Here is a 70964-nt window from a genome sequence, read left to right as displayed (position 1 = left end):
TACGTTTTGACTCAGTCTTAATTTGAATACATGGGTCGAAGTGAATGATTCAGTTCTGCCACACAAGCAGTGATACTTGAATATTCAGAAAGAAAACCACAGCGTTGTTGAAGTAAAAGTTGCCTCATCATGCAGGTTGAACTATGGGAGTTCATTGGTCCAGCCAAATTTCTGTGTTTATGAAAGACAGGAAATCTATTTTCTTTTCCCTCCTGTTAACAAGCAGTGCTGTTAGTGATGCCTTCCTGGCTTTCAAGAGAGTGTCCATGTTCCTGACGGCTTTGTTGTCTTAGAAATTTGTTTGTGTTGGTTTTCTCTTGGTGGAACATTAAAATGGAAGATATCCTGGTGTATTGGATTTTACTTGATGAGGATGACTGTTAATTTGGAAAAAGATGCTTTCCCTGAGTATACAGGAGTTGAGATCTTATTTAAAGTGTGTCTGAAGGTATCAATAGATTGACTCAGTCAAGAGACCTCTCTGAAGATCTCATGCGTGGTTTCTGGTGAGATTATTCATTTTTGTCTAATTCCTGCTGCACCAGAAGTGCTGCACCATTCAGTTTTCTTGTGGCACTAATGCTGTAAAGAGGAAATGAGTAAACTCAATTTTCTTTCTTTTCTTAGTAACTTTTCTTACTTTTCTTTACAATCACTAAATTCCCTGTGGTAGCAAATCCTTATGCTTTACTGAGTCATATATCCCCAAACATACTTGGTATAGCGTAATAGATTTGAAAGATGCCTTTTGGGCCTGTCCTCTGGACGAGGGATCCAGAGATTATTTTGCTTTTGAGTGGGAGGATCCCGAAACGGGATGAAAACAACAATTAAAATGGACTGTGCTACCACAGGGGTTTACAGAATCACCAAATCTATTTGGACAAACTTTAGAAAAAATATTAGAAAATTTCACACTACCAAACGGGGTAAAATTAATACAATATGTAGATTTATTAATAGCAGGAGAAACTGAAGAGGAGACCTGAGAAACCACTATTAAATTGTTAAACTTTTTAGGAGAAAAGGGACTAACGGTGTCCCGATCGAAGTTACAGTTCATAGAAGAGGAAGTGAAGTACTTAGGACATTGGATAAGTAAGGGAAAGAAGAAGTTAGATCCTGACAGGGTATCTGGGATTTTATCCTTAACACCCTCACAAACTAAAAAAGAAATTTGGCAAATATTAGGATTACTAGGATATTGTGGACCACGGCTTGAAAGTTACAATGAAAAGGTAAAATTTTTATATGAAAAATTGACTAATAGCCAACTTAAGTGGTCTACAGAAGATGACAAAAAATTTGAAGAAATAAAAAACACATTAATACAAGTGCCTGTATTGAGCCTCCCAGATCTAGAAAAGCCTTTTTATCTTTTTGTGAATACATTAAACCAGACAGCATATGGAGTTCTTACTCAGGACTGGGCAGGAATCAAATAACCAGTGGGATATTGTTCTGAGTTACTTGATCCAGTAAGTAGAGGATGGCCTGCTTGCCTCCAAGCTTTGGTTGCTACAGCACTACTAATAGAAGAAGCCAGGAAGATTACTTTTGGTGCTCCTTTAAAGGTATACACACCCCATAATGTTAGGAGTGTGTTACAACAAAAAGCAGAAAAATGGTTAACAGATAGCTGGATCCTAAAATATGAAGCAATATTAATTGATTCCCCTGACCTAGAGCTGAGGGTGACCTCTGCTCAAAGCCCAGCACAATTTCTGTTTGGAGAACCATCAGAAGAATTACAACTTAATCATTTAGAAGTAATTGAAACCCAGACTAAAGTAAGACCAGATTTAAAGGATACTGAATTAGAAAAAGGAGAAGTATTGTTTGTAGACGGCTCCTCCCGAGTAGTGGAGGGAAAAAGAAAATCTGGGTACGCAATAATTAATAAGAACTTAGAACTGGTGGAGTCAGGACCCCTGAGTCCATCATGGTCAGCTCAGGCTTGTGAGCTGTATGCCCTATGTAAGGCCCTGGATTTACTAAAAGGAAAAAGTGGGACCATATTTACAGACTCCAAATATGCATATGGGGTGGTTCACACTTTTGGAAAAATCTGGGAAGAAAGGGGTTTAATTAATACTCAGGGGAGGAATCTTATACATCAAGAATTAATAATAAAAATTTTAAAAGCATTAAGGGAACCAACGGAAGGAGCAGTGGTACATGTGAGGGGACACCAAAAGGGATTAGATTATCGAACCAGAGGAAATAATTTGGCAGATAAAGAGGCCCACGAAGCAGCCTTGAGGACTCAGATCGCTAAAATTAATGTTGTACAAACAAAGGAAGATATCAGCGATGAAAAACAAGGAGAGAGAGAGAGAGAAGAAGTTTACTCCTGAGGAACAAACGAAATTGGAAATAATAGGGGCTAAATTAGAACACGGGAAATGGACACTGCCCGACGGGTGAGAAATGTTGCCAAAAGCTTATGCCAGACAAATACTGGAACGCTTGCATGCACAAACACATTGGGGAACATGTGTGTTTTGGCATTAAGTGATCACTTCCTTAAACAATTCAGCTGTATTGGAATTTTTGAAATAACAAAACAAATCACACAAAACTGTTTAACTTGCAAAAAGATAAGAAAGTGTTTCGACAAGTGGCTTCAGGAGGAAGAAAAATCGCTTACAGACCTTTCGAGAGAATGCAGATTGATTTCACTGAATTGCCCAAGGTGGGAAGAACAAAACATTGGTTAGTAACAGTAGATCGTTTAACACGGTGGGTAGAAGCTTACCCTGTAGCACGAGCTACAGCACAGATGGTGGCAAAAATTTTGTTAGAACACTTGATACCTCGATATGGGATAATCCAGTACATCGATTCTGATCAAGGCACACACTTCACTTCTGAAATAATAAAACTGTTACGCCAATCGTTAGGTATTCAATGGGAGTACCACACTCCGTGGCATCCACAAAGTTCGGGAAAGGTGGAAAGGATGAATCAAACAATAAAACAACAATTAGCTAAATTAATGAGTGAAACTCAAATGCCTTGGACAAAGTGCTTACCTTTGGTACTTTTAAATATAAGAACAAAACCACACAGTGAAACTGGATTATCACCATATGAAATGTTATATGGTATGCCTTATTCCCAAGGAATGCCCTTGGGAAATAATGTAATTGAAGATCATAATATTCAAAAATATATAATCACTATTGGAAAAAGATTAAAAGAGCTAAGAGAAATGGGAATGATAGCTCAAACACCGCCTTTAGGGTTTGCAATTCACCAAATAAAACTGGGAGATAAAGTTTTGATAAAAACGTGGAAGGAAGAAACCTTATCTCCCCTCGGGGAAGGACCTTTTCTTGTTTTGTTAACCACAGAGACGGCTGTGAGAACTGCTGAAAAAGGACAGACGCACGGGTCGCAAGTGAAAGGTCCAGTGAAGGAGTGGAAAATAACATCAGAACCAGGAGAAACTAAGCTTACCTTCAGAAGAACTTAAAGGGACCTCCACCGAAGGAATATAAGCTAAGTTACTGTGGGAATTTTGTAACAGTAACTCCAATAAAGCTCAGCAGGAGGTCATATTTCTATAAGCCTCTGGAGAGGAGGTGGCACTCCTGCCTGTTCATTGTTTAAATGATGTTGTTTGTTTGTTAGGGTTAAGTGTTCAGCGTGTTCAAAGTATATTTACATAATAGTTCAAGCTTTTCGGTATAATATACCAATTAAAAAAGAGCTAACCTTGTAACCCTGCAGATGCTAAAAAGGACCACCCCTTCCAGATTAAGGAAGAGGGCAAGACTGGATAGGGAACCAGTGGTGCAGCTTAGAAGGTCTGCCAAGGGCTGCAACCCCTTCGGGCTGTGACCGCCAACCACTATGGCCCTTACCAGACCTCTTCTGACCCTATTTGGGGTGAGTTTCTTGACTCAGGCTGCAGCAAACAACTGCAGCCGATGTGTGGTCACTACCAGAAGGGGACGGGTAAGCTCCCAAACCTTGGTATGTCATACTGCTTATGATTGCAAAACTCAGAAAATAGGGAGCTGCATTTATAACCTAACTCAATATGATTTATGAATCCAAAACAATGGGAAGACCAGGACGTAAAAATGGGACTGTTAATTTATGGACCTGGGGAAGATCCGGGAGTTGTTTTATACACAATAATTAAAGAAAAGACAAGGGAATCAATACAGCACAGATTACTATTCAACTCATTCTATCATGAAATGGAGACAGGAGTAAAATATGAAATTCCCACAATAGCTAAAAATGTTTGTAAATCTTGCTGAGAATATTGCTAAATCATTAAATGTAACTAATCATTATGCTTGCGGTGGGACAAATCAAGGTGAACGATGGCCATGGGGGGTCATGGAAGGCAACAGAAGTAACTCCCAAATATGGACAACAGTGGAAAAGGGAAATAGGAAACAACAATGGGTACTTCAAACAAGTATAACTGGGAGGAGTTGCTGGCAAAATCTGAAGGATAACAGAAAACAAGTAGGTAACCTGGAGTGTGAGGGAGGTTACCTATGGAATAAAACTTGGAATAATTGGAATAAGTGGGGAAACCCACTGGAAATGAACGAATATACCAAATGGGTGGCCAGCTCCTGAAGGACATTATTGGATTTGTGGCAAATTAGCTTATACATTTTTGCCAAGGAATTGGGCAGGGTCCTGTGTATTAGAAACTATAAGACCCAGTTTTTTCCTGTTACCCATAAATCGGGGAGAACGGTTAGGAGTTCAAGTACATACAGAAGCCAGTGAGTTAAGAAAAAGACGCTATCAGCAGAGCTTGCAAACTGGAAAGATAATGAATGGCCACCTGAGAGAATCATTGCTTATTATGATCCAGCTACATGGGCAGAAGAGGGATCCTGGGACTACAGAACCCCAATATATATGCTTAATAGAATAATAAGATTACAAGCCGTAGTGGAAATAGTGGTAAATTAAACCGGAGATGCACTTGGATTAATTGCAAAACAAAATACTAAGATGAGAACTGCTTAGTATCAAAATTGCTTAGCTCTAGATTATTTACTGGCACGAGAAGGAGGTGTTTGTGGAAAGTTTAACCTTAGTAATTGTTGTTTAGAGATCGATGACGAAAGAAATGCTGTAATTGAACTCGTAAAAGAAATGAAGAAAATTGCACATGTCCCAGTTCAAACTTGGAATGGAATCAATCTAGGAGGATTATGGGAAAACTTTATGGGTGGTAATTGTTTTTTTAAGATTGGGATAGTTATACTGGGGATATGTGGAGGATTATTAATAATTCCATGCTTAATACCTTGTTTTACTAGACTAATACATTCAGTTGTGCAAGGAATGCAGATATCCATAGTACCTGCTGATCCAGAACCGGGAAAGGAGAAGACCCATTCCTTGATGGTAACAAAAACAAAAGAAGATCCAAAATTAACACCAATTCGGCAAGTGCTGACCTGATTGGAAACAGAAACACAAATCAATACCATAAAAAAGAAGATGGGGAATTGTGATATGTGTACATTTGATTCGTGTCAATATGGAGCAACGCTGGGGCAGCACAGTGAAGTGTGATCTTCTCTGTGCAGGTGACCTTTAACCATTTTTTCCTCTCTCCTTGCATAGCCACAGGTTTTGGGGAAGCAGGACGGCACGTGTGTGCGTGGTTCCCATCTCTTAAAGGGGCCACCTGGTATTCTGGTGTGCCAGCCGCACGGTGCCGGGCAGGCAGAAGCCTGTAAAGCGCATGCGGGAATGTTGTTGCGAACCGTCTAGTTCTGAGCAGGAGAGATCCGGTACAGCGCACGCGTGGAGTTTTGGGGTCACCCTCAGGACGAGCCGAGGAAGACTACTGACTTCATCCCATGACCACCCAACCGAAGTCGGGAAGACCCCAAGAAACAAAGGGAGTGTGCGCAGGAGGGGATGTGCCTCATTTGCATGGACTTACCCCTTCATTAATATGAAATAGTCGTGAAATATAAGCCTGGGACCGGAAGTGCACAGGTGTGCGTGCAAGGGGGTGGTAATTGTGTGCGTACGGCACCCAGCGCTGTTTTGTTTTACCTTTTATTCTTTTAAGTTTATGAAGCGCTGTTTGCTCGCCCTTATTCGTTTATTAAATTATAAATTTTGGTTGAAATCCTGTTTTGGGACTCAGTCATTCATAACACCACCCTCTGCAGGCACTGTGCTCCAGAAGAGCCTGGTGGGCAGCCCCTGGTGACCCAAGGGAGGTGGTTACCTTCCCTGCAGTGTGCTCTCTCTGCATGGCGCTGGGGTGGGGACCGTCCACTCGAGTGGACAACCCCTTCCCTCCAGGGTGAGGAACTACCCCACTCTTTGCTTTGCCCATACCAGACCTGGAAGATACCTTGCAGTTCCTCGCTCACTCTGGAGGCAGGAAGGCTGAGCACCACCCTCTCCATGTGGTCCATGGCTTGCACAGTCTGCAAGGAAGACAAAGATTTGTAGCAGGGTTTCCTGCTGTCCCTCTCACCCCAAGGAGATGGATGAGAAATCCCAGAGCCAAGAGAGGACTCCCACGCTGCCTCATGGTGCCTGGGAGAGAGCCAAGGGCCGACAATCTGCTGCGGTGCAGGCCCGTTGGACGGGGATGAAGGCAGGAGGGGGGAAAGCGAAGCTGAGTCCCTGTCCTGCCTTGGCTCTCTGGCCATACGGCAGCACGGGGTGGCCAGGGAGCAGCCCGGAGGGGCCGGGGGCTCCTGGAGCTCCCCCAGCCATTACTGCACTGTAGGGGACAACGCGGAAACACAAAACACTGTCTTCTGGAGGAAGCTAAAAGACCCTCCTGAAGCAGGCGTGTAAGAGGCTTTTCTCTTTGCCCTCCAGCACATTCTCCACTGAGCTGCAAAGAGAGAGAGGGGCCAGTGGGACACTGGTGCTGGGAGCAGTGCCTCGAAGCTTCATGCAAGTGGACTAAGACCTCTGGGGGAGGGGTCACAGGAGGGATGGGCAAGTACCTCAATTCGCTGATGGCCCTCATGGCTCGCTCCAGCAGTAGTGTGCCATGTCTCCCTGGCCTCCTCTTCTATCAGCACCTGCAGAGCACAGCTGGGATGGCACCTGGCAGCTGCCAGCGCCCAGGGCCACCAGACCCTTGCCCTGCCCACACGCTGTCCTCACAGGGAGCCGGTGCCGGGAGGCCTTGCCCCTTTCCCCAGAGCCTCCATGTGTCCCCTCACCTCGATATTCTCAACCAGATTGTATTCCTGGCAGAAGACATCCAAGCCCTGGGACAAGCCATGGTGCCTGGCGTTTTCGCACAGGATGCAGATTCTGTTAAGGAACGGTAACTTCTGGCCCTCCTCCTGGCAGCCGGCAGACAGAGACAAACAGGGAGCGTGAGAGGGAGGACACGCGGCCAGTGGGACCGGAGCACTGGAGGCGCCGTGCCATGTGGGAGCCCTGGCAGAAGCAGCTCTGCCCAGGCAGCACCCCCAGCAGCAGAGCCCGTCAGCGGGCGCCGGCACCGCGCGGCTGAAATGGCGGCAATTACCCTTTGTGGGCTGCTGACAAAGGCCTGGATGAACTCCACGGTTTCCTGTTCCATCTCGTACACTGGTAGCCACCAGGTACTGAAGAAAGCAGGAGTGCCGGGACGGCTGTAGAGAAGGTCCAGTGGCAGGAGAGCAGAGGAAGGAGCTCTGCCCTCCATCCAGCCCCGCACCCGCTCCCCCGGCTCCTTCTTCCCGCGTGCATCAGGGCCAGAGGGTGCTCAGCAAGTGGCTGCAATGCTGGAGCCCAGTGCAGTGGGGAATTCCCTTGCAGACGGGCAGGAAAGGTGCCCATCCCACGGCACCACCGCCTCCTGCCGGCCCAGTTGCCTCTCGCTACCTGGCACTGGGGCACTCCTGGGGTGCCCCCAGGGCCCCTTTGCCCTCGTGTCCCCATCGCTCTTGCCTGTTTCCCAGAGCCTGTTTGACTCTTCTGAACAGCAGTGAAGCTGCTCCTTTTGTGCCCTTCAGCAATCCCTAGGGATTTCTAGGGCAGGCAGCAGAGGAGGGATGCTTTTCTGGTGCTTGCTGCCTTACTGCGCGCAGAAGCTCTCACTCGAGGTTTCACACTGTGCGACCGACTCTGGAGGGCGTGGAGGAGGAGGAGGACACCTGCCCGAGGAGACAGCCGGCTGTGCTGCTGCAGCTGCGTGGAGAGCTGATCCCGGGGCGCTCTGCTGTTGGGGTTAGGGTTAGGATTAAGATTAGACTGTGCTGGCCCTGGTGCCTGAAGAAGCAGCCAAACGCCGGGCAGGGCAGCAAGAGGAAGGAACACTTTGGATGGTGGCCCAGGAAGGAAACGGACATCCCGCCGGCCGGAAGCAGAGGCCATGGCACAGCGGGGCTGCCTGTGTCTCTTGGCCATTGATTAAAGACTGTGGAACTTCACGTGCTGTTTGAGCTCTTCTTCCCCATCCCGCCTCGCCCTGCTGTCCCCCGGCCTCCAAAGACCCCTGGCAGGGCTGCACGTGCCCTCTGGAGCCGTGCTGTTTCCCAGGCGGTGGAGTGGCCGTGCGGCGCTCGGGAGGTTGGCAGCTCTTGACTTGTAACTGCTTGGGCACAGTTGTACCTGGGTGTGGGGGCCCTTCACATCACTTGCTTTCATTTCTCTTTTCTATGGTTTTTCTGTGGCTTTTCTGTTTCTCTCATCTTCCACTTCTGCTGTGCTTATGAAAGCATTTTCATGTTGACTCACCAGCTCGCTTGCTTCTACTCTCCGTTTTCTCTTCCACAGGGTTAATGCTCAGCACCGTGGCATCCCACCGTCTTTCCGTCAGTCGCTCTTGGTGATGAGCTCCACTCCCCTCTCCCATTCCATGTCCTGACTCTGGGACAGTCTCGTAAAGAACGACAACGGCGGAGGGAAATCCATGGCTGGGTTTCATACTGGGGGACGCCTCCCACTGGATCAGGGCGCTCAAAGCCTCGTCCAGCTCTCGAGCACTGCCAGGGCTGGGGCAGCCACAGCTGCTCCGAGGAGTTGCCAACTGGCTGAGGCAGAATAGAGGAAGACGCCCAGCTAGAAGAGACACTTCCAGGAAAGTCAAACTGTTTGTCGTGCCCAAAAGGAACGGCCCCTTCCCTCTCCACAAAACGTCCTTCTTCCTTCACGTTACTCGGGAGAGAATTGAACTTTATTCTCAGAAATGTAGGTCCTTCAAGGAAAGACGTAATCTCTCTGGGAGGATTCCAGAGGAGAGACAGTTTACAGAAATAAGAGGCTCCCCCGGTCTCTTACTGGTTTTGCTTCCCTGCAGCTTTAAGCTGAGACATCTTGTAGGCAGAAAGGTGAAAGGCCTCGTTAGCAAAACTGCTGGAGCCAGGAAAAAAATCCATCTACAAAAGCAGAAGAACAGGCACTTCTTCATGGCAGCACGGGGGGTGGCTCCGTCCAAACGTGTCCCCCTCAGCATCAAAATCCATAGCTTTTTAGACACTCATTTTGTTGAATCATCATTACCAAAGTTCTTTTACATAACATTGCATATTATTTTTGCTCTTAAATTAGACTTTTATAGATAAGCTTATCAAAACTCTTACCCTGTAACAGTCATTGGTTAATTTTCCTTCACTCCACTGATTGGTACTCTTGGTATTTCAATCAAGATGGGAAGGAGTAAGGGGGTTTCCAAGCAGCATAGCTGATGTTCATGACAGTTCCCTTAGTTTCTGAAAACAAAACATAGAAAGATGCAGTAGCTGAGTGATGAGATATCCATGGTCTAAAAAAATACAGAGAAAAAACCCCAGACCCCTCTGACAGCCCCCAGACCCATCGTAGATATCCCCAGATCTTTTCAGACCCATTATACACCGCCCCAGCGCTGTCCTAGAGCCCCCATAAACCCAGACCCATTCTACACCCCCCCAGGCCTATCCTAGAGCCTCCAGACCCCTCCTACAACCCTCAGACCCATCCTGGATACCCCCAGATCCCCCCACACCCATTCTACACTCCCCGGGCTTATCCTAGAGCCCTCAGACCCCTCTTACAGACTCCAGACCCATCCTAGAGACCCCAGATCCGCCCAGATCTATTCTCTACCCCGCCAGGCCTATCCTACAGCCCCCAGACTCTTCCTACAGCCCCTAGATCACCCCAGACCAATTCTACACCAGATCAGCCATTGTCACTCAACAACGAAGAGGTTAAAACTTTTGTGTAAGAATTTCATGAGGGGTTTAGTAGGCTGTAGGTGATTTACACACACCTAAAGAAACTAACAAGATGAGCATCCTTGAAACTGCCAGGAGGGATTAGAAGGGAGACTCTTTATCCAGAACTGTCTGCCCTTGGAAGGAATATCCCAGAGAACGGATAAACTTTGTTCTCATGTTTTTCTGAGCTGTGAACATGCCCAGCCGTCATGTGGGGAAAAGGGAATTCCAGCTGGGTGAGATGGTGACCACCGACTCAGGGACTGCCTGCCCTAAACATACCCCAGACCCAAAAGAAAGGGGTGGAGGAAGAGAACTGAGCGTGGGAAGGAATTTACATGTAAAGCGAGAAAAAATTAACCAATTGTTGACGAGAATAACAATGACTACGGCAACATGTTATGAACACGCATGGTCGCAGTGTGTAACTAAGCTTCTGTCCAGAAGCCAGGTGTGTGTGCCAGCAACAGGGATCTCCCGTGCACCCGGCACTGCAATAAAGAATGCCGCTTTCTACAACTCAAAAATGTCTGGGAAAGTTTGATTTCAGTTGCATCGACTTTTCAGGTATCCGGCCCCCAGCCCGAACCCCCCGCCAGCCACCGGGTGCACCCACCGGCGCCTGCACTCACAGTGCCCCCGCCGCGCTCCCCCTCCCCTGCTCGCCACCTCGCCCACGGCGAGCCCGCCCCCCCCCCGCCCGCAGCAGCGGTGCCGCCCCGGGACGGACGGCGGGAGCGACTTTAGGACCCAGCGGCGCCCTGCGGGCTGCTGCCCGGGCCGGAGCGGGCAGTCCCGGCGCCGCGCGGCCCGTGCCCGGGGCCGAGTCGCTGCCCCGCCGTGACCGAGCCCCGAGCCCCGTGCCCCGAGCCCCGCTCCCGCCTTTCTCACTCACTCGCTCTCCCGCGCCGCTGCGCGCGCGCCCCCTCCCGCCCCGCCGCGGCTGAGAAGCGAACGGACACGGCGGGGGGGGGGGGGGGGGGGGCAGAGGCCGCGCACGGCGGGAGAAGAGGGAAAATCCCACCGGCCCCAAACCCGAACCTTCTCCCACAGACCCCAGCCCCCCGCCTACCTCCGCGCCGGCCGCTCCGCGCCGCCCGCCCCCGGGCCGCCCGCCCTGCCCCGCTGCTGAGCGCGGCGCCGCCGTGACGAGACCCGCCGCCCGCTCCCCGCGGGAGGGGCTCTGGCGGCGGCGGGGGGCGCGCGCCTGCGCAGTGCGCGCGGCTGACGGACACCGCCCCCCCCCCCCCGGGCCGCTGAGCGGGGTCGGGCCCGCCGGCGCTGCGCGTGCGCGACAGCGGAGGCGGGAGGGGGGAGTGTCTGGGCGCGTGCGTGTCGCGGGGCGGTGGGTGCGCGGCGGCGTCTGCGTGATGTGTTTGTTTGAAATAAAAAGTCGCATAAAATAGAGAGGTGGCAAGGGGCAAAGAAAAACCCGCCGAGACAGGCACCGCCTCCAGACTCGACACCCCCCGCACCCGCCCGCCCCGCAGAACCGAAACCAAACGCCGGTGGGCGCCGGGACCCGGCCCGGGAACGGGGCGCCCGGCCCGGGAATCTCCCGGCGGAGGGAAACCCGCGCCGGGCCCGCCGGTCGGAGCGGGGGTGTGTTGGGGGCAGGGGGGCAGGCGGGGCGCAGGGGCTGTCGGGCTGTCCTGCTGTTTGCACTGAAATTTGTAAAGAAACGGAAATTTCATTAAAAATTAGAGATCGGTGGGGAAAAAAATTTTCCTGTGCCTGAAATCCCCCAGCGCCGCCCTCCTGTGCTCGGTCTCCTCTCCACCATGGCCCTCAGATCTCCTCACAGAATCTCAGACTCCCTCAAAACGCCTCATGATGCTACCATAGACATTCACAGACCCCCCCATACCCTTCAGGGAGCCCCCTAAACTCTTCACAGAGTCTGAAACTACCTCATAACACCTCAATATGCTTGAAGGGATGTTAATAGACCTGAAAAACCTCAAACCCCCTCACAGACTCTCAAACTCGCTGATAACTGCTCAGGATGCTGCAATAGACATTCAGACCCCCAAAACCTCTGAGGGAGCCCCCCAAACCTATAGGACAGCCCTTAAAATCCCTCAGGCAGCCTCCAACACCCCCCATGGACTCTCAGACTCCTTCAAAACGCCTCACAATGCTGCAATAGATGTTCGGAGACTCCCAAAACAGACGACCAAGACCGGTCCCGTCCCGGACTAACGATCCCAAAACAGATGATTCCAACACCGCAATCCCGGCTGAGTGAGAGGCCCGAGAAAAGAGGGAGAGAGAAAGAGCACTCCGAGAGTCCGAGAGTGAGAGCCTCAGAAGGGCAAAAACTTGTGGAATCATACACACAGTTACCGTTGGGGCCCGGCCTTGATGATTTAAACCTGTGTTATTGAAGAAGCTGGAAAACACCGATAAAGAGGATGAGAAAGAAAAGGGAGTGTGAGCAGCTGGTGCAGGGAGTGTGAGAAGCCAGCACAGGAGTGCGAGAAGCTGACATGGGGAGTATAGGAAGATGATATAGAGTGTGTGAGAAAATGATGTTTCATTTAGCAGGTGAAAAATAGCCCCTTTTTAGGCATAGCCAATAGTAAAGTTAAAATAGGTGCGTGCACTGTTGTTTGTAACCAATCACAGCTGGGTGAGGGGCACGTGGACACATCGTGGCCGGAGTAATAATCTATAAAAGCTGCCTGTAAAATAATAATAAAGGTCACTCTGCTCTCACATCTACGGAGTCCGTGCATTTAGCCGCCGCGAAAACTCTTCTTTCTGGTTAACCCTCCTCTTTATATTGGACATGATGATGCACGTTATGAAATACTTCATTGGCCAGTTTGGCCCTCAATGCAAAGTCTAAGTTCAGATCACAAGGGGAGTTGTGGGCCCCCTATCCTGGCCATGTTCCCCCCTATCCTGTTGTCCTCCTGCACGCTGGCACGAACACGGCAGCTGGAAAGTCCTTGAGGCCTCAGTGCCAACCACAAACACCAGTGCGCTGCCAGCGTTCTCAGAGCAAGCCCCAGACTAAAACCAAACCACGGAGCTCTTCTGGCTGCTGAAAAGAAGAGCTGACTCTGTCCTAGCTGGAACCAGGGCACAGATGACACAGGCTGGATGCAAAACACAGGCGCGTCTACCTGAGAACATCCAGACCAGGACCACCGCCACTCTGCCTGTGCTGGTACACCCTCTGTGATCTTGCTTGACTCTCCTTTTGGATAGACTGAACAGACAGAGGGCTCCAGGACATCAGCCTACCCTGGTTATTTTTGCCCCCTGGCAAGGGGGGGACCTACCCTGGTTATTTTTGCCCCCTGGCTCCCAGGTTTGTCAAGCCTGAGAAGAGACTGGGGGTTCAGGTGCTGCTAGTTGGGTCACCTGGGACTTCCCTGGCATTACTGATGTGGTTTCCTGGGCACTGCTGTCCCTGCCAGATCCCCCTCCCCAAAATGACCCCAACTCTTCCTTCAACCATCTGTGAAGTGTGACCACCTCTCGCATCAATGCCCCTTAACTCTCCGTCGGATCTGGCTGTTCCTTATGGCACTGTAACTTCTGCCAGCTTCTCACTCTCTTTCCCATGCTCAGGCGTTTCTCTCGTCATGCTCAGTAGTTTCCCACAGTCTGTTCCATGAGCTCAGGCGTACACCAGGCCTTCATCATCAGCTCATCTGCCTTAGTGTGTACCCCCATGTGTGCATGTCACATCGTTTTTCCCATCCTCGTCCTATCCTCCATGTGCCAGTCTGCTTCATCCCATGGTGGCTCTGGGCACCCTCCTCTCTGACCACGCGCTTTCAGCCCTTCGGAGTGACTCTTGCCCTTTGTGCCCACCTGCAGCCTCATCCTGCAGGTGCCGGCCGTGGCATTCCTTGCCACACCCAGGAGACTGAACTCAACAGAAGCGTGGTTTGCTGTGAAAAGTGGCAACTTTATTTCAAGAACAAAGTCCCCTTCAACATTTGCGTGCCCCTAGAAGAGAGTGGGCAGGACAGAGCAGCCCGTTGCCACTGAGGCTGCCTTTGGATCAGCAGGCATTGCCCAGACCAAGTGGTCGTGGTCGCCTGCAGCCTGCCCTGGATCCTTTTCATCCTGCTGCTAAAGCCTTTTTTCCCCTTAGGAACTGCAAGTTGCAGCAGCAGAACGATGGAGTCCTTGGAGTTTCATGTCCAACCACAAACATCAACTTGCTATCAGCATTCTTCTCAGAGCAAGCCTCTGAGTAAAACCAAAACACGAGCTCTTCTAGCTGCTAAAAAGAAGAACTAACTCTGTCCCAGCTAAAACCAGGAAAGCGATGAAGGTCAAGACTGGCTGTAGCGTTGGAGCAGCTGTTACTGCCGGGCGCAGTCCCGTCTGTTCCAGGATCCAGTCATAAAAGTGCTGGGTGGAGGTGTAGACTCCGGGCCGTCTGGCTCTCGCACAGCCTATCCCCCAGCTGGTCACTCCAACGAGCCAGAAGTAGTTGGCACTCTTGTCTTTGCAGGCAAGAGGACCACCGCTGTCACCCTGCAGCGGAGGAGAGAGGAGTGAGGTGGTGTTGGTGGCCACCATCAGCACTAGGGTTGGCCGTCTCTCCCCAGCACCTGTCAGTGCTGCATTCAGTGCCCAGAAAGGCCCTGCTCGGGCGCTGGAGCCTACGGAACATTGTCTGGGAGCGGGGCGTGGGTCTGTACGTTAGGGCGATCTCTCCTCTCTGCACGGCCATCTGGGATGTGTGGAAGAGGGATGTTCCAGGATTGGGATCTGGAGCCGTGGACTGCCCCGAGCAGCGGCTGGGCTTTCTGGGCCTCTGGGACAAGGGGGGCACTGGGCAAGGACCTGCAGCTGGGGAAGGGGAGGTGAGCTCCAGAGCCGCGGGGACCCCGCAGTGGGAGGGTGACTTGCCGGGCAGAGCATGTGCCGGGGTACGTTTGGGCTGGGACAGGGCTGCCGGTGCTGCTGCTGGAGCTTGGCTTGTCACCAAGCCCCAGCAGCGACAAGGTCACACGCTCCTACCTGGCAGGTGTCGATGCCGCCCTCCGCGTAGCCAGCGCACACGTTGTGGCTGTGGACTTCCCCTCTGTACCATTGGCTGCTGTTGCAGAGCTTGGCATCGATGAGGCCGACCTTGGCCTCCTGCAGGACATCACTTGATCTTCCAACTGTGAGCACAGAAAGCAATTAGCACCCAGCAGCTCCTTGCCACTTCTCCTCCCCCGTCCGGGCAAACCCCTTCCCCAGGGCTTGGCTTTGCATCCTGAAGGCCCTGTCCCGGGTTTCCCTTCCGTCTAGCTTTGGGGAATGTCTCAGGATCATCTCTCCAGAGGCAAACGTCCCCCCAGCCTGGCTCTGGCTTTTGCCTCTGCGGTCAGGAAGCCCAACCCGTCTGCCCAGCGTGCCAAGCTTGCGCTCAGGACACGGCGCTTTTGGGGAACTCACATCTCGCGGTCGTGGCACCCCAACCACTGACATAGCAGGTGCTCAGCTGCGACACTCTCAGCGAGGCGTCGGGCACGCAGGCGAGCTGGACGTAGTAGCCGCACTGCACGGGCTGGTCCAGCTCCAGCAGCGCGATGTCGTTGCGCTCCGTGACGATCTTGTAGTGTTCGTGCACCAGCAGCCGCTTGATGTGGCGCACTTGGGTCTCGGGGCCCGGCTGACTCAAGCGGGTGGCCCCAACCACCACGCGCCAAGTCGTGATGTGCCTGGAAGGCGGATGGAGAGAGGGGTCAGAGGGAGCGGGGCCGCGTGCTGCAGCAGCCCAGCAGTTCCCTGCCTTCTGCTTCCCACGGGAGAGAGGAAAGCAGCGCACGGAGGCTGTGACTGCCCTCGCACGCCTGAGGCACAAGGGCTGCGGAGCTGGAGGCGTCTAGGAAGCCGTGGCAAGAGCCCAGCCTTCTCCTGAGCCATCTCTCAGCCGAGCTCGGGAGTGCCCAGGCACTGGGTGGACCGCAAGGAAAGGGGATGGGACGAGCACGTGGTGCTGCGGACAGGGCACCTGCTCTACTGTTGTGGGGATATGCCCATTCCCTGGTCCTCCTTACCTGGCCCTGACGAAGCAGTGAGCTGCCGTGAGGACCCACTGCGAGGTGATGAGGGACCCTCCGCATACGTGCCCCGTGCCGATTTTCGAAGGGTCCTGGATGCTGACGATCCAGGGCCAAGCTCCAGGCTGGGCATCTGTGCCACCCACCACGCGCGATGTCCCGGCGTAATAATCCATGGGCCGGAGCCCACAGGTCCTTCTGTAACAGAAGCTCGTTACTGCCCTGCTCCACGGCTTGCTGCTGCTCAGGCTGAAGGTCAGCCATCTCCCTCCCCACCAGGCGTTGCAGGGACAGCAGGAACCCCATGGGATGTGCGTCTGTCCGCCCCTGTTCCTGCTTTAGCCCCGCAGAGCAGTTGTGCCAGCAGCCTGGGTGCTGGCGAGGAGCCGAGGCTCCCAGGTGGGGCTTGGCAAGCCGTGGCGTGGCCACGGGGGACACGCAGGCCCCCTCCAGTGAGCCCCAGAAAGGTTGCCCAAGCTCCCTGCCAGAGCCTCGGGCCACTTACCCACAGTTGTCCCATGTGCCGTGCGCGGGCCAGCACAGGGCCAGCAGGACAAGGACGAGGAGCAGTTTCATGCTGCCACCACCACGTGTCAGCTGCAAGAACTGAGGGCAAGTCACCACCAGTGCTGCTGTGCTCCCCTTGCCCACGGTGCCCTTGGCCCTGGGGCTGTGATGTCACAGAGCCGCTGGTTCCGGCAACGGAATGAGGCAGGGTGGGCTCCTGGGGGAGGGGCAGGAGGGCAACATGGGGGTTCCGAGCAGGATGGGAGGCCGAAGGTGGGATCAGACACCCCATGAACGTGCTGTGCTCGCGGCTCTTGGGAGTGACGTGTGTGTGTACGTTTCACTCCTGAACATCCATCCTGATCAGCTGGAGAGGAAGACACGGACCGAGTGGTGCTTTCTGCATGCAGTGGGTGCTGGTGACGGTGCTGCTCCACCTGCATTATTCTGGTTTGCCATTCGTGCCAGCCAAGGCCGTGCCCATGTTCAGGAAGGTGATCGGCTCTTTGGAAAACAGACTGAGCCTCTTGTACCTGCCCATGGGAATGGCCGTCACATCCATTGGACTGAGACGGCAGAAACCTCCTGGAAGTGACAGTTCTCCCAGTTCAGCTCCAGCTCTTCTGCATGGAGACATTCTCTGGGAGGAACGGGCTGGATCGAGTGTGCAGAGAGTGCGCACACACACATGTGCACACACAGGCACATGCACACACACACACAGAGCATTCACAGAGGACACGCACAAACACGCTGTGCACGCGCACACGGCGTTCACACACAGGGTGCACGTGCACACACACGGGGTGCAGACACACGTGGGGTACAAACAGAAGGTGCGATGCACACTCAGAGGTTGTGCACACCCCTACTCCAAAACACACGTCTGGAACACCGAGTGCAACACGCAGTGTTCACATACACACGGAGCGCACGTGTATGATCAGGGGATGGAGCACCTCTGCGATGGAGACAGGCTGAGAGAGTTGGGGCTGTTCAGCCTGGAGAAGAGAAGGCTCCGGGGTGATCTTATAGCAGCTTTCCAGTACCTAAAGGGGGCTACAGGAAAGCTGGAGAGGGACTTTTTACAAGGGTGTGTAGTGATAGGACATGGGGCAATGGCTTTAAACTGAAAGAGGGGAGATTTAGATTAGATCTAAGGAAGAAATTTTTTGCATTGAGGGTGGTGAGGTACTGGCACAGGTTGCCCAGAGAAGCTGTGGCTGCCCCATCCCTGGAAGTGTTCAAGGCCAGGCTGGATGAGGCTTTGGGCAACCTGGTGTAGTGGAGAGTGTCCCTGCCCATGGCAGGGGGGTTGGAACTAGATGATCTTTGAGGTCCCTTCCAACCCTAACCATTCTATGCTTCTATGATTCTATCATCCAGTTCCAACCCGCCTGCCATGGGCACATATGGCATCCAATCATTATTAGCCAGCTGGACTGAGTTAACTAATTAACTCAAGGTACAGACCCTGCCTACAAGAGGCAGGCCATTTCCTCCTGGCTGTGGAAGATGCAACAGTGTCCTTGGTGCTGCAGTCCAGGCTGGTGAGCAACAACTGGTGGCCCCAATGTGATACATCTGTGAGACCCTGAGAAGCCCCGACTCCCTTGCCGGAGCCGAGAGCCCGAGCCGAGAGTCCTTCGGAGAAGAAGGTAAAGCTGCAAGCCCCGATGTGGTATTTGCAGGAGGGAAGCGTGCTGGAGTTGGATGAATGGACCGGGTCTCTGCTCACCTTAAAGCCTTTGTGAAAAAAACAAAAATTGTAAAACAAAAAGGTGGAATTATGGCATCCAATCATTATTAGCCAGCTGGACTGAGTTGAAGATAATGAACTAATGAACTAATTAACTCAAGGTACAGACCCTGCCTGTAATAAGTAATATATTAAAATTTGCCAAACAAATAGAAACCACCATCTCTCAGGAACTAGCTAAGATATATGTTAGTTATTGTTTAAATATTAAATACTAACCAATTATTGTTTAAATACTGTTACATTAACTGTTGTATGGATTATTGCTGTAAAATGTTAGAAGTTGTAAAGTGCTAGTCCCTGCTGTAAAATATGAGCTGCCCAGGAGGAGGCTGGTGAGAAAAGCAAAGACAGATCAGATGGACATGGGCAAGGCTGTGACTCACGTCTCACACCTCTGCAGGGAGGAAGGGATGCACAGAAACTGGCCCGTGTAGGAAAGATAAGGGCTAATAAAAACTAACATTTGTCTTCAGATAGTGACAGGTAACACGATCAGATGTCCACTCAAGGACAGACCAGGCTGGAACCACTTTGGCTCTGCAAGCTCAGCCAAATCAGGGATTTTAGGGAAGAGGTGAAAAGTGCACAGTGAGGAAGACCTCCGGCCTTCATCCTGAAGACCCCTGCCCACGACCACCAGGAGGCGTGTCGAGGAGGAGCCTGAGGCGGATCCTGAGGCGGGGACTATGGAAATAATTTCCTGGGAGAGACTGACTTTTTTTGGGGGGGGGGGGGGGGGGCGGCTATGAGTGTGTTTGTATAAATACAAGAAAACTGCCACGGCGGGTGTGCGTCTTGGTGGAGCAGAGACTCCCGGCGCACCCAGCGCTGTTTTGCTTGCTTGCCCTAATTAAATTTTAACTATTAATTTTACAGTTATTGGCTGTTGAGAATCATTTTCTCGCCAAACTATTGAAATTAACCTGTAACACTGCCTACAAGAGGCAGGCCATTTCCTCCTGGCTGCGGAAGATGCAACAGTGTCCTTGGTGCCGCAGCCCAGGCTGGTGAGCAACAGGCACACTTCCAGGGATGGGGCAGCCACAGCTTCTTTGGGCAACCTGTTCCAGTGCCTCCCCACCCTCAGAGTGATGATTTTTTTCCTTATATCTACAAACGATCGGGGTTCACTTTTGTCATGGTTTGAAGTGGGGGGGGAGGTCCGGGTGGCAGAAGCTGCCCATCAGACCGGACTCCCGTCCCCCTCGGGGCTTGAGCCAATCGGCGCCTCCGCGAATTGCCCTATTGACGTCGGGCAAAGGAACCGGAAAGGTGTGTGCCTGTGCCCGGAAGGGAGCGGGGCACGGTCCCGGCTCCCGGCAGGGCCGGTGCCCGCCCCGTCGAGGATGGCGGCGGCGGAGCCGCGTGGGGAACTCGGGGAGAGCCCCGCTGCCGGGGTGCCCACCGGGCCGAGTTCACCCCGAAAGGGCTGAGATCTGAGAGAAACGGCCGCACAGAGAAGAGGTCAGTGAAGATGGAACGGAACAGCGTGTGCCGCGGCTGAGCCCCCCTTGCCAGCAGCCCCTTGCAGCCAGCCCTCGGTGGGGCAAGCAGAGACCCACTCGCAGCCCGTGGAGGACCCACGTCGAGCAGAGATGCCAGAGCCCGAGCACGGTGCATCTCGAGTCCGTGGGATGCCCCCGCCGGTGGGGAGGGGTTTCATTAAAGGAGATGCCCGAGCCTGAGCCTGTTGTGACTCCCGGGCACAGGGCGAGGCGCATTTGCGCATCTCAGTCCGTGCGGAGGCGCGTTTAAAGTCTGTGTGATGGCCCACGCCAGAGCGAGTGGCCACAGCTCCTTAAAGCCCAGGACTGGTAAAGCCCGTGCCTGGGGCAATCCGATGGGGTAAGGATTTGCCCCCCAGCGGGCAGGATTCACGCTTTCGCGGTGAGTAGGGGATCCACTGGAGCAAGGGACAATGGTGTAAGGGCTCCTGCTCCTTTAAGGGAAGCGGCAGGAACAGCATGGGATGAACTGACCTGCACTGCCCCATTCCCTGCCCCCTGCGCCGCTGTGGGGGGGGAGGTAGAGCTGGGAAGAAGAGGCAAAGGGGGGGAGTGGTGTTGATTTTAAGACCTGGCCTTGTTTTCTTGTTATCCTCTCAAGTAACCGTTTTTGTTGACTTTTCTCTTTGTAGGTAGCTGTTAATAAATAGTTTTGCTTTAAGCAAACAGCCTCTTTTGCCCGGGACCGTGGTTGGTGGGTGCTGCTCTGTTCCTGTCTCGACCCTCAGCTCTTTTATTACATTTTTCTCCTCTCCATGTTACTGGGGTGGGAGAGCTGCGTGGGGTTTAGTTGCCGGATCGGCCTAACCCACGACAACTTTCTGGGTTTGACTGTGTTGGAGCAGCTGCCTCCTCTCAGGGCCTGTTCTCCCATCTCTGCGTGAGACTGTTTCCCTGTTCCCTGGGAGGTGGGGTAGTTTATAAGCATGAAAAGCATCTGGTAAGGAAAACCCTTCTGCAAGGGTACAAACTAATAAAAATAATAAATGGAGATGTCTGCTCTTTAGGGGTTGAAATATTTGAAGTGCATCAGAAAGGGAAGGAGGTCTGTGGCCACTTTAGGTTATTTTTTCTCTTGTCTTCTGTTTCTGTAGCAACCCGGTGATGTCCTAACTCCTCAGTACAAGTCTCTGTCTTTAAAAAATCTCTCCTCCCTGCCAGTCAGCATCGTGCTGACCTTGGAGCAGCCCTTCTCAGTCTGCGATGCGGACCAGCAGCCCCTCCCTGCCGATGTTCAGGTGAGCAGCCAGGGACCTTCTGCCGGTGTTCAGGTGAGCAGCCAGGGACCTTCTGCCGGTGGGGTTTGAAGAGGGAGGGCTGTGGTGGTGCGTTTCTGCTGGGAGGCCCTCCAGCAGAGGAGTTTGTTCTTTAGAGTCAGCGGTAGACTGGCCTGAACTGAATCAGATTTGAAATGAGCTGCTGAAGGAAACAAAACATCATCTGAGTTGGGGAAATGCATCCTGACTCTGAGACGTGAGGAGCAGAGAGCAGGCAACTAGGTCTGGGCAACCCATGTGGTAAAGGTGTCTCCTGGAAGGCAGCCCAGCTGTCCAGCAGCCCTCCTCAGATAACCTCAAGAGCTCTCTTTGAGGGCAGCTCTGCCTTCGGGAAGGCTGAGGAGCCTGGACCTGCCCCAGTGTTGGGAAGGTGTTGGATATGGACTCTGCTAAACACGTGGTGGTGTAGGCACAGCCACCGCTTCTGCGCCGTGCTGGTGACTAGCCCCTGCAAGGGTGAGGATGCAATGCCGTTGTGCTTGTCGAGTGTAAGGATAAAGGGGTTCCTTAGAGTCAGGGCAGAAGGCCCTGGCTTGCCAGAGAGCTGATTTGGTTATGTACTTAACATACAGCTTTGGTGGGTCCAGAATTCAGTTATTTCCCTCTTGTGTTGATGCAGAGCACAGAGGTGTGAGCCTGAGACAATCTCAGACAAGAGTGGTGTGGTGCTTGCAGCCAGGCACGCGCTGGATGAACTGAGAAGCCCACGTTGGGATCACACTTTGAACATTTCCCTGTTTTATACCATCAGATCTTGGGACTTCATCACACCAGTGGTTAATACTTCTTGCAGCCTGTCAAGCTGGAGATAGGGGAGGAACTTCATCTCTCCATCCGATTTAACCCCGCTTATGACGAGGACTTGAATACCTGGGTAGCAAAGGAGGTTCTGAAGATACAGTTTCTTGAGCACCCTCATGAGGAGCAGGTCACCATTCGGGGGGAAGTCTGTTTTCCGAATCTCCATATCCAGACCACAGCCCTGGACTTTGTCTGCATCTTTAATGACACTGTTACGTTGAGATGACCAACCGCAGCCCACTTCTTGTGCGATACCAGTGGTTCTTACTGACGGACAGCCACAGGAGCCAGATGAGGTATGTGCACCTTTGCCCTCTCCTTGAAACTGCTCTGCCTGGTGTCCTGTTTGTGCTTTGCAAAGACCATGGCTGTTTGCTTGCCATCTAACAAATTTCCTTTTGACTTTTCCTTGTGAAATAACACCTACCAGCTGTGATCAAGGTAGATGCTCAGGGAATAGGTGGTGTCCACCAGTTTGATGCTGGGAAGGAGATAACGTTCTCCAGCCAAGCTGGGGCTGAGAGATCCTACCAACGCTTTTTGTATAGCCCATGACCTAGAATCCTGCTTAATCTCGACCTACAAAGCCATGCTTAGACACTTGGACAAGCAGATATGTAATGTGACCTCTCTTCCTTGCCTGCCAACCCTATTTGTTGTCATCTCATGCTAAGAACCTCCATGGGCCCTGCCTCCAGCACCATGTGCTGCTGTCCCAGTCTCTTGCTGCTGTTTTGCTGTAGCTTCTGCACTGGTTCTCCTGGGAAGGAGAGCTGGCGTGGAAAGCTGCTTTCTCAGACCTTCATGGCCTGAATAAGCAACACCTTGGTGGAGTGAGATTTCATCTGTCAAGCTGCGCGTTGCACTCACGAAACAGCGATTCAGTGTTTTACAGCAAAAGGGCAGGTTCTGCTGTGGCTTTGGGTACAGCTGTAGGTGTTGGTGGGAGCAGTTGTCGGAGCATCCCTGGGGAACAGGGCTGTCCAGCGCTGGCCTGTGGTTTCCAAGCCCAAGAGCAATCTTGCCGTCGTGCTGGAGCACATCTCTAAACAGGTGTTGCCGTTCTTGCCTCGGTGGCCTCTCCACGAAGAGGAAAAGTCTCGTCTGGGCAGTTTTAATTATGGCAGCGAATGGTTTTTCCGTAATGCCCTGGGAAACCGAGCGAAGTTAACCACTGTGCATCGAAGTGCTGCTCTTACAAATAATAGAAATCATCGAGAAACACTTTTGTTTAGGGAATTGGGATCTGGTTCAGAGGAGATGACCTATTGGGAGCTGGAAATTAGCTATTGCTATGAGGAAGGTTTGGAGGAGAAGACTTGGGTGCTGGTGTGGCCAGGGAACCCTTGCCAGAAACAAAGCGCTTTCAAAGCATCGGTATCTCCTTCCTCCCTTCTTGAACCCAGAGCAAAACAAGGCTGATTTTCAGCACAGTATCACAGGAACAACAGCCCAATTCCTGCCACCTGGCAACTAACCCACATCCTGTAGCATCGTGCAAGCTGACATGCCATACGCCTTACAATCGTTGCTCACGCTTGCTCTGTAATTTCGTGTGTGCGTGTAAATGCGCTACAGCGCTGAAAAACTGCAGAGCACTTTTGCTCATTTCAGTACGGAATGAAATACAGGAAAAGCAGTAGAAGGAAGGAAAGTAGTCGGCTTTTTTCTGTTGTTTCCCTTTGGTGGTTGTATTTTCTACGCTGCTCTGTCACATCTCTGCAGGCGAGGGAAGAGCGACGCCGTTGCCCAGTTACCAAGCTGCTTATTTTACAGTTCCCTTCTCCAAGCAGCTCTTCTAGGGCAAAGTGGGCTATGGAAGAGGAAAGAGTAAACAGAACCAGCAGTGCAGTCAGCTCCTTTCCTTCATACGCTCTCCTTTTCCCCTTCCAACAGCAACAACCCCCGCCTTCGAACCTTGCGTACAGACGCCAGCCTCTGTTTATAGGAAGCAACTGCCTGAAAGAAGTAATAGTTTAAGCTGTTTAAGATAAAATAAGATTTCTCACCTTGAGTCTTGCAGAAAGCTGTTCGAAAAACCTCGAACTATCAGAAACTGCACAAATGTTAAAGCTGATCCAAGCACGGAATTTGCATTTTAAGCGAGTGAAAAAAAGAGGGTTCTTCCATAACTACCTGTGCAAAGAAATTATTTCACTTATTTGCCACTAAAGCAGTTTATGTCAACGTTTCTTAAATCACTTTTGCAAGACAAGCTGAAACAATTTACTGTGAAAGAAACCTCCGTCATTAGCCGAAATGTGTCCACTCACAAAGCTCCACCAGTTTAAGTAGCTCAGCATGCAATTACACCTTTAATTAAAAAGATGCTACTTTGTACACTGACAAGACCACAGGTTCTTCCCCCTACAGGCAAGCCCTAAAAACCTAAATATCTGCAGCGTGGAGAATGCAGGGCTGTTGACTCCCGTGGGACATGTGCAGGGTTTTCTTCTGGGGCTGCTTTCAGGAACAGGGTCCACGAACTCACTTTGTAAAACCAAAGAGCGAGCTGCCATACTGCCATCAGCCCAGTAAGCTCTCCCTTATTTTTCTGTGGGTCTCATATTATCCTTGTTCACTTTGATCCTGGTAATAACAGGAGCTGGTCCAGATCCTAAAACTGAATGACCAGAAATGTTTCATTCCCTGCAAAAGATTATTTACACTCCGCTATTCTCACATGTGAAAACTAACAGCGGAAAGAAAATCTGCAAGTGGATGAAATGAGCGTAAATTAGGCTTTGCTTTTGCAATTGCCGAAGGTGTTTATTCTCCCACGGCAAACCTTTGGCTTGCTTTACCCAAGCTCCTGGCTGTGTGTCTCACAGACGAGGTTCTCTCTCCTCTTCCTGGGGCTGTTGATGAGAGGGAGGATCTGCCACCCTCTTCCTGCGGTGATGAGTCTGGGAGCTTACGAAAGGGGAAACAGGTAGCAAAGTCTCCAAGTCAGGAGCTGAAGCAGACTGCTCTGTTCTCAGTTTCTCGTTGACCTGATATCTGAAAATACAGCGGAAATTATTATACACACCCTGTACCTCCCCAAGAAAACAAACAGAAGGAAAGCAAAAAACTCCCCCGGGGGCTGAGCAATATTAGAATGCGTCAAGGGCACAGAGAGCTCAGATGATGATTCTGGGACGAATGAACGGGCTCACTAAAAGCATGAACACCCTTCAGGGCACTCATAAAATCATTTTTCCCTCTACTTTCTTGCCTTTATTTTTGTACAGACTGCATTGCCACTTGCTGCATGTGTTGTGGCCCACTGAAAACTTCAAGACCTACACATTGAGGTGATTTGAAGAAATCACTGATGTCTGTTCTCCATACCCTATTGGCCCCTGAAATGTTGTTATTTATATAATAAAGTAGCCATGTTAAGGAAAATTTACATTCCAGAGAACCAGTCTTGCAAAGATAGATGTGTATATATATACAGGCAACCTGCATTGCGACAGAACACTGCATAGACACATCTGTAGGTGTAGCATCCATAGGACTTAAGCCTTCCCTAAATAAGAAATGACACAGTACGGATAGAATTATGCGTTGTGGTCAAGAGATTGTTAGCATTAGCTTTCTTCTTACATTTTATTTGCTTAGTTTGGCCAGGGAATAATCCTCACAAAAAAGTGAAGCTAGACAGGTGCGCGTTGAGAAATGATCTGAAGAAAGGAGGTTGCATGAGGATGTGTATGCACACCCGTATCTATGTGTGCAGGTACGGGTGCGCGTATAGATGTATATGTGTGTGTGTGTCAGAAAGATATTTTGGTCTCGGGCAGTATAGAAGAAAGAGCCACTACTCATGGAGGAAGAGAACAAAACCAGTGGAGATGAAAACGGCAGCAGCGAAGAGCAGGAAGCCCCCCGCTCCCCCCGAGCGGCCCATGGTGACTTGGGTGGCCCATAGTGACGTCACACGTTGGCTTTCCCTGGCAATGACGGCTGCGCCCGCACCGAGGGGTCACTCTGCAGAAGGCAGCAGAGGTGGAAGGTGGTAGTGGGTGGCAGTGGGCGGCTGCAGTGGCTGCTGCAGGGTGTGTAGGATGGCAGAGCGGCGGGAAGGGCAGCGACACGGCGTGTCCTGCGGAAAAGGGAAGAAAAATGAGCAAAAATCCATCGTGCTACGCATCAAGCTGACCGGGAGTGTCCAGCGGGCGTTGGAGCGCTGCCGGGCTCGCACGGTGAGGGGCACGGGCGGCCACTGGGCTCTGCTGGGTGGCACCGCGGTGCTGCAGGGGGTTCCGTGTTTCGGTGCACGCGTCCCCCCATTGCCGTGGGTACCTGCCGCAGCACCCACGGCGGTGGGTGCGCAGGTGCTGGGGGCTGCTGGGCAGGGCTGGGACCCACTCCTGGGGCTTTGGGGGCGCCGCTGTCGCGGCGCAGGGCAGCCCGCAGAGGGCGGGCGCGCAGCACCCGGCAGGCGCTGGCGGTGGTTTGGCGTTCTGCGCGCTGTGACACTTGGTGAGCTTTCAGGAGTGCTCCGGCGTGCCTCCGGGCTGGAATTACTGAGTTTGTCGTCGTTTCTGGGAGTGTTCGCGAGGGCGGCCGTGCTGTCACGGCGGGCGGGCAGTGACGGGCATTCCTGCCCGGCTGCCGGAGGCTCGGAGCCAGCGTGCGGCCGTGCCGGCGTTAGAAGTGACTCGGGTATTTGGTACTTGCAGTTGTAGCCGCGTTCCGTGGTGCCGGCATCCGTACAGCTCATTTAGAGTCGTTAGTTCAGGACTAACGAGTTCGGTGCTCCGAGGAAAGGATGCCTTCCCGCAGCCGGTGGGATGCAGGTGGGACTCGGGTCTCGGATGGAGGAGCTTGACTTCTCTTCTCGGGTATTTCGAACTGTAATTCGGAGATCCCAAAAGGCTGCGCACACCTTGTGGAAGTGCGATGTGGGATGTTGCGGTTTGAAATTGGACCCTTTTGGCACATTCGAATACATGACAAGTTGGAAATTGTGCTGGCTGTAATCAAACTGCTTTCTTTAGTGCAGGTAAATGCATCTTGGAAGATGTTTAATTATTTCTGATTTATGAAGCAACTTGGGTGTGTTATTTGCCTAGGTGTTTTTCTAAAGCAGGATTGATTTCCAAGTTAATATAGTTTTGCATGAAAAATAAGTAATACATGCATAATCATCAGGATATTGCAGACCAAAGAGCTATTTGTAGTCATCGTGATCAAGAAAATAATTAAAATTCTTTTCCCTATTTCACTATTTATTCATCTCCCTAACTGTAAAAGAGACTCCAACTCTTCCTGCAGGTCTGCTTTCCATAGTCTGGTCCTGCTGGAGTCTGAATGTGCCATTTGAACAGTGGCAATTCGGAAAATAATGGAACATAAGAAATTCAAGCTCTGTTATGCTTGCCTCTGGAATTTCTGGGTGTAAAAAGGGTCATCTTTTAAACTATTCAACCAAATCAGACATTTTTCACTCTGGCACTGGCAGAAAAACCTCCTGTGCGACTACTGGGGAAGTGATCCTCAGAGTTGTCATTGCAGATGCTTTTCGGTTTGTTTTATTGTTATTTGACAAGAATATCAGCATCGGGGGGAGGAATTAGGGAGGGAGAAGAAACTTTCCCTTTCTGTTGTCTCTGTTTTAGAGAGGTGCGTTTTTGGTCTGGTGGCTCACACATCTGTCCGGTGCTGGAGGAGGAGAGGATTGATGGTCTGTGGCTGGTGATACCTGCCTTCTCTCCAACTTAATGCTCAGCTGCTTTGCCGGCCCATTTCAGTTCTGACGGTGCAACTGAAAAACTTGCAGTGAAGGCTCAAAGTCAGCCGTGCTGAGAGCTGGGGCAGGCAGCAAAGGGGATGCACGGAAGGTAACCTGCAGCTCTGCTGCGGCCTCTGTTCTGTGCTGGGAGATCTTACCTGTGTAATAATGTCACAGGGAGCATGCAGAGGTGAGAAATCAGGATAACCCTCCAATGACCTACTTATCCCGTCACCTGCAGAACCTAGTCAGGCTCTGTATGCTTAATTGCCTAACGTTCAAATGTGAACAGTCTGCATAAAGAACGTGGGAGCCATACGCTGTCTGTAGTGATTTAGTGGACTTTATCAGTGCAGGAAGTCCTTCCTTCCATGTACGTTTTCTTCTTGCGAGGGAGACGTCTCTAATTCCTCGGTGTAAGCCGTGCTGGTACAAGCCCGGGCTCTGAATTGTCACACAGCTTTCTGGGATCAGTGGGCGGCTGTAAGCCCCGAGGCAGGGAAGAGAACCTGCCGAAAGAAGGAGGGGGGATTGGGGAAACCCTTGGGCTGACATTGCTAGAGAGCACCAGTGTCTTCTCCTAGCCTCCTCCTACATTCCTAGCTCCAACACTCCTAGCAGGGGCGGGTGGTGGGGAAGTACGAGGGGAATGGGCATGGGAAGGTGTTGGGACTCTTGGGCTCCCGCAGAGAGCCGCTTCTCCAAACCTTCCTGCTCTTTGCTGTGAGAAAAGGAATGAAGGAAAACTGGGTGATGCTGGGGGAAGCAGAGGGAAGAGGGGTTTGGAGAAGCTCTTCCTGCATCTGTGCTGAAGCCTGAGGTCTGTGTGGTGGTTGCTCAGGAGCAGTTGGCTCATTGGACACAGAGGGTGACAGAAAATTTGGCTGGAGAGCCAAGGTCCCCTGCCGCAGCAACGTGCGGCACCAGACCACCTGCCAGCAGGTAGGTGAGACCTTTCTGCTTGATGCTTTGCTAAATTATGATTTTTTCTAATGGCATTTCCTGGCACTGAAGCAGGGGAGGTGGCTGGTTATGCCAGCACAGTTTCTCTGGCTCAAAAACCAGCTGGTGTCAAATTCTGTGAGCCACTGTGAGAAGGTGATGGCTGCTGCATGGTCCTCCACAATCGTTGCATCACCTGCCTGGCTCAGTGTGTTGTGAATTGCCTTTTGTGTGTTAATTTCTGTGTGGAGCATTAAACTTTATTCTGGAAAACCTCAGGCAGGAGTTAGGGTTCCTGACTGTGAGCTGGACTTTGCATACGTAACCCACCGCATTTTTCAGATGAGTTTCCTTGTATGTGCTGGGTAAGTGGATAAGTACGTTAATAATGTCAAACTCGGCTCACTTCTAAAACTTTCTGGCTTTAAGTCATAAGGTTTGTGGAGCAGACAAATGTGCAACAAGCCATTTCAGGGTTTAAGGTTGTTTGTGTTGGTGCTGCGTAGCTTGAGATAGTGTATAAGCCTCCGATCGTGGAAGAACAAGCAGTAAGTAATTTTTAAAGACCCCACTGCCGATTCCTGTGGGAACTCCAGCTCCCCAGTAGTATGATTTCTGCCTGAGCCCCTCTCCAGGATTTGGTGGCGTCAGGTGATGCTCACAGGCCATGTTGAGCACCGGTGAGGCTGGGCTTTGTCCCACGCTCTGCCCCGTGCCCTCCACAGGACACTTCCATCCTCGCAGGTCAGGAACAGGCTGCACTTGGTGCTGTGGGATTTAGAGAGACAAGGTACAGGAGGCTTTATTATTTTTTGGCCATATTGCGTATTTCCCTTGGCAGGTAACGTAGCTGAAGAAGTGAGGATTTTTTGCGGGAGCTCAGAAGTTTTTTGGAGCCCGTTTGATTGCACTGGATCTCTTTTTGTCTTTATGACATGTGCTAGCTGAGGTTAATTATCTCAAGCGTGTAAGAGCAGGAGAGGGGTGGTATTCCCGGCCTTCCTGAGGGCAGCCGGGCTGACCGTGCTGCTGCGGTGGGAGGTTTGGTTTCCAGTGTTGCACGTGCTCCTGGCAGTGCTGCTGCATGCATGGAGGTCCAGGTGAAGAGCGGGTCGTCGGTGTCAGTGGAGTAGCAACGAGGGCCTGAGCGTTGTCCTAATGAGGAAAGACATCGTTATCAAGACCTTTCGAGTAGGCAGGTTGCCTGCGGTGATGCATAATTTGAGCAGATAGCCAGAACTGAAGTACATGTAATAATGGCATCATTGAATAGTCTTTTCAGAAACAAAGCCAATCCCAGTCTATGAGCAGCCTGGACAGCAGGGCAGGATTTGGGAGAGGGAAAGCATGCTGCTTTGGACCGCCACGTTCAGTGGTACGTCAGGCAGAGGAGGGTTGTTCTCCTTTTCTGTGCCAGCAGATATCGTTGTACAACTTTCAGCATTGTCGGACTTCCCGTGGTGCCCGGGTGTCCTGGCTGAGCGCGACGAAGCACCAGATCTTGGGCTCCTCGTCGCCGAGCAGAGGAAAACCTGGGTGCTGCGAGGAGCCCAGACCTGCTGCTGGAGCCCCGGCCACTGCTGCCCGGTGGGGTCTGCATCGTGGTACGGGTGTGAGGAGCCCTCCGGTTTGCTCTGGGTGCACCCACCTTCTCTCTCTGTGGAGAATTTCTCCCAGAACATGGAGGTTTGTCATTTTGCTTATCTTCTGATTGTTTTCTTTCTCTTGTAGGAGAGTGTTTCTTCTCAATCTTCAGTTCAGTTTCAAGGATCCCAAGGGGTGAGTATTTTGTAGTTTTGTTATATTGGAAAATGAATGCATTATAGATTAACTACTTCCACTTATTTAAAAAAAAAATAATCCTACAGACATTCTTAAGATCTGCTTAATGCCAGATATGTTTCATTGTGTATTTACTGAAGAGTTGTAGCTAAAAGTAGAGGAGAATTATGCTTTAGATATGCTGCTTTTTTATCTTGTTTTTGTCACCTTTTAGCTTAAATTTGAAAGCAACAGGAATAACTTGTAAGTCATTAACTGACAGCACAAATTTAATATTTTTAAGTGGACTTTAAAGTGGTTTGTTTCAAGGTGTGAAGCAGAACTACAGTTCTGAGGGATGGGGTTTTGTGTGCAACAGACTACTGATGGTTCTTGAGCCTTTTCTGAAACTCCAATAAACCAGAATATTTCAAGCCTGTTGAAGAAAATATGAAGAAATGTGGCCTCCTAAAGGCCACAGGTCCTGTTAAACAATTAGTGGTGCAAATTGGAGAACTAAAGCAGATCTCTAAGTAGAATGATTTAAGATTTTGAGTTTAACATTTGAACTGTAAGGGATGGCTAAAGACTCATTTTTACAGCCTGAAGTATGGATTGTTCCTTTTGTGCTGTTAGCCTTCAGTCAGATCCATGAACTGATCCGGTTTTCCTTGTAGCCATGTGGTGCTCGTGTAAAGATAGCCGGGAAGGGATGGGAGAGGGACGGGTAAGGTGTTTATGCTGGTGTGAGCAGGTGCTCCTGCCCTCAGGTGTGCAACGACAGTCCTGGACCAGCATCGGTTCGGCCGAGGGGCGCTCAGGTGCTGTATCTCTGACGTAGGTAGAACAAAGCTCCTTGTGCAGGCAAAAGTCTCTGAACACTGCACTTGTGAGAAAATCCTTTCTCGTTAGAGATTATTCACAATTTAAACTAAACCGGCAAATATTCAAGCCGCACGGGAGAAAGAGCTTCCCTGCTGGAATGAATAACAGCCTTGGCTAAGACGGTCAGCCAGAACGGCCGTGCCAGAAGAGAGCGGCTGGGAACAGAGGTCGACTTGGACACTTGCTGCCGTCGAGGGGGAAGTCGTACTTGCTAATTTGGCTGGGAAGTAATCCAGTAAAGCGGAACGGCTGGCCCTGCCGATCGGCTTCCTGACCCACTGGCCGTGGCAGCAGGCACGCGGGCACTGCCACGGGTGGAGCAGGAGCTGGGTTCCAAATAAGCTCTCGGAGTATAAATCCTTAACCTGGCTGTTGGCATGCAGCTCTGCAAGTAGTACGCTGTGAAAGAAAAATCAGCAGCACGTTTTATCTGCCCTGCACCCTCTGCTTCTCTGCAAAAGTTCTTGTGCTGCTTTCTCCCGTGTTCTCTAGTAGCAGCTTTAAAGCAGTAGAGTGTGAGGTTTGAGGTGTGACTAGGCTGGGGGAGACTTTAATTCTCAGCTGTAAAAAAGCTGTCCAAGTCTGGGGGTCTCAAGACTGCCAGAGAGCCAAATGTTAACTTACAGTGGTGTCACCCTTGTTTCTGTGAAAAAGTTAATCCAGGCATGTGCTTTTTCAATATGAAATTCAACAGTAAGTTCTGCTCCTGTGCTCTATGAGGTGGAAACATCTGCAGGGACTTTGCTGCTTGCTGCAGCAGCAATAATCTCTTAGGGGACTTTTCAAATCTGTCCCTAATTAAGGAAATGCAAAGTGAGGAGTTTATTGCCAGAGATTCCTAGATCCTAGGTCTCTGTGACAGGGAGAGAAATCTGAGGTCATGAAGGCAGATGGCAAGTTAAACCAGGACATTTCCTGCTGTACACAGTGGAGGGAAATGGTTAGCTCGTTATGTCTCTATGTTGTGCAGCCATGTTCTGAGTGCTTCCAGAGTACACAGATTGCATGGCAGAGGACTGACCTGGCCCTTTCAAAGTCCTGCCTTCCTCTCCTGGACTGGTTTCCAGTTGGAGATCTCCGGAGTGAGGAGCGCTCAAGGTGTGTTTGTCAGTGCCAAGGTGTTGTAGGTTACCTGCGACAGCGAGATGTTTCCTTGAATGCTGCTGAAAACAAACAGCGACTTTATTTGTCTCTTGAGAGTAATTCCTCTGCAATTCTGCCAACAATCTAACTCCCAGCTGAGGATGAAATACTATCATTAAAAAAAAAAAAGGCAATTTGTTTTAAATATTCCATCTCTAGTTACAGACACTCTAGTCCCAGTCCTCTACGGATGATGGGAGGGGCTGGAGTGGAGAAATAAAAGCTTTCTGCCATGGGGTGGTCTGGAGTTGCGTTAGATGTGGGAGTTGAGAAGAGGAACCTTGTGCTAGAAGAGGCAAGGGAGAAGCTTTTATTTCATGTATGTATTTAACAAGAAGCTGAGATTGGTGTCAAAGGGGTTCTGCAGTCACCTTGCCCAAAAAGAAAAAAGCGAGCTTGATTTTTTTTTTCTGTTGTACGGTAGAGTCGCTTTGAAGGCGTGTGAAAAGTTTCGAAAGTCCATAGTCTCAGAACGCCCAATAGCAATTCCATCCAACCCAGATCCGTGGGTTTTGCTGGGAAAACTCCCCCCGCAGAGGGGTGAAGGGCAGGAGGCAGGAAGAGGGAGCCCCTGTGTGCCACGAAGCACGCTGCTGGTGATACCCTCGTCTGCCCGGCTCTCCCCAGGGTGTGCAGCCCCTTGCTCTGAGCTTGCCAAAGTTTGTCTGACTTTAAGTCTTGACTTTTTTTTTTTTTGATCCCTTAAATGTGGAAGTTTATTTTCATTTGAGAAGATTTAGAAGTGTTCTCTGCATGCTTTTGTTTCCAAACAGCTTGCAATAATAAAACTTTACCATTTTATCTTGAAGCCTCAAATTTCAAAAGCATAAAAATTTTAAGACTTCACCTTTACGGAACGTCTGTTCTTCCACTTTTGTTTTTTGTATCCTGTGCTAAGACCTATTTTTTTTTTTTTTTTTTTTTTTTCCCCTCAGTTCAAGAGGACTCAGTCCTTCCTTCCTGGGATTTCCTTTAGCATATCCAAGATAGCATCTTCATAAGTTTCAGTGTGTATAGATGAATAGGTTTGGTTCCCCCACTGTCCTGCACACCGCTGTGCTTACGGACACTCCTCTCTGGCCTCTGATGCTCAATCTAACTTTAGCAAAGCAGTTGTTGGTTTGTGTTTTAGCCAGTGATGCTCTAGGAAAATTTACATTCCAGAGAACCAGTCTAGCAAAGATAGATGTGTATATATATACAGGCAACCTGCATTGCGACAGAACACTGCATAGACACATCTGTAGGTGTAGAATCCATAGGACTTAAGCCTTCCCTAAATAAGAAATGACACGGTACGGATAGAATTACGCGTTATGGTCAAGAGATTGTTAGCATTAGCTTTCTTCTTACATTTTATTTGCTTAGTTTGGCCAGAAAATAATCCTCACAAAAAAGTGAAGCTAAACAGGTGTGCGTTGAGAAATGATCTGAAGAAAGGAGGTTGCATGAGGATGTGTATGCACACCCGTATCTATGTGTGCAGGTACGGGTGCGCGTTTAGATGTATGTGTGTGTGTGTCAGAAAGATATTTTGGTCTCGGGCAGTATAGAAGAAAGAGCCACTACTCATGGAGGAAGAGAACAAAACCAGTGGAGATGAAAACGGCAGCAGCGAAGAGCAGGAAGCCCCCCGCTCCCCCCGAGCGGCCCATAGTGACTTGGGTGGCCCATAGTGACGTCACACGTTGGCTTCCCCTGGCAATGACGGCTGCGCCCGCACCGAGGGGTCACTCTGCAGAAGGCAGCAGAGGTGGAAGGTGGCAGTGGGTGGCAGTGGGCGGCTGCAGTGGCTGCTGCAGGGTGTGTAGGATGGCAGAGCGGCGGGAAGGGCAGCGGCACGGCGCGTCCTGCGGAAAAGGGAAGAAAAATGAGCAAAAATCCATCGTGCTACGCATCAAGCTGACCGGGAGTGTCCAGCGGGCGTTGGAGCGCTGCCGGGCTCGCACGGTGAGGGGCACGGGCGGCCACTGGGCTCTGCTGGGTGGCACCGCGGTGCTGCAGGGGGTTCTGTGTTTCGGTGCACGTGTCCCCCCATTGCCGTGGGTACCTGCCGCAGCACCCACGGCGGTGGGTGCGCAGGTGCTGGGGGCTGCTGGGCAGGGCTGGACCCCGCTTGTGGGGTTCCGGGGTGCAGCTGTCGCGGCGCAGGGCAGCCCGCGGAGGGCGGGCGCGCAGCACCCGGCGAGCGCTGGCGGTGGTTTGGCGTTCTGCACGCTTTGACACTTGGTGAGCTTTCAGGAACGCTCCGGCGTGCCTCCGGGCTGGAATTACTGAGTTTGTCGTTGTTTCTGGCAGCGTTTGGGAGGGCGGCCGTGCTGTCACGGCGGGCGGGCAGTGACGGGCATTCCTGCCCGGCTGCCGAAGGCTTGGAGCCAGCGTGCGGCCGTGCCGGCGTTAGAAGTGACTCGGGTATTTGGTACTTGCAGTTGTAGCTGCGTTCCGTGGTGCCGGCATCCCTACAGCTCATTTAGAGTCGTTAGTTCAGGACTAACGAGTTCGGTGCTCCGAGGAAAGGATGCCTTCCCACAGCCGGTGGGATGCAGGTGGGACTCGGGTCTCGGAGGGACGATTCTGCGGATAGATTGAGTTTGTCTCTGAATTGTATGTAGACATAGGTGAATTTTTTTTCTTTATGCAAATTTCCTGCTGCTGCCATCAATTAAGAATGATCTGAGCAGCCACTCTTGTCTTTTTAGTGTGGATCTAGAAAAAAGGCTTTCTGCATCTCCGTTAGCCTAGAGAGATGCATTTGATGTCAATGGCAAGACTTCCTGCATGCTTCTGTTAAAATAATGCAAATTCTGTAGGCTAAGCAAGCAATTACTCAGTTTCCAGAACTGGAGAATAACTCTTCTGCGGTAGCTTCTGGCACCACCTTTTTCTCATGTCACCTGTGACAGAGTCAATCAGTGGATTCACTAAAGATAGGGGTTTTTAACATTTTTCTTAAACAAGGAAGAAGGAGGGTGATGGTGCAGGTGCTGAAGCACTGTGAGAAGGCAGCTGTGAAGTAAAGCAGAGAGAAAATGTGGAACGGAAGGGTTTGAAAAAAAAAAGCCAGTCACAACAGAGCAGAAAATTTGGTCAAACCTGATGGGGAAAACGGTGGGGTGTTCACCTGTCTGTGCCTTAGGTGCGTCTTAGCTCGGGCTTTTCCTCTTCACTGTCTGTGTTCTCCTGATGCTCTTTCCTGCCCGTGCAAGAGAAGCACATGTGGGTGGTACTGATAGCATCGCAAGGATGCTGGGACTTTCAGGTGTGAGTTGGTGTTATTTACCACTTTGTAAATCCCTGTCCATCACAACTTACCTGTGTTACCTTACGGAACAGACAAGTGATACTCTTCGAGTGTTTGTCAGTAGTAGGCTTAGCTAGAAGGTAGCAGCTCAGACGGGTATTAAGGCCTGAGCTGGGTGTTGGCTGAAACGGGGTCGCTTGCCCGAAGGCTGCCGAGTGGCCAGGGGGCAGCGGGAAGAGCAGTGAGGCTGCAGTGTTGGGTGGGATGGACGGGGGGGCTGGCACAAGGCTCAGCACGGCTGTCCCTGTGGATGTGTCTGCTGGTGGTGGAGAGAGTATTTTGCCTGACGGGCTTCTCGGGAAAATGGGGAAGGAAGTATGTGCAAGGGCAAACGTGTTTGGGCACGTGGGGAGAAAACTGATGCCCTACCTGTATGGCTAGTGCCTATTATGGGAAGTATGTAGGCTGCGGAGTTGCCAGCTCAGCCCGGTTAGTGAACGTGTTTGAAGTTGGGCAATGTTAGGGGAAAGATGCTGGTTCTTTTCGTTAGGATGGTGCCTAAAGGTGGGGAAGAGGTCGTTGTGAACTGTGTTCCTGTACACTTGCTTTCAAGGTGGCCTCTTCCTTCGTCTGGACATGAGCGAGGTGAGCCTTTGGGGGAGGTATGCAAAAACGCGGCTTCTCTCCAGAGCTTCCTCATCTCTCATTGTCCAGTTCAGTTGGCCAAAAATCCTTGAACTGCCTATTGAACTTTTCAGAACTGCATAATATAAATGTAGAGTGTAAAAACAGGGCTGTTTAGTCGGAACAGGAGGCTTATTTGCAAAAATTGCTGAGTCTATAAACTACTGTAGTGTTATTTTGTCCTGCAAGATACAGGAAGAAATGGCAAATATGTCAACAGCAGGAAAACTTGGTCTTAGGAGTGTGAGAGGACAGTACTTTTTGCAAACCTAGGTGTTGTCAGCAAGTTTATCGGTTCCAGTCTTGCTTTCTCTAGGTTGCTGAACACGTGTCAGTATCCCAGGAATACTTTCTAGACTGCGAATTGCCGAGCCAGACCCCCGTGCTTTACAAGCATACCTCTGCTTGCCTGGTTTGTCAGGGGATGAGGTCATTTTTGCGAAGAAGCAAGGAGGGAGCCTTGAAATCTCTTCAGGCCAGAGCTGGTGGGTGGCATTTGGTAGAGGACAGTGCAGCAGGTCTGGGGTCTGCACTGCGCGGCTGGTCGCTGAAGCATCGGGGTGGCGTGCGACGTGGTGGTGAGAGGGGGCACATACAGCAGAAACCTCTGGTGAGCTGGAAAGTGGATGAAGAGCAGCAGCTCCTGCGCGCAAGTCTCACGTCATCATCCTGCAGTTCAGCCTGCTCTTTGCTGTTGCTGTAGCCGTGTTGGTGCACCCCAATATTGCCCAAGTGTGATACTGTGGGCTCGTGTTGGCTGGATGTTCGACTGTAACCTGCAGATCATTTTCTGTACAGCTGCTTCGCTGCGTTGGGCTGTTACTTCAAAGGAGGTACCTTGCACCACGTCTTTTGAAGGGTATTATATGCCTATTTTCAGACCTCCATTCCAGTTTTTCCAGACTGCTGTGAATTTTAACTCCATTCTCATGCGTTTTGTTCCTGCCAGCTTTGTATTACCTGCGGATTCAATAATTATTCAATTTTACTCCATAAATTTTTGGGCTTTCACTTTTGCATCGTAATACAGTTCCAGTACCTGAAGGGGCCTACAAGAAAGCTGAAGAATAACTTCTGATGAGGGCATGTAGTGACAGGACAATGGCTTTAAACTGAGAGGAGATTTAGATTAGATATAAGGAAGAAATTTTTTACACTGAGGGTGGTGAGGCACTGGACCAAGTTGCCCAGAGAAGCTGTGGCTGCCCCATCCCTGGAGGTGTTAAAGGCCAGGTTGGATGGGGCTTTGGGCAAACGTGATGTAGTAGGTGGTGTCCCTGCCCATGGCAGGGGGGTTGGAACGAGATGATCTTTGAGGTCTCTTCCAACCCAAACCATCCCATGATTCGATATCCAGTCACTGTCCCAAGCTGGTGAGCAGCTCTGCCAGTGCTGCTGATTAAAACATAAGCGGTAATGGAGTTGTTTCGTAGTAGCACTTTCTGCAAATGACATGGACATTTATGAAGACTGGCCAATCTCACAAGCAAAATATTGAGAGAAAGATTTCTAAGAGACTGTTGAATATTGCTTTTACATATCTTTCTTTGTCAGTTGTATGTAATATTCCAATAAGAATTCAAGCAAATTTCAGAAAAATAGCTTTTTAGGTTTACTGCCAGCAAATTTTATTTTCAGAATAAAGTAGTTGGATGGAAGTATTTTTTTTTTGTGCTTCAGTATTGTTTTGTATAGCACCACATTGAAAAATGTGCTTATGCCAATAAACCTTTTAGTGATTTATCGTATTTACATTTTTAAGCTCCAGCACAACGCAGCACATTCTGTAGTAAGTGTTAGTTAAGCCAAGAAAATCAAGTTCTATTACATCTGCCTAAACTTACAAAAACTATTTACATTTCACATTTATGCAAATAATTGCATCTAGAGCTAAGTAGAAGAGAAAGGCTTTTAGCACCTGTTGGAGTTAAAATTCATCTTTTACAGTTTAACAAGCTTTACTCTCCTAATTTGGCTGTTGCTTTTTTTTTCATTCTTGGAGCTGACTCCTGTATGTACCTCACTAGGACCGAATAAATCACAGAGTCGGGGTGAATTGCTCTCATTGGTTTTGCTAGCTGAGCTTCGGCCGTGTGATTGCACTCAGGCACTTGCAGTGAAGGTGAAGCACGTGCATATTAATTCCACTGAACAGGAAAGGATGGCTTGCTGCTGGAACGCGTTGCTGAGTTGGAGGCTGAGCGACTGTAGCTTTTCCAGGGCAGTTCCCACTGTGACGGACACGTAGCCAGCGCCGCTTTCAGAGGCAGAATTGTGCCAAACCCACCTTTTTAGTGACATGACTGAAATAATATATAAACTGTCAAAACACAATTTCCCATTCAAAATTATGATCCTAGTTAATCGCAAGCCAAGGAGCGTAGATCAAAGTTTTTACACAAACTGTTTTTTTTCCTTTTAGCTTGTTCGAACTCCCGAAGGTGATCGGCCAAACAAAGTGCATACGTCTAAATTCCGCACATCCAATGTTGGCAAAGATAATCCTCGGAGAAGTGTTGACTGTGTCCAGAAAATGGACTCAAGGTACGTTTTACCTAACGTTTTCTTTCATGGCAGATTTAAGTAGATTCTGTGGCTTTGAGCCTATAGCAAAAACCTTGAACAGAAGCGTGCTCCTAGTGATGAGCTGCAGTAGGAAATTAATTCCTAGCAATAGTGTGATTGCTTGCTAATTATAAATACTCGCTTTTACATAGATTTCTTTTTGGTTTTGCTCTTAAAAAAGTAACTTTTTGGGTGCTTTCTCACCTCTTAGTGCTATTTTTGAGAGCATTTGGAGTTAAGCATCATCCAGGCTAGACCAGATCCATTCTACAAAACCATATGTAGATGTGATTATGGCTGGCAGCATGCCAGCGTGCTGGCCATGATGGATAGTTGTCTTATGTTAAGACCCACATAAATCAGTGACATTTAATTATGGATAACATAATTGCATGACCATGGTGTTTCAGAACCCAAACGTAATACAGCAGTGCCTTGTCCTGGTCCTTGGAGTCAAAGTGAGCAGTGTTAACATCTTACCGAAAAGGCAAGAAAATACTGTGCTTTTACATGAAGTTTGCTTCAGCTTCTGGAATATTAGGTTCAGCGTAGTATCGATGGAGCCCAGTGGTGCTGAGTAACTGTTTGTCCCATTTGGTTAAGTAGGACACTGCTGGCAGAGTTCGTGTGTTGTTCTGGGAAGCTGGTAGCAAACAGGCACACCGGCACGTGTCTCCAAAAGGCGCTGCCCAGGCTCTGTCACAGGGGAGCTTCTGCCCTCAATTTAAAAGAGATTTGTCTAAATAGTGGCTTTGCGGAGCAATGCGGAAATGAGCTGATTTAATAGCTCTCTGCCTAACAGGAGATCTCTCGATACCCTCCTCCTCCTCCTCTTTCTCCCCTTGTGTTAGGTCTCCTGCTACAAGACAGCCTTTCAGTGAACTCACTTAACTGATGGGATTGGCAAAAAGCCCAATGGTTTAGTGGAGACCTGGGGGAGCCTGGGGAAGTGTGGGATTTTGGGGTTTGGTTTTTTTTTTTTATGAAACTGTATCTGAAAGGGGTCAGACAGTTGCCAAGACTGGCGCAAAGCAAGCGGCAGGAGGGCTTGTGGGGGTGAGAGGTCCTGCCTCTGCTCCTGGCTTGCCTCTCCCGAGCATCTCTGAGGGCACTTTCTCCTTTGGGAAGCAGCACCTTCAGTTAAATTGAATGGTATTTTTAAAGTAAGATAAATTTAAGCTGCTTTAGCTCTGAATAATTCTGAATAGCATGCCTAGGCAGTTTTAATGCAGTTTTGCTAATCTGCTTCAAAATCTAATTCAGACCAGCTTTCGCGAGGTCATTTGTAGCCAGCTCCTGGTTTGTACAAAGTGCCTGCAGAGTTGATGCAAAGCTTGTGTAGTGTTACACGCAGAGTTGTTTTAAAAAAACCTCAACCAACCAAACAAAAAAAAACCCAAAATGGAGAGGACCTCTCAGGGTATCTAATCTGATTTTGTGCTCAGGACAGGTTTAGCTTCAAAAATGGCTTGGATTTTGAAAATGCCCAGCCTGAGGAAGGGAATTACGCAACATCTCGGGGTGAAGAAGTACATAAAGGCAGTGACAGTCAAGGAAATGGGCAACAGGCAGAAGCTATGCTTTTAGATGGCAAGGAAGACCATTTTTCCTGTTGTAAATGCACTGATTTCGGAACAAGGAATCGACACGTAGCTGTAGGCTATGGACAAAACTGTAAATGTATGACCTTCAAATATTGGTATGTGGCTTGGTCCGGCTTTGTGACTTTCAGAAACAATGTAGTAAGTTGACACATGAGAAGAGAAGGCTCTGGGGTGATCTTATAGCAGCCTTCCAGTACCTGAAGGGGCTACAGGAAAGCTGGAGAGGGGCTTTGGACAAGGGTGTGTAGTGACAGGACATGGGACAATGGCTTTAAACTGAAAGAGGGGAGATTTAGATTAGATATAAGGAAGAAATTCTTCCCTCTGAGGATGGTGAGGCACTGGAACAGGTTGCCCAGAGAAGCTGTGGCTGCGCCATCCCTGGAAGTGTTCAAGGCCAGGTTGGATGAGGCTTTGGGCAACCTGGTGTAGTGGAGGGTTTCCCTGCCCATGGCAGGGGGGTTGGAACTAGATGATCTTTGAGATCCCTTCCAACCCAAACCATCCCATGGTCATATGATGCTTGACTTTTCTTCTTGGAGCCTTGATGGGCAGTTTTAGGATGGTTGCACTGTTTTGTGGTGGCAAAAGCCAGTGCCACGTCTCTGGTCAGAGCTGTTGCCATGGCTGTGTGCTCGTTATGAGCAGTGACGGTCCAGCTGGCTCAAACGAAGCTGCTGTCAGTCGCGGTGCCCTCCTGTCTGGGTGTAGAGCACTGCCAGGGCACGTTGGCACTGACCACAGTGGCCTGGACCCCTCCGGAAACACTCCTGCAGCCCAGTGCCACCCTGGCGCTGCCCGGCAAACCTCGCCACATTCCCTTCCCACGGGGTTTGCTCCAGGTGCCCCTTCTCCAACACGGAGAAGGCCGTGGGCCGCCTCGGGTGCAGGAGAGGAGATGTGCGGAGAGGAGAGCTGGGCGGCTGGCGGAAAGGCTGCGGGCAGGAGGACCTGCTGGCTGATACGGTGCCAGTGTGGCCGCCTGCGCTGTGCCCGTCGTGTCGCTGCCGCACTCGGAGTGCAGCCACCAGCGCTGCCCTGGGTCTGCCTCTCGCTACAGCTCCGTGAGGAAACTGAGGAAACGGAGACGATTGGGATGGGCAAAGACAACTTGAAATATATTCACACCCCAGCTGGCTGTCGGAACTGGAAAATGTTTTTCTTCACCTGTTAAGACAGGTTTTAAAGTTCCTGGTACAGCCGTACGTCTAAACCTGAACTAGTGCTCGGGCTCAGCGTTTCTCAATGTTTTTGTAGTCCCGGAGCCTCTCACCTCGGTCGTCTGGGAAGCAGAAAGGATGGAATTGCAGTGCCTGCAACAAGTGGCTCCTGTCAGATGAGCAGGGAGCGCGCAACCCAGGCAGAAGAGGAGTCGCGCGATCGAAGTGCCAAGTTTGTTAAGCCTGGCGGACCACGTTTAGGTATGGTTGTATTTCGTTTTCTACTAGATGTCTGTAAGTTTTCAAATTCAGTAATTCATCTTTCAGCGTATTCTTGGGAAAGATGCTGTGGTCAGAGGTCTCGGGTGTAGGTAGCTCACCCTCACCTTACAGATTTGCAGTATCCTGTCACTGCATTCCGGCATTAGCCACTTTTTTTCCCCAGAAAGCTGCCAGTCCTTCCTTGGTCCTGTATTGCTGGACTGGTGACCATTGAGGTGAGGGGTTTTACCACCCCTTGCACGTAAATTCTCTGGTTTAGTAGCTAATGTTTTGGTTTGGTAGCAGCACTTTCAAGTAACTAATACTGTGCTAAACTATTAACCTTAATTTGTAATCTAAAAAAATTGACGTTGAGGAAGTCTGATATACTAATTCCTAAGCTCAATGTGAAAAATTTTGCTTTTCACTCTTGCCAATGCTGAGTAAATTTCATTTATCTTATGTCTCAGTCATTAAAAAGCAACTGCTACCACAAGACCATGGATTTTTTTTTTTTTTTAAAAAAAAAGAAAGTTAAATTAAAGTAATGTTGGCATTTTCCCGTCAATTTCATCATTTTCCACAAAACCAAAAGCGTTTAGGTGGTATCATTCATTCCGAAACTGTTCTGAGTACAGTTCCCCTGAGGAGCCTGGGGCTGGCTGCAGGCAGATGCAAGGTGAGCATCCACCTCGCAGGCACGCAAGGGTGCAGGCAGTAATGGTCCTGCCCGTGGCAGCAAGCTGAACCAGGTACATGCATCCTCACCGAGTCAAACAGGATCTCCCTGGGCTTTGGCTGCAGCCCTCCCCCAGGGCGGACAGCCCTGACAATGATGGTGCAGCACTTGCTGTGCCTCAGCTTCGTGCAGAGCGTTTTAAGCCGGTGTCGTCGTGGCGTTTTGGAGAGACAAAGCTCAGCGTGTGTGGCCGTGACAGTAGGGCAGCTGGGCAGGGCTCAGTACCAGGACGTGGGCAGTTGGGACTGCGTCCCTCCCTGTTGTCCGAACTGCTCTGCAATGGCAGCATGAGAGCTGCTGCTTTCGTCTATTTCAGAACTTGTCCTTCAGGAAGTTCTATGTCACATGGAAATGGTCTGTGTGATTCTGGTCAGTTGTTTAAACAGAACCTCAGTAAGCACTTAACATGAAATAAATGGAGTCTGAAGACTGGCAGTGGGACCGTTAGGGTGCTGGAGGATGCTCTTGTTTCAGGCTGGTATCGAGGAAGCTCAGGTAGGACAGGTCTAGTTGCTGGGAGGGCACAAGGGTGACTTTGCAACTTGCTTCAAGCAGTACAAATTAGGAACTGGAGTTGTTAATCATCTTAATGCTTGGTTATGTTTCAGCTAGGTTTTTTTAAGTGATTCAGAGCCATGGCTTCAGGAGGTGTTCTGTCTGAAAGCTGCTTACGCTCTCTGCTGTGCTGGGGGAGTTGTGTGTCTACATTGAATTTAGTTCATCAAAACATTTGTCATGTTCAGTAACCACCAGGCGAGTTCCTGCTGTTCTGAAAAGGTACCGTGTGTGTTTGCGTGATGAGGCTTGTTCCTGGAAACCAGAAGGAAGCAGCCCAGGGAGCGTGCAGGGTAGAAAGGCTGTAAAGGTTTGACCTCCACTGCCAAACGGGAGCAAATTTTTGCAGTTCCTGAGGACAAGCAGTACACGAGCACAGCTCAGTTTCTGTGTGTCTGATAGACGAGAGGAAGCTCCAGATTTTCGTGACGACACTCATTAAGTCTCCCTCGTGTACCAAACAGGAGTGGTTGGTTTCAGAAAAATGCCTCGTTTCTGTCACATCCTCTGTCGGATTGCAGACAATGTTTACGACAATGATTTTCTGTAATATTCTGCTAAATCTTTTTTTTTTCTTTCTGTCCAATAGCCATTGCTATTTAAAAACAGAGTAGAGAAGTTTGGGCCTTTTTCTGGAAAACTGAGATTAAGGTTGAGTGGTGGTGGTTTTAAATTCTGGGTGCATTACTTGCATTGTTCCTCCAGTTGAGAAACATGTCTTTTGACAGAGTTTGATCCAAAATGCTGTGCAGGCCATGTTTTAAAACTTCTCTGGCCTTGGTCTCAAGAACTGTTAAGTTTTTGGTGTGTTGTTTGTGACAAACTTGGGCTTATTTAATAAGAGGGGAATATTTCAGTTTAACATGTGGTGTAACTTCTAACTCAAGTGATTAACACCAAGTGTTTGTAGTTTCTCTAAGCAGTGATGCAATGCACTGTGTAGAGTTGGTCTCCCTAGGCATTAGTAGAGCCTTTTAATTAGGTAGAAGCCCTTTGCATCACACTTTAGAGTACTCCTCTAAAAAAAAAGCCTAATTTTGGGTATTCAGTGCTTGAGCTTATAAAATAATAAAAGCACCATCTGTATAAATAACCAGTAAAGTCTTCCTAGAAGTATTATTCATTTACCAGCTTTTCTAATATTGGATACTTCTTTGTTAATGCCTAGCTGGATGTATCCTTACTGCCTGTATATTCTTACACATCTGGAAATGCTAACTAAATACCATTTCTGTAGTTTATCTGCTTAGTCAATTCCTTTAAATCAACACTTGTCTTCTCCTGACCTCCCATGTCACTCTTTTTTTTCCTTTTTTCTTTTTTTTTTTTCACCCTTACTTTAGGAAAAGCAGTACAGCTTAAAAGAGCAGCCCAAGACATCCCAAATGCTGTGCCCAAGAAGAGGTCAGCACCAACGGACCAGGCAGGCGGAACACCGAAGGCTCAGCAGCCCGTTTCTCGGCTGCCATACAGGGAGAGGGTGATTCACTTATTGGCACTGAGGAATTACAAAGAAACCGGAGTTACTTGCTCGCCTGCAGAGAGACTGGTATCAGCCAAAAGGACAGGAATTCCTTGGAATTAGTCCTTTATCAGGTGAGATCAACTGATGGAGACTGTTTTTTTTTTTTGAGGTTTTCTGTTTTGAGTTTTGCACCTCTGAACAGGTGTCAGGTGATGAAGTCTAAAGTAGCACTTTAGGTGTCAATAGTCCCAAAATTTTACTAGCTCATTTTAACTTTTTGAGTGCCCTTGGTGTTTGTCTTAAGGAAGATGTAACCCCATTGTATTTTCAAAGGTGCACAGCAAGGCATGCACATGACCTTCTCATGCAGTGGTTTGCTGTGACGACCCGTGGGCGCAAAACGAAGAGCGCGTTTGCGCCCGTGCCCCTCTCTTAACCTTTGAGCACCAAATCTGATTTTCAAAACGTAACTTGTTAGATGTTAGTTTTTTAGTAACTAACTAAAGTTAGTTACTTTTTCCCAATCGGTAAAACTTCGATATGGCGTAAGCCGGCAGGGACAGACGAATAACTCATCTTTGTACTAAATACGTGTTTAGCGCGAGTTCGGTTATCGCGTATGGCTGTTCAGTAGAAACCTGTAGTTTCTGTGGCTCAGACACTTGAGAAAGAAAAGCAATTCTTTTTATCCAGACAGATGATGACCCGCTGCGCTTATTAATGTGATGATGGAGAACGTGCACTGTTGCAGGCACAGTCCGTGCTCTCCATCCCAGTGTAGCTGTGTAAAAGAACAGAACAGCAGGTGTCCTCCTGAGGTTGAGCAACTCTGAATTCTTACGTGGAGATAGTGTTCTTCAGTTCTTAAAAAAGAAAAATAAATAAAAATGACAACTAGGCCTCTCAAAGTATTTCCTGGAGTGAAGATTAAAAGTTTTGGGATCGTTTGCCTTGATTCTCAGCGCTGTACTAAAGACAAAAACAGACATGTGGTACAGAGAGAGGTTTTCATAGAGTACGTTTCATACATGCTTTGCAGCAGTTTGGGATTTTTTCACATCTAAATTTCTACATTCCAAATTGACCATATGTTTTAAAATTGTTGCTTATTATGTGAGAGCTACTTTGATCTTCACATTTTAAAAAACCTGGAAAACTGGTACCTGATTTCGGTTTTGGCTTTGATTTAGCTTTGCAGTACCAATCTTATTTCTGTAGTTTGCATTTAGATATAATGAACATTTATTTTCCTTAAATGTCTGCCTGTAGGTAGCCAACCTGAATCCAAAGGATAATTCTTTCAGTCTGAAGGATTTTTGTTTAAAGAAATTCAGAAAGATTGGCCTGGATACAGTGAAACAGAGAAACGGTCATTGGAGTTAATACTTTCTAGGTAAGTTCGTCTCTAGGGGAAGGAAAACAACCATTTAAGAAACTTTTTCTGGGAAATGAATGCCTGTCTTCCCTGTAATGAAAGAATTGTAACATAGACATTTCTGCCTTGTAACCTGAAATGTTGGGTCATCCTTACAGAAAATTAAATCCATCTCAGAATGCCACCAGCACCAGCCATGTGGAACCTCCTGCAACTCCTAATAAAGATGTTCCATCAACATCTTCTAAGGTATTTTCTATTTCTTTTACATTATTTGCAGTGTATTAAGATTTATCACACTTTATATTGGTGGAAAAGCTGTGATGTGAAGCACTACTGTTGTTTTTAACACATGAAAAACTGATGCATTGATTTCTAATTGGATTTTTTTTTTTTAAAGATGTTGCACTGTCAAAGACTGAAAAAAAACCTTATTGTCACGTAGCTTAAGGGCTGCTATATTAATGTTCTGTGTTTCAGAGTGTTTACTAAAATAGTCAGAAAAATAAACAATTCCTATCTGCGCAGTATTTTGTAGATACACCTAGATCTGTGACAGAGACCACCCCTGTCATGTTCTAACAGCCAACACGTGGGCCTGATAGTGGACTGTCCATCCATAGCACGGAGACCTTGCAGGAGCCTAAACTCACCTGCAGAATTTAAAACTCACTGCTTGAGGCTTCTTGGTTACCATTATTGTCACACAACCCTCTGCTTTCTGGTTAAATAACACTGTTTTGTATCGCCACGTAACTTGTTTATCTGGGTGTGCAGGAAGGCTCTCTAAAGAGAAGACTGGATATATCCTGTTGCATGGTTGCACACCGTCAGGGTTCTTTGTGATACAGTAGTTGTGACACATAAACCATGCACAAACATCCTCGTTGCTGCTCTTTCAATATAAAGCTTAGGAAAGTCTGTTCCTGGCAATGCAAGAGGGCAGCTTGGAAACTCCATGTAAAAGGCATTACTTAAGGAAAAGTTTGATACTTCCTGTGACTAAAACCGAACTTCATAGAATCATGGAAGGGTTTGATTTGGAAGAGACCTTAAAGATCATCTGGTTCCAACCCCTTGCCACGGGCGGGGACATTTCCCACACTCAGTGCACGCATTGTACAGCCATAAGGCAGGAAGTAGGGAAAGTCTTTTGCCACCGAGATATTTACGTGTAAGTAGAGGAGGGAGGGCACACCTCTGCTTTTCCCTAACTTCCATGTCAGAACATGAAATGGTGCAGGTCTGGGACCTCTTTACACCTGCCTCTGGCCACATGGGATCTGAATTTGTTTCACCAGGGGGCACAGAGCCGTGCCTGTCACTCCTGGTCCAAACTGCTGCTGGTACATCAACGTGAGCAGGGTATGCTTGCTAGAGAAGAGGGTGTGAACCAGCTTTTCAGCTGGAAAACAGCTGGAATGACAACTGCAGCAAAACTGGGGGCTCCACCTGTTCTTACCAGCTTTGCACCTCCCACGCTCTGGGAAGCGCGCTGCCGAGTGCTGCTCGGGGCCTCTGCAGCACAGTGGCGTGGCTGTGCGACAGCACGAGCTGGCTCCTGACCTGCCATGTCCCGATGGAAATCGGTGCCGAACAATGCCAACCTGGCCTCCTCGTTTGGTGAAGCTTCCCATAGAGCTGCTCAAGTCTATCTCCCAAAGCCTTTTAGCTGCAGAGTGGAAGAACAACTTGCTAAACCATAAGATTAGAAACTAAGAATGAAATAACGATGTGTTTAGCTGCAGTGCTGCCTTGTTTGGCAGCTATTTTTAGATAAGAAAGATGTGTTTTCAACGACTTCCTGTTCAGAAATGCTTCTTTTTCAGAACGGGAGAAAAACTTACTTCTGCTAATTTTGTAAATTTTTTTTATTGTTATTACAGAAGCACGATTTGGATTCCAATTTTACTGATCCTCTGTCCAAAAAGCCGAGGATATCTCGCTTATCCCCTCATGTGTCACCGTTGTTCCTTGGCCGCTCCTCTGCCTTCATCCACAACGCTGCTGCCACCGCTCCACCACGTCCCCCTGCTGCAGCTGCCACCACTCCTGCTCTGTCCCTGCATCCCCGCCCTCCTTCCCGCTCCCAGCCCTCCTCCAGCTGCCAGCTCCAGCTCCCCGAGCACCCCTGAGAAGCAGGGGACACAAACCCTGCCAACAGCCAGCTCCAGTGGGAACAGCAGCAGCATCCGCAGGGAGCAGCGGCAAAAATATGCCGCATGGGCTTGTTTGGGATTTCGAGTGGGGGTGAAGCGCGCCAGGTGCGAAGACCAGGAGCCTGAGGCGTTGCACCAAAAGCCCGTGGAGGCAGAGGGGCCTAAGGAAGAGGATGAAAGTGACACTGTGAGTGCGAGGGAGGAGGAGAAAGACATCAGAAATGAAGAAACTACTAAGCTGGAAAAATCCTCTGATTTGGATACAGGTGAAGATATTAATACGCTGCTTTTCCTAAATATTATATGGGTAACCCTGGTGAAAAGGCACTAGTAAAACCAGGGACTGGAAACACTAATGGTCTGTTTTTCACTTGCTGTATATTAAGTGCCTTGCCATTATCCCTGCTTCATACTCATGAAGACTCAATTGATTTTTTTCTCCTCCCGTTGTATTAATTGTAAGTGTTAGTTTAAAAAAAAAAAAGCACAAGAACAAACAGAAGCTGGACTGGTTCTGCTCGAACTTTAGCTAAAATTAGGTTCATTTTTAAGAATTCTGACTCTGTAGTACAAAAATCATTAGAACAAGAAATCTTAAATGGATTGCTGTTGGCAGAAATGATTACAGGGAAGAGCTAGATACTAGAAAAACACAAGGAGTGGCTTTTTTTTGTTTGCTTCATTTCCAGTGAACTGACAGTTCACTGAAACTTACTCCACTTTTCCAACAGCAAGTTTTAAAGTCTGAGTGCTGAAGATAAAAACCTGTCACACATGTATTGCATACTAGTTTACTGAAACAGTACATCAGACATAAACGATTTCATGGTGTATCACACAGGTTCGTCGACTCTGCCTTTTTGGAAAGTCTAAAACTTACATAAAACAGGCATGTTTATATATTAGAGTTTTGGTTTGAACTGTGCTGTAAGCTCCTCCATCCTAGCTGCAGAACTTAACGACTTCAAAAGATGTAGAAATGGTGTACACTTAAAATGGCTTTGAAAATCTAACAAACACACTGAATGCCCTGCCACCCCCCTCCTCTCCCCAAGAGGTAGGGCAGAGTGCAGTTCCTTTTGTTAAATCTGTTTACTTTCTAATTTCAGAGGTTCGACTGGCAAATTAGAAGTCAGGTTGAGCCCTTTCCTGTCACAGCCGGGGGCATCTTTTGGGTATGCAGGGTGCCCCTTTGAAGTGGTGTTGTGGTCTTTTCACATTTAACCTTGAACATACTACACAGTGCCAGCATGGCTTGGGATTGCTTTGGAAATATTCATGCTTGATTTTATAAACCTCTGAGCATCTTTCTCCAGAAACCAGTAATGAAATTCTGAACAGCTAGGGAAGGAAAAACCTGTTCCATGTTTCCAGTTTGTGCTTGTGCTGAAGCTTTCAAATGGGCCGAGCCATCTCAACAAACTCACTTGAATATTTGGAAATTAATTGCTCGCAGCAAAACTGTTGACATAAGTTGTGTTGTATATACTGTGACTATGAATGTTACTGTTTCTCTCAAATTTTGTTCCCACTTTTACACTTCTTCTTATACTCCTGCCATGCCAGGTAATAATTTTAATATTAAAACCAAAAGAACCGAGTAGCACATCACACGGGAGCTCTTTTCTGTCCCCATGACTTAAAGCTCAAATAACTTAGAGATTGGCAAGAATGGCTGAGCTTTAGCAAAATACTGTGTTTAAACAGTGGCAATGTAAGGTAATAATGAATATAAAGGATTTTATGTTTTTTAAGCTTACCACAAAACCCCAAATGAAAAGCAGAGAGAGATTACCAAGATACTGAGTGTTCCTTCCTGTTCCAGCTACTTTTCCTTATGGTGGCTATTTTCACATTTCTCCAAAAGACACGGGGCTCTTGAAATCTCCTTTAAAAAGAGAGATTAGCAATTAAGTATACTGAGCTTTCATAATGCCACTTAAGACGGCAAAAGAGCAATTTATAAGTGCAAAATAACGTTCAAACCCAATATTGCCACATTAATGAGGAGCGAGTCTTTGTTGCAGGTTATTGAAGCCGGAGTGCCAGAAAACCCGTACACAATGCTATTGACTTTCCTGCTTAGAGGAGTGCTGACATCAAAATCTGACTTTGGATATCTGTAATTGGGCAGGGAAGGAGGGACAAAAACATGGCATGAAAAAAACTTCCGCTTTCATACGCTATTTCTTGCTGGAACCTGGATGTTTAGATATGTGTGTGTATATATATTATATATATCTCAAGGCTGTTGTCTTTTGTGCAGCCACATCTGTTGCTGCATAACTTGAACTGCTGTGCAGATGCCACATCACGTCATCAAATAAGAAAATCTGACCTTGGGTTAATACTGTGGCAGCGCAGAACCTGTAGAATAAAGTAGCTGTGCCCTCTTTCTGAACCCAGTACTGCCCACTGTGAGAAGGTTGTGTAAGCTCTATTACTGACTTAGAGTAAGTTCTGTAAGTAATTTACTAAAACTCTGAAGGTTTTTTTCAAGCCCATCGGATTGGTATTGTTTGTCTATACTTAAAAATCTGTTTATTGCAAGTGTCAAAATTCTGCTTTTCTGTAGGAGTTAAAGAAACTGGCACCAGCCTCCACAAACCCTTCTTCATCAACAAGTGAACACCCAGACTACTTCAGGTGAGTAAAGTATGATTAAGAGTCTCTTGCCACTCATTGAAACAGTTGGAAAATCATCTATAAAAGCTCTCATTTGGCTGCAAAACTGAAAATTGACCAAAATGTAATTTTAGAATTACAAGTTCCTTTAATCGGCCCAGCTGCCTTATTTGAGTACCTGCAAGTTTTAAACTCCGAGGTTGTCCCTTAATTCTTGCCGGGGAAAAGAAGTGTTAAAAAGATTTTTATTATACTTTAGTAGAAGACTTTAAACATTTAATTTCATTCTTCTTCAAGAACACAATAAAAAAGGATATGAATGTGAATGGTTTTCCTTTAGAGGTGAGGCAATAGAGGAGGAAAGTTGAATACTAAAATACTGAATACATAACTTGAACATCTTTCCCGTTTTTTCACTGCTTAGTGGAGTCTAATCTGGGAAGGTGAGGAGGGAAGAGAGCAGATCTTTGTCCAGCGTTACAAAGCCCAAGGATGAACTAACAGGAGTTAACAGTCAAAGTTATTTCTAAACCTTTGATGTAAAATGGCCACTGACCAACTTGAAGCTACAGCAAAATATCCAATTTCACCATAGAATTGCAGACCGAAGAGATAGAGAAAAAACCTCCATTCAAATTTTAACTTTAGCTGCTTAATTTTGACTGCAAAGCAAGATAAAAATGCATTAAACTTGCATGTGAAAAGTTACGTATCTGCAATGAGTGGCATATTGCAGTCTGCAAAATTACAGAAGGACTTCTCAGTAAGTTTGGTTTTAGTTCCTTAACAAGTTGTCACCCATCAGATTAACATGCCCAAAAGCTAAAGTTTACCTGATATACAAAAAAGTTTTCTTCCTTGACCGTTATTAAAGAACTTGCTCTAAATTGGAATAGCTCTAGTACCAGATTGGGAGTAAAAACTTTAATGAAGAATTCTCTGTGAAAGGAGCAACCTCTGGAATAGGTTCTCTCAGATAATCTACTGGCCATGGTGTCCTGGAAAAAAATTAGGTCGTGCTGTTTCAGACATCTTTCTGATTATTACAGAAAGACTGAAACCTGAGAGCACTTGCAATCTGATGAAGTTTGAAGGACTTTGGTAGTTTATTCCATCTTCTCTTCCTGTTTTTAATTCATAGAATCTACATAATTCATTAGTATAATCACAGCTTTAGCATAAAGGTGCTTCCATCTTAACATAAAGATTACGAGAGTAAAGGAATTCAAGCTTTGTAAGCAAAGTTTCAGCAAAAGCTGGAAAAACAGAACAGAGTCACGTTTCTCCCCACTTCTACTCTCATTTCTTCCCTCTCCAGGCACTCCCACTGCGAGTGCTTTGCTGGCTCTTGTCCTGTGCTACGGCTCTTGCTGTGGGGTGCGACTGTGTGTGGGCCAGTACTCCACACCATTGCTTCACTGGTACCTCCCAAAGTGCTGAAGGGCATCTTTAGTTTTCTTTCAAAAACTGGTGCTCCAGTCGGGTGTGTCTGGCCTGGGGCACATCATGGACAAAAGTTGTTGTCTGTGTTGGTGCAGACTTCCAACGTGTTCATTTTTTGCTGCTTGTTAAAATTAATCTAAGGGTGATTTGAAAGATTGGTCCCAATGTGGAGGTACCTGTGTCACCCACAGAGAACCAGGTCTTCAGGCTCGTAGGACCAGAAGTATTGGTGTGACAGTGATGGGAAATGGTATCTATGACTCGCATCACCACTTCATCTTGGATTTAACGAGCTTGTTAAATCCGCGCACGTTGATTGGAGGGAGAGGGGAATGAAGGAAGTTTCGATCTCATCAGTGGCTTTGAGGCATTGATGGGCTTTCCTGTCCTTAGGAGGTGATGTGATGGGCTTTTGTAGTTTCAGACTTCTCTGCAGTTTGTTTTTGTTGCTATATTCCAACTGCCTCAGTTGAATGGACAGCAGTGGAACTGGTGTTCGCTAAAATACTCAAATTTTATCACTAACTAGGCTTTGCTGCTCTATAGGCACAAGTGTAGCCAAAAAACTAAAACTGCATCCAACTCTGTAAATGTAGTGCCTTCCAAAAATGTAATGAAAATTAGTTTTCAAAATTAAATGTTAATATATTTATAGATATTATAGTCCATTCATAGAAAGAGATTACAATCTAGTAGTTTCTCTGTTCATGTGTTTATTGGTCCTTCTCTATTTGAATGATTGCTAAGGTTTTCTAAGTATGCTACAATTATTATTTTTTTTTGTGCTGCTTCTGAATAAAAGCTCTAAAAAGGAAGATATTAGCAAATAACTGTCACAAAAATGAGGTCGATTTCTGTAATTACCTAAACACATTCTTTGGAGCAGGTCTGCTTACATGTAGAAGCAGTATCAGTCACATGGTTAGGTGACTTAGAGCTTGGGTGTCTACGCTTGACATTCACCCTGAAACATTCCTGGTGTAAAATTGCACGTGTGCTTATTTTTCCATTAGAAAATACGTAACTATCGTGTCGTACGAACAACGCCAGAATTACAAGGATGACTTCAATGCTGAGTACGATGAATACAAGACCTTGCATGCCCAAATGGAGACTTTCACCAGGACGTTCATGAAGCTTGAGGAACAACAGAAGCTTCTTTCTCCAGGGTCCAAAGAATATCAGGTAAAGAAGGAAAAACTGTGAAGATTGTGCTTCGTCTCCCTCTTAACCCTTCCAAAAGTCCACGTTTTCAGCACAGGCAGACTCTTCAGTGTATTTATCTAGCAAATTAGGGGTTTTAAAAGACTCGCCAGGTTCAATGTCTAAGACTACACAACCAGTCGCAGAGCTGGAGGCACCAGACTGGCGCAGGCTTTGCTGACCACCTCAGCACCCTGGCGAGGTGCGGGGGTGCTGTGGCACAGGCAGGGGAGAAGATCGGAAGCACATGGAAACCAGCAGCCATTATCCCAAGGCTTCCCTGACCCTCTTGTTTCCCGTGATTTTATACACTTAACGAAACCTGCAGCCACAACGTGTTCATCTTCCATGTGGCTGGTCCCAGCTAAGATTGTGGCAGAGAAGGATGTTAAAAACCTGATGTTTTGGCATTCCAGCCTGTACTCCTCTGACTTGGACATAGAAATTCCACATGCTCAGTACCATAATTCTTTACTTCTGTGTGCATGCTGAGGATTTTGGTTGCTTTTATTTAGTTTTTGGCCAGATAGCAAATGTATTTGTGAGCAGGAGGAGTATTTTATAATCCCTCGTACTGCTCAATCAGATGGAGGGAAACCTTGCAGAATTTGCAGACACACTCAGACCCTGCATGGGTTAGCTCTGATTTTTGTAGCTGGACAAAACCCTGCAGAAAGTTGTTGAGCCCTCGAACTCTCCCTGTTTGATGTGTCTGTGAACACACAGCAGCCTGGGCAACTTCTCAAAGGGACTCTTCGCACTCATACTCCTCTTGTTGCCTATTTACAGATCCAGTTGCAGATCTGGGGTGATCTGGGGAGTTGGTTTGTTTTTGCAACACAAGAGAGTGATAGCTCATGGATAAGAAAATATCTTGAGTGAAACTGAGTGTATTTTTAGTATTTTACATAAATTTGCATTTTCTGGTGGTAGCGAAATGTTCTTCATATTGTTGTCTTTTTTTTTTTTCTCTCAAGGCTTTTCACGAGGAAGTCTTGGAAGAGTACCGGAAGATGAAACAGGTATATGTAACACCAGATTGGTGGGAGACAGTAATCACTGAGATTGGCTCAAGGCTATTTTAAGCAAAGCACATGAAATACTGAACTCTGCAGAAATGTTTTCATGCCCTAATTTTCTTTTTACCGTATCTTTACAGTCCAGCTCCAACTACAGTGAACTGAAGCACAGAATCAAGTGCCTCTACAACAAGCTCTCTCATATTAAGAGACTAATCCAGGAATTCGACCAGCGACAAGCAGAGCTGAGGCACTAGTCTTCTGCTTCGGCCAAGACATCAATGAACCGAAGCTTATTTATTTAAAACTTTAGATTAGTTTTAAGATTTTAAAAATTAGTATAGAACTTTTACATTATGGATGTTTCATTATAGTACACAAGTTAACTGGTTTTCGTTGGTGGTGGTGTTGTTTATATGCATTTTTTAAGCTGCTCTTTAGGGTCCTTTTTTTTTTTTTCTTCAAGACTTTATGTTTGTGTTTGTTCATTAAAATATTTTTGTCAGTAGATACTGGGGTTCCAGCACCTTTACTATGAGGTTAAGCACATTTTAAGAAAATATTGTAGCAAACTGAAAGGCTTTAGGATAAATGTAAGACTGTTTTCTGACCTTTCTTTTCAATGCAGACTCTTTGCCTTAAATGGTAGAAGGTTGAGAAATTTGCACAAAATTTTTAAAAAAGCACACATTGTTTCGGAGGGTTAAAGAGGCGTCTATACGTGCTGTTTACAGCCCATTGTGTTACACCAGAAACTCACCCCTGCTGCTTAAACCCCTCATTGCAGTGATTGCCTTAAGGTGTTTGCTTGTGTATATTTAGTGTGGTTAAATTATTATCTGCACGGCTTCCCACTTTGCCGAGGCAGCTGGGAAAGCACTGCGTGGCCTACTGGTGTCTGGATGTCTGTGTGTGTACTGGGTGTGCGTGCAAGAACGTGTGGGTGTGGGCAGGTGTGATGGGGAAAAAGAAAAAAGCTGCTGCTCTGAGTAGGTCAAAAGCTCAGGTTAAAACGACTGACCAGTGTAGTTGTAGGTTTTTCCCATAAAATTTCTACTTCTGTTGTGGAAGATGAGAGCGTTTCCATTTCAATAGTTTGTCAGCTTTAATAATATTGAAGAAATGGACACTTTACAAAATGAGACAGATATATAGTTATTGGGCAAGATTATAAAGTTAAACATGTAGGTTACCTATTTATGTACTTCCATAAAGTATTTTTCGAAGACAGACGTGCAAAGAAGTTACTGCCTACATGAAATATGTATTTAAAGATTATTTTTTTCCTGGGTGCCAGGAGTATAACAAACAATAGACATATTTAATTATAAAATTAGTTGCCATACCCAGTCCATTGCCTCTGTTTTGAGTCTGGGTGGAAGGACTTCTGGGATCATGGAGACAGGGCTCTGGCAGTGCAGCGGGCAGCATCCGCACCGTTAGCTGCATTGGAAGCCATTCTGTGTTGACGTTCCTGTTTATTATGTACAGAAAGAGAAAGAAAAATAGAACATATCAAGTCTGGTTCAGTAATAGAAAACAACTTGCTCCCGGGGAGGAATTATTATTGCTTTTTACTTTTAGTCTAATTCATATTTAAACAGTTACTCCCAGGGAGCAAGCCATTTTCTAAAACTTAGAGTTTTAGGTTTGTTTTTTTTTTTTTTTTAAATTAGGTAACGCTAAAAATATTTCTTATAATAACTATGAAAACAAGAAGAATGTAAAAAGCGAGACACAAAATAACTGAAGACAGACAAAGACACTGCACACCTAACAAGTCTATCAAAATCTAGAAAGGATCTCTCTGATTGAAGCTTTATTATCGTGCCAGCCCAGTACTCTGCCCACCAACATCCCCTCCGACAGCAAAACAGCAGGTTCACGCGGCTGCATTACCCTTCTGCCTTCGCTGCTGCCCTCTGCTCTTTCTAAACGATATCACGGCAATAGCACCCACGCCCGCTCCGCTCCGGTTAACATCGGGGTTTTCTGCGGGCGCTCGTTTCGCCCGAGGACCTGTCCGCTCCTTCTTCTACAACCAGCCCAAACTCCAGGAGAAAGACACTGTTCCAGAAACCCAGCTCCCTGACCGCTGCGGAAGCGCTCGGAAGGCACGGGCTTTCTCAGCACCCGCCCAGAGCCACCGTCACCGACGGCATTTGGCTCATCGCCCTCACAGGTTTATTTCTCCTTTGTCGTGGCCTGGACAAAAAGTGAGCGTCACTTCTCTTGGCACCCTCAGGGAGAGCTGGCGACGCCTGTCACCCTTGCTTCTGGGCTTTCCCCCCCTCTACAACCACGCTTAGCTACGGCTGTTCAAAGATGGCCACTGCGCAGTCTCCCGGGCGATTTCAGTTATTACCGTCATTCTCCCGGAGATACAGGAGCGGCTCTTTTCTCTTTTTCCTTCCAAATTCTACTGTGTCTCTTGGTCCATGACTGACTCCCAGTTACTTCTCGGCTGTCATTGCTCCCGTTCCACAACGGGCTTGTACTACGACAACAAAGAAGAACTACGCATTGAGGGGTTTCTTTCCTTTCATTGCTACTATCGCTCTCTTTCCTTTTTGTTTCCCCTCTAGCTTTTAATCACCATTGGAAGAAAAAAACCTTACGACTTCAAAGAAATCAACCTTACCCCAGGACTAGTTGCAATGACTTAGTGCCGCTGATTCTCCACCGAGGAGCTGCTCTTTTCCACGTTTCTCGCTCGGGCGGCCCCTGGATCTCAGTACCTTCTCAACGGTTTCTTCTTCAGGGCAACATCGTCCTCTCTAGAGTTTCAATGCCCAGGCAGAAAACAAGGGAGCTCTGCTCCTCTCTACGCACCCTTGACTTTCACACCTGCACACAAAAAAAGAAAAAAAAAAAAAGAAAAATTGAAAAAAGCATTACAGCAGGGAACTAAAACACCCATCCAAAAAAACTTTACCGTCCCACCACAGTTACGTACTGTGAGGCCCATCGGCTTCACAAGCCCGTCCTCCTCCCTGCTGGGTCTCTAGTCAGACTCTCAGACTCCCCACACCTTTCCACTGCCATGGCCACAACTGTCGTCCCTGCATCGTGCATCGACAGCCAATTGCCACATTCCACAACACCGCTACCCCGGAACACTGTTCATTTATAATCATAAGTCTGGGACTAGGAGTGGATTCAGCTGCACCGAGACTCTCGAAGGACTTCAGAAAGCACGGGGGTCCGTTCTGAACCTCGTGACTCAATGGGAGGCCTCCCTCATCCTGTGTCCCTGATTCTCCCGCGAATCGTTCGGACCCAATTCTGGATCGATTGCCCGGAATCTCCGTATAAGTCGTATCTCCCGATCCCCGTGTAAATCATTTTAAGCTTAATTCTGACTCGACGACGTCCCTGTCGTATACTCCTCCTACGTTATAAGTAATAGAGTGAGCTTTGCCATCGATCTCAGTTAAGTTGCACTTTTACAAATTCATATTAAAATCACGTTCCTTAACATCTTCGAGGGCGATTTTTTAAGCAAGTTAAATTGCTCACCTGCATGACAAGGACAGAGGTGGAGAAAGCAGCATGGGGGCAGGAGGAGAGAAAGCGAAAAAACAAAGACTAGAAGAAGCACGGGGGATAGCAGCGAGGGGAAAAAGCAGGATGAGGAGCAGGACACAGATTGTCAGAGAAAAGCAAGGACAGAGCAAGATGAGGCGATACAAAGGCAGCCAAAAAAAGGGAAAGGGAGGCACAGCAAAGTGAAAGAAGAAAACAAGGGACAGGGACCAAAACAGAGGCGGAAGGGAAAAAGCCTGGCACGGGCACTGGAGAGACAGATGGAGAAAAAAAATAGCACTGGGCTGCAGGACAGACACAGGGCGAGAACAATCAGTGACAGGGAGCAGGACAGAGGGACAAAGAACAAAAAAACCAAGGAGGGAACAGGACACACAAACGGGGGGAAAGGCAAGGAGAAGGAGAGAGGAACAGCGAGAGCGCCCTGCTCTGCCCCAGGCTGCGAAAAAGCACCGTGTCTCACCTGGCCAGGCCGGCTGGCTCCCGCCGCGCGGAGAGCGGGGCCGGGCAGAGGCAGCCCCGGCCAGGCCCGGGAGGCTGCGGGCAGGAACGGACAACGGCGTCCGCAGCGCCGGCTCTGGCGGGGGGAAAGAAGCAGCAGCGGCTCTTATCAGGGCAGGTGCCCCCTGGGCAGAGCCTCTCCCTCGGCGGGAGCTGCCAGAGACACGGGAGGGCCGCTCTGCTGCCCTCGGGACGGGGCCGTGGGTGACCTGGGGCTACGCGAGGCGATCCCGGGGCGCTGCCGGGGCTGGCGCGAGCTGCCCGGGGCTGGCGCGAGCTGCCCGGGGCGAGCGGGGCTGGCGGAGGGTCACGGGGAGCCCTGGCCAGTCGCCAAGTCGCCCGGCACCTGGACCTGGGTGCGGGGGGGTCCGGCTCCTGCCGCTCTTCGCCTCCACCAGCTGCCGGAAGCCCCCGGGGCTGCCCTGCCCCGGCTCCCTCGGGCAAACGGGCAGCCGGCCGCAGCCGGCGGCTGGAAGCGGCCCGTCCCCCCGCGCCCGGGAGACACCCCCGCACCCGCCCGCTCACCGCACCGGCAGCCGCCGCCCGCAGCCGCTGCCGTTCCCGGCACCCGAGCCCCGCGCGCCGCCATGCTGCTCCCGCGGACCGCGCCGGAGCGACCAGAGCCGGAGCGCGACCGCCGGGCGGCAGTTCCGCACTGCGGCCACCAGGCGGCAGCAGCAGCCCGCACCGCCGGGCGGCGCTTCCCGTTTGGCACAACTGACACATCCCGCACCTTCAAACTGGTGGGAAGAGAGAGACAGCTTGGAGAGAGATGCTTTCTTTCCGCTGACATAATCTCTATTTAAGCATGTGCATCTGTATATACACATCTATTTACACTTAGGCAGAATATCCATTTAAACTATTTGTCTGTTTGTACTTACAGGCACACTTAAGAGATCTACTTACAGTTTTACTTACACTTCTATAGAAGATTTCTACTGAGATTTACATAGAGTATCTATTTAGATTTACTATGCAACACATAGTACGTGTAGAAAGCTCTGCTTTCTACAGAAAGACTTTTTTCTAGTTAGACTTTTTTGTATTTTCAATTCTTTCATCTATAAAACATACCTTTTTGGATTTTCAAGTCCTTTAGTTTAAAATTAACAGATACATGAGTCATTTTTGCATTTCAAAACCCTATATATACTACTTATATAAAGAATTTAAAGTTAAAAGATTTAGAAGATAGCAGGTTTGATTTTAAACCCCTTTATATATATATACAAATGAGTAATACATTTTTCAATAGACCTAAAAATGAAATATTTTTCTCTATTTCAATACCACAGAACCATATTTACAGTTCTTAATCTTTTTTATTTCTCCACTAGGAATTTATAGGCATTTTTAGGCTGTGACCCTCCTTTTTCAGGTGGACCCCCCCATACTCCACCCACCGGCTCCTCCACTGTGGCATTGCTGCCACCCAGTGACATTAGGGTGCCCTACATGACATCATCACCCCAACTCCTTCTTTTCATTAACCCCAGAAAAAGGCACACAACTTGGGAAATGGACCCAACGAACCGCTCGTTACTTTAATGAAGCTATTTACATATATACGTGCACCACAAAAAAGGGGGGGCTCCGCGAGAAAAATAAAGGAAGGGCGGCCCCTCCGCACGGCTGCAGCCCCCCCGGCCCCCATCCCGCACCCCGGCAGCTGCCCCACGCAGCCGGAGCCAGCCAGACCACAGTGCCAGGCCTCTCGCTCAGACTCCGCTCCGCCAGGGTCCCGCTCCCTTCCCACGCTGGGACAGGCTCCCCAGGGGAACTAACGTCCCCCGGTCCCCATCCGTTCCCAACTCCTCCTACCGCACCGCCCTCGCTGCCGCAGCTGCCAGGCACCCACCGGAGACAGAGCCAGGAGCCTCCTGGCACAGGGCCGGCCCCCCACCGTCCGCACGCTTGCAGGACTGGTAGGCAAAGCTGGCCTGGGGAGGTTGTAGAATGGGTCTGGAAGGAACTATGGATCTCTAGGATGGGTCAGGGGGCTCTGTGAGGGGTCTTGGGGCTCTAGAATAGGCCTGGGAGGGTGTAGAATGGGTCTGGGAAGATCTAGGGTCATCTAGGATGGATCTGAGGGCTGTAGGAAGGGCCTGGGAGTGTGTAGAATAGGTGTGGGGGGATCTGGGGGTCTCTAGAATAAGCCTGTGATCTCTAGGAGGGGTCTGGGAGCTCTAGGAGGGGCCTGAAAGGCTGTAGAATAAGTCGGGGGGGATATGGGGGTCTCTAGGATGCATCTGGGGGCTTTAAGAGGAGTCTGGGGGCTCTAGGATAGGCCTGGGGGTGTGTAGTATGGGTCTGGAGAGATCTGGGGGTTCTCTAGGAAGGGTCTGGGGGCTCTAGGAGGGGTCAAGGAGGGTATAGAATGGGGCTGAGGAGATCTGGGGGTCTTTAGAATTGGTCTGGAGATTGTAGGAGGGGTCTGGGGTCTCTAGGATAAGCCTGGAGGGGTGTAGAATGGGTCGGAGGGGATCTGGGGGTCTCTAGGATGGGTCTGGAGGCTTTAAGAGGGTTCTGGAGTCTCTAGGATAGGCATGGAAGGCAGTTATATAAATCTGGGGAGATCTGGGGGTCTCTATGATGAGTCTGAGGACTTTGGGAGGGGCCTGGGGGGCGTAGAATGGGTCCAGGGGGATCTGGGGGTCTCAAGGATGGGTCTGGGGCTCTTGGATGGGCCTGGGGGGTGTAGAATGGGTCTGGGGAGATCTAGAGGTCTCTAGAATGGATCTGGGGACAGTAAGAGGCGTCTGGGGGCTGTAGGAGAGTTCTGGAGGTGTGTAGAATTGTTCCTGCTGGATCTGTGTGTATCTAGGATGGGTCTGGGGTCTCTAGGAGGAGTCTAAGGGCTCTAAGCGGTTTCTGGGGAAGTGTAGAATGGGTCTGGGGGACCTGGGGGTCTTAAGAATTGGTCTGGGGGCTGAAGGAGGGGTCTGGGGGCTCTAAGATAGGCATGGGAGGTATAGTATGGGTCTGGGGACACTAGAAGGGATCTGAGGGCTCTAGGTTTGATCTTTTAGGGTGTAGAATGGGTCTGGGGGGATCTGGGGGGCTCTAGGATGGGTCTGGGGATTTGTAAGAGGCGTCGTGGAGCTCTAGGCTAGGCCTGGGGGGTGTAGAATGGGTCTGGGGGAATGTAGGGGTCTCTACGATGAGCCTGGGACTCTAGGAGGGGTCTGGGGGCTTTAGTTGTCGTGGTTTAGGCCGCTCTGACAACTCAACTCCAAACAGCCGCTCGCTCACCCTCCCTCACCCCCCGGGGATGAGGAAGGGAATTAAAGGAGGAAAGGTAAAGAGACCCGTGGGTTGAGATAAGAACAATACTTAATACTACTAATATAAGAATATATACATATATGTACAATGATAAATATGTACAAACGAGTGATGTACGGTGTAATTGCTCACCACCCCTTGACCGAGGCCCGTCTCGTCCCGAACTAACGATCCCGAAACAGGTAAGTATACTGTATATACTTCTATGTCCTGGAAAGTTTAGATATAATTTGTTCTGCATAGAGTTGAGAAATCTAAGTTGGGTCTTGTGCCAGAAAGGGTTGTGGGTTGCAGGGGAACTCATCCTGCCTATCAGATTTGCTTAAGGTCATAAGTTGGGTTAGTAGAGCTCTATGGAATATGCGGATGTAGGGATCTGGATGATTCCAGTCATCTCCTTCATCACCAGAATAGTCTAACTAGCGAAAGTCTAGGCTTAAGGCTGGGAACAAATTGAAAAGTGGGTTCCTTCAGTTTTGTTATTGTTATAACTCCAAATTAAATGTTATTTATGCATATTTTACAGTGATTATCAAGTGAAATCTAAGGAATTCTTACTGGCAGTACATTTATTCACATATTGCATAAAACAATAAAAGACAGGCATTGCTGTCCTCAAAATCAAACTGAGCCATGTTGAATTTAAGGTAATTGCAAAGACAATTTAAGGTGCAAGTAATTTTATTGTTAAAGGATGATGTATTTTACACCCTGATTCAGCAAGATATTTAAACCTAATTCTAACTAAAAGCAGTTGCCTTGTACCATTGGATTCCCACTGCATTGATGCACCTGAAAAGCATGTGGCCATTTTTTGCAAATAATAGCAAATTGCTTTGACTAGGTAGAAGTTGTGGTACATTGCTATGTTGATTAATTTTGAAATAACTTATTTAGAAAGAATTATGCGCTATCTGATATAGAGAAAGAATCCTCCGGTAGCAATATGCATAATTTCTCCTTTTAAAATATGTATATTCATATTACCCTTCCTATATGTATGCACCACATCTTTCTTCTCATTAATGAAGTTTGACAATATGTGACAGAACAGAAAGGGAATTCATTATATTTAGTAATAGAAAACCCATTTCTCATTTTTCTAGCACCAAGCAGCTGCAATGAAATTGCCTAAACCACTATACCACAATTCCCCACCTTTGTGGTTCTTAAGGTCACCCTCAAGGGTCTTCAATTTCCTTATGTTCACAGCTTGACACTTAGTAATTTTCAGAATCAGGAAATATAAGGAAGTTATACATTTTTGTTCGAAGAAGGATTTTTTTTATTATTATTTGAGAAGAAATAAATCTGTCAAGTTGAAAATATTAAAAATCAGAAGCTTGACTGTAATAATCACAGTAATGTCAATGCCAATTTTTAGACAGCGCTGGAATAAAAATTTTCTGCATGACAAAGAAACTTCCCCTCTCCCTGAAAGAAATAGTCAATGTGTAAGAGAAATGGAATTTTTATTTGAATAATCAATGGAGTTTAAGAATGATTTATGCTAATAAGACTGAAAGGCAACCAGTGTTACTTTTCCTTAAAAAGTCGCTCACTTCTTACTGCCAACTTCAGTGGATTATATCAGCTAAAGTGAAAGAATTTTAGTCTTTTAGACTAAATTTAGAGTAATCTTCTCTCTATATAAAATGGTCATATGTTTTGTATACCACTATTAATTATTAAGGAAATAAGACAATAGGCAATAGTATAAAACTCAATTAATTACCTTAAGGATGCATTTGTTTTAACCAAGTCACCTCTTCTATGAAGAGAGGTTGAGAGTTGGGGTTGTTCAGCCTGGAGAAGAGAAGGCTCCGGGGACAACTTCTAGCAGCCTGCCAGTACCTAAAGGGGCTACAAGAAAGCTGGGGAGGGGCTTTTCACAATTTGTGTAGTGACAGGACAAGGGGCAATGGATTTAAGCTGAAAGAGGGGACATTTAGATTGGATATAAGGAAGAAATTCTTCCCTCTGAGGGTGGTGAGGCACTGGACCAGGTTGCCCAGAGAAGTTGTGGCTGCCCCATCCCTGGAAGTGTTCAAGGCCAGGTTGGATGGGGCTTTGAGCATGCTGATCTTTGAGAAGGTGTCCCTGCCTGTGGGAAGGGGTTTGGAACTAGATGATCTTCAAGATTCCTTTCACCCCAAACCATTCTGATTCTAAGTAATATGCAGTTCAAGAGCATATACTAACAATGACTATTATGATTGTTATTGTATTTGTCTGTCTATAGTTTTAAATTTCCAGTATTTCACTGATGAAACCTTAGTTCAAGTGAGATACAACATAGAATAACTACTCTAATTTTCATCAATTTGTGTTGTAATAATTCTTGTTTTCAGGAGAACTTTAAAAAAAGAATTATTTAAAAAAAAAGAATTTATAAAGACAACTAACACTGTGTTTCAGAATTGCTGTTATGCAATCTGTAACATTCAATGGGAAGCTTTGACTGCTGAATGTATAATGATTTTAATGGTCATTCTGCATGAATTGTGTGGGTGACAGTTAGTGCCACTATGAATCCAGATTTGGAGATGGCGTTGCTGTAGGTGAGAAGTGTGGTTAGAAGCAATAAATCTTTGCAACATTTATTTTCAAGAAGACTGAATTCAGAATTATGTGGTTAAATTGCTGCTGTTGTTTTGGATGCTGTCCTACTATTTTCTGGCAAAGTCAGCTGCACACCTCTTCAAATCCTCTGTATCTCGCCAGCTTGCTAGCTCATCTGTGCATGGGAACAGCTGAGCATGTAAACATACATAACATCACTAGATGTCCTCCTCTCACAAAATTTCTTCTCGGTTAACAAATTCTTAATATTCTCTTAAAAAAGACCTAGAATCATATACAAGACTAACAGATTGCCAGTGCAAAGTCGTGTAGTCACTAATGACCTGCTCCTGAAAAACAGCCTCAAGGTAGGTCAGAGCTGTGCAGCGATGAAATATGTTTTATTGCGCACGTGTTGGGCCTTTAAGGAGTGCAGGGGAAGTTTCTGTCACCATAAGTGTTGCAGAAGCAGGGCTAGCCCCTTGCTGGTGACTTGCAAAAACCCGAAATGCCTAGATATCAAAATCTGGTTGTTTTGTAAATAGTATTTTTGAGTAGCTCTGTGCATTGGTTGCATGGTGCTTCCTGTGCGCGGACGCATGCTGCGTGGCCACTGTCCCATCTGTGTTTTGTTGCTGAGAAAACGCAGGCAGCCTTAGCTGATGTTTGATGCTATATAAACATGGGTTTGGGTTTATGACACCTTCCCAGAGCGTGCTATATGAATACAGCCATCCCCACCACTAGAAGTCGGTTGGTATCCGTAGTCAGGCAATGAATGCGATCTGCAGGGCCTGCTGCTGGCAAGGTGGCCAGGACAATTTCCCTGGTGCCATCTAGCAAGTCCACTTGGTGTCCGTGGCAGTTCAAGTTGCCTCTGGTAACTGGAAAGGGTGTGGAACAGGGAAGGGTGGGAGTCATGGTGGAAGGCCGTTGGGAGGAAGAGAGGATGAGTATCTGTCTTGTTTTTCCCAGGACCTATAGTGGCTCCTAACTCCCTCATCACAAGCCATCGAGATGACACATACATCTTGCAAACTGCTGCATGCCTCAAAAATGCTTTTAAATGCCAATGACATTAGAGAACACCAAAGTAATAACTGCAGGATATGCTGGTTGTGGAAATGTGTAGCTTGAGAAATTGAAGCGTTATCACGCACCTGGAGGAAGAGCGGGATTTTAAAGGGCTTTTGCTGTTTCCGGAACGCTGGTATTGAGGGCTTGGGATGTTGCTTTTGGGCACCAGACAACCAGGGTTCCCCAAGAGTGTACCCCTTGATCTGAAAGGAAGGGAAGCCTAGAGCAAAGAGAGCTACAGTTTCAAATAGGCTACAGGCTTTCTGAATGCTACTTCTAGATTTGTCTGAGAGCTAACATGACATGAGAGACCACGTTTCGCAGCATAAAGTCATCAAAATAAATGGGCTAGGTTACGAAGCAAGCAAAGTTTCTGAACTGAAGAAGCCTTTCCAGAGTGCTTACTGATCTTCAACAGTCACTGCTTTTTTCTCTCCCATGTGTCTCAGAGAGAGCACACTTTCAGCATGTAACAGATGCGCAAAGCCCGGTCTGAAATACTGGGGCATAAGATCATATCTGAGCTTTTGCCCCAGTTGTAGCTGCTTTCTGAGGATTCGCTGGTGCATTATCAGCCTGGAGGGATGGTCATCTCTGAAAAGGCTCTGTGGGTCAACTTAGATTAACATCTGGAAAAAGGGAAGGTTGGTAACTTTTCCTTTAAGCGGTGTTATAGTGAGAGCCCTCTATTGAGCCCATCTCACGAGGAGGGATGAAAAGATGTGTAACTTTGTAAGCTATGTGATTTTTGTCCAGCTTATTCCTGAACTAGTGTCACATAGAGATGAGGGAAGGATTTCAATCTTTTCCAATAGGCATGATACAGAGGGGTTTTTATGGTAGCGAAGAGCCATGAAATTATCTAGCTGTAGTGGCTCTTTTTAAGATTTCATTGAACTGCTAAATTTTGTTGATATTCCAGTAAAAACACAGGATCTTAGAGGGGTTTGCTGGGACATGATTTTCACACCATTCTGTATAGTTTCATTAATTTTCCTAATATAGATCTTCATAGCTCATAACTGTCTGCAATGAGTACTTAGACAATACTGAGCATTATTTTAGATTGAGACATATTCTGAAGAGCTTCAACAGCTTAGAGCCTATAAATGAAGGAAACATGATAAAAACCTCAATTGTGTTTCAGAAATTTCAGGAAAAACTTGCCACCAATATTGAGAAATTAGAAAACTGTTATAGAATTGTACAACCTGAAGGCAGCTTTTATTCAAGGATCTAAAAGGGAATAGAGATGCTCATTAACATCCAGGAGAATGTCTCTGGAAGGAATGAGAAAGAATGGGAAGAAGTCTGTGTAAGTTTGAGAATGAGAGATCAAATTAATTTGAGGAATCACAAAGATTTTAGTAAAATAATTTAGTATTTTGATGATCAGACACTCATCAAGTCTTGCCTTAAGTAAACTCTATCAAAATGGGTCTTCTTACCACAAATACAGTACTAGTTCTTAACTTACCAATGTCCTATGAAGTGCATGCAATCCAGTATAGATCCTGCAGCATGTATGAAAATCTCCCCAGCCATTTTGGAGAACCTCCTATAGAATAGAGATGAGCCACATGAAGATCTTACGAGTCAGCTGTTCAAAAGTACAATGTGATAAATTCCTGCAGTATCACAGGTTTTGGTTCTGAATCTCTTTTTTTTTTTTAGTTTTAGTATATTCTTATTATGTCAGTCTATTCAATCACTTATATCTTACCATGTCCCTCATTGACAGATTTAGGGAGTCACATGCTGATGTTGTTTCAGCACTGAGCATCAGTCTTTGGTTTGCAGCATTAATCATTACCTTGTTCTTTATGATTACAGTGGGGAAAAAAATCTACAACATTAAAAGCCCAGCAGTGCTGGAATTGAGCACTGAGTGCAGTGATACGTGAGTGTAACTTCATCCAGAATTGTGTTATCAAGTTCCCTATCAGGTTTGAGTATTTTAGCTGCTTCTGTCTCGGTTGTAGTCTTCATCTGCTCCTGTCTTTTCAGCTTTTATGGGTAATTAATCACACTGCAGTCATAGTCCTAGTGTGGTCCCTAGCATCTCTGCTTTTTCCCATACATGCAAGGTTCTTAGATGTTTCTGTAGTGCTCTTAATGCTCCTTAACCAGAGAAGGTTTATTTCTGCCTGCTTTTTGCATTTTAGAATAAAGGTTGTTACTAGAACAAAATTGTTTCTAGTACCGAAGGCTTTTATCTACATTTCAGTTGTTTCAAAATGCACGTAAAACCCGATGGGGAAAAACCTCGCACAGAGTGGTGAGAAGAATATCCTATTTTAGGATTTTTGTCAAGAATCAAGGGGTTTGGTTTTGTTTTTCACTAATCTCCAACTATTTTTGAGGAAGAATATTTGAAATAGTTGGAACAACATAAAAATTCAGTTATCTGCCCATAACAGTACGTTGGAGATGAAATATGTCTCTTGCCTTCATCCTACTCTATTATTTTAGTCTCGATGGCTTATATCTCTGAAGGTGTAAGAAAAAATAATTTTCCATGAGTCACATTGCTTCTTCAGTGACAACTGGTTCCTTTTCTACAGGTATTAGAGAAGTTGGAGACTAGGGGCTCTGGGTCTGACTCTGGTCGTGTCACGGCTGTCGCTAGGGATTGTCAGAGCTGCATCTTCCTCTGCCTGGAACTTCAGCATTACGGATGTAGAGAGACAGGAGCATTTTAAACTGTTTCCTGAAAGATCCTTTTCAGCTCCATCATCAGTAGTTTTCTTGGTTTGGTTCTCAAAGCATACTGCTCTATGTCTAGAATAAATGCCATTAATTATGGCATCCAATCATTATTAGCCAGCTGGACTGAGTTGAAGATAATGGACTAATTAACTAATTAACTCAAGGTACAGACCCTGCCTACAAGAGGCAGGCCATTTCCTTCTGGCTGTGGAAGATAAAACAGTGTCCTTGGTGCTGCAGCCCAGGCTGGTGAGCAACAACTGGTGACCCCAATGTGATACATCTGTGAGACCCTGAGAAGCCCCGACTCCCTCGCCGGAGCCAAGAGCCTGAGCCGAAAGAGCCGGAGCTGGAAACCCGAGCGAAAGTCCTTCGGAGAAGAAGGTAAAGCCACAAGCCCCGACGTGGTATTCGTGGGAGGGAAGTGTGCTGGAGTTGGATGAATGGACTGGGTCTCTGCTCACCTTAAAGCCTTTGTGAAAAAAACAAAAATTGTAAAACAAAAAAGGGGAATTATGGCATCCAATCATTATTAGCCAGCTGGACTGAGTTGAAGATAATGAACTAATTAACTCAAGGTACAGACCCTGCCTACAAGAGGCAGGCCATTTCCTCCTGGCTGTGGAAGATGCAACAGTGTCCTTGGTGCTGCAGCCCAGGCTGGTGAGCAACAATTAATAGTCGGTTTTGTAGTCAGTCATGCTTGCTGGCTTCAAATGAAGCTATTTCTATAATTTATTTGAGTTGTGCTAACAGAAGTTTCCCCTGTCTCTCATATTGGTGAAGTACTGAAACTTGCTTTAGTTAGTTTCCATTTTACTTTTTGCTCTGTTTTTGTCACCTCAGTCACCCATTCTAAATTGGCCAGGTAATTTTCTGGGCTTCTGCTTGTTCATATTTAACAGAATCGTGAAGCAGTTTTAAAAAGCGTCAAGTTTGCAACGCGATAGCTCTGAACAGCCAATTTACTGAAAATAAGCAGCACAGTAGCACTGAAAAACACATCACAAAAATTACTAGTGGTGTTGTATGATTTGTTTCACTAGTTTTATCTTGTTGAGGTATGGCAGCATATTTACAAAGTCAAGGTAAATATTCTTGGCAAAGCAGCAGGTGTTCTCCCTCTAAAAGCCTTTAAATGAAACACTGCTCTGAGTGTTCATTTTTGCAAAAATTTCAGGTATTGCTTTTATCTTCTGATCACGTTTCTCATTGGAACTCAGTTGCACTGACCTTTTGTGCCCCTTGATTTGGTCACCCATCCCCTTTTTCAGTGCGTATGCTCTAACATCACCCATCTAACACGTGGATCTAGAAGCTCCCAGCCGGCCGCAGTTACAATTCCCACGCCAGGCTTGAGGGATTCGGGGCACTGTGACCAGAGTGCTGGAGTACTGCAGGTGCTGCCCATCAGCCCAAAGCTGCAGGAGCACTCTGTGCCAGCTGGGAATACCTTACCATCACAGCTAAGGTGCCTGCTCATGTGCATCTGCCAGCCAAGTGCAGGTTCTGTTCCACCTGTTCAGCTCCCCACAATGAGAGTTATTAGTAACTGGAGAATTCTTTGTCTCCCTTCTGTCCATCTACCTCTCCTTCTCTCCCTCCTTCCCTTCTCTGTAGATGACAGTCCTGTGCTTGCTCTCAGTCCTAAAACTTCAACTATGTTATTTTGAAATAGCAGAGAAAGGCTGGCAATGTTAAGGTACTCATTGTATTATTGTCTTACTTGCCCAAATATCTTGGGGGATAATTTTACAAAGCAGTCTGTGTTCACTTTAATACAAAACATTTAAATGTTTCCTGCCCTTTTAGGTGCAAGTGTTTCCAAAAAAAAAATCACTTTTCCATAATGGAGGCAGTAATGTGTGAATAGCTGGATAGCTAATCCTATTAAAATCATGTTTTGTATTCCAATATAGAGAACCAATATGTTTTGTTTGAGAGTGTTTTTATTGCTTCATTTTTCCATGTTGTTTACACAATTTTGATGATATACTTCATTTCCCATTTCTCATTTGAAAAATACAGACAAATACTTAATAAGGTAATTATATCCAGCTCTATGAAGAAATACTCGTGCAGATATTTCTCTATCTGGTAATAAAATGGTTATTTTAAACAATGATAATAATTAAATAACGTGGAAAGTTTCCAGGAGCCATAGAGCATTCTTTGTTGGGTAAGGACTTTGACTCAGTTTGGAAGTCTTTCTAAAGGATGATCTCCTGTAGTTACAAGTAATTTTGCTGGTGAAGGAATTGCTGGGTTAAATTTCATTTCTTTGTTATCTAGGGAGTCCAAGGGAATGAGCACAATTCCAGTCTTCAGAACGATAATGAGTCTTTGCTTCTTAACAAAACCAATTGCACTTCTGCAACCTTCTTCATAATGAAATAAAAGTTTTTTTTCTTCCATAGGTGGAACAGATGGCAACAGAGCAGAATAATGACAATTACAGCCCCCTTCCCCCCCTTTTCCTTTTAAATGGTGCATGCCACTTTTATCTAGTACAGGTACAATCAAATAGAAAGGGCAGATTGCTTGAGAAAAATCAAAATATATCGAAAACACTCTTCCAATCAATGAAAGAAATCAATTACTCTAATGCTGTCTTTCCCCTGACATCATGAAGAACTTGTTGCACTTGTGGGGAGCAGTCTTCATGGTAGTTTTGCTGTAACTTAAGTGGTGA

General features: G+C 47.6%; 2 protein-coding genes across 2 annotated transcripts in view; one reads left to right on the top strand and one right to left on the bottom strand.

The window, feature by feature from the left end:
• LOC147528472 (acrosin-like) overlaps window positions 1-16762 on the bottom strand; it is a 43023-nt gene extending 26261 nt beyond the window's left edge. The window contains exons 1-7 of the mRNA XM_086615184.1: window positions 16692-16762; window positions 16184-16381; window positions 15579-15844; window positions 15156-15301; window positions 14428-14666; window positions 8701-8996; window positions 6362-6437 (exon numbers count right to left, since the gene is read on the bottom strand). Coding sequence (XP_086471310.1) covers window positions 6362-6437; window positions 8701-8996; window positions 14428-14666; window positions 15156-15301; window positions 15579-15844; window positions 16184-16381; window positions 16692-16762 — 1292 coding nt within the window. The remainder of the gene's footprint in view (window positions 1-6361; window positions 6438-8700; window positions 8997-14427; window positions 14667-15155; window positions 15302-15578; window positions 15845-16183; window positions 16382-16691) is intronic.
• Window positions 16763-34303: 17541 nt separating this feature from the next.
• On the top strand, window positions 34304-54846 carry LOC104378369 (RNA polymerase II elongation factor ELL2-like). Its single transcript, XM_086615183.1, is given in 15 exon segments — window positions 34304-34441; window positions 38839-38960; window positions 41843-42006; window positions 44644-44810; window positions 44812-44847; window positions 44849-44896; window positions 46035-46080; window positions 46083-46158; window positions 46299-46389; window positions 47442-47668; window positions 48027-48606; window positions 50875-50945; window positions 53381-53552; window positions 54548-54592; window positions 54730-54846. Coding segments are annotated over 15 exon segments (2100 nt in total).
• Window positions 54847-70964: the final 16118 nt, after the last annotated feature.

The sequence above is a fragment of the Tauraco erythrolophus genome, chromosome 7 (genome assembly GCF_009769465.1).
Source record: "Tauraco erythrolophus isolate bTauEry1 chromosome 7, bTauEry1.pri, whole genome shotgun sequence".
Classification (NCBI taxonomy): Eukaryota; Metazoa; Chordata; class Aves; order Musophagiformes; family Musophagidae; genus Tauraco; species Tauraco erythrolophus.
Note: the sequence above shows the minus strand (reverse complement) of the source record. Positions and strands in the feature narration are given on the sequence as shown.